This window comes from Apus apus, chromosome 5 (genome assembly GCF_020740795.1).
Source record: "Apus apus isolate bApuApu2 chromosome 5, bApuApu2.pri.cur, whole genome shotgun sequence".
Classification (NCBI taxonomy): domain Eukaryota; kingdom Metazoa; phylum Chordata; class Aves; order Apodiformes; family Apodidae; genus Apus; species Apus apus.
Window position 1 is genome coordinate 1,740,198 of NC_067286.1, and position 60,948 is coordinate 1,801,145.

Here is a 60,948-nt window from a genome sequence, read left to right on the forward strand (position 1 = left end):
TGGCCTCTGGGGAGTGATGTCCCTCTTCCCATTATGCAGGCACTAAGTATCCAGGGAATGTGGTGGTGACTGCAGCAGAAAATTCTGCTTAACTGCTTTCATTGGTGATGAAGGAAGGGCAACTGACTGGTGCTGGGGACCATTAATCCTGCAAATAACAGAAAGAAATTGCAAGAAAATAAAAAGATGCTGCACTGTTGCTGGTGGAGTCCTTTGGTGGTCTCCCTGGGAGCTGAGCTGTCTTGAAAAGACTATTTTCTTCACTCAGTCTGAAGTCTCCTTAAAATTGTGAAGCCAACCTTCTTCCCTGCCTGCAGAAGAAGGGACTGGCTTGTTCTTAGGAACAGCCAGTCTTCTCCAAAGCCCCCTGAAGTCACTCCAAAGTCGCTTCAACTGGAGTAGCTGCAAATCAGGCCCAAATTAATTAATAGGAATCTCAGGTAAAGGCTGCAGTGCTGCTTGTTTTGTATTCTCAGCAGCCACAAGTTCTGCTCAAATTTTTGAGACCAGGTCTGGTCCCCAGCCAGCTTGCTTGCATCCTGTCAGGATGGCTGATACATCTAAGCAGAACTCCTTCAGCAGAAGCCTCACCTGGAACATGGAGGAGATCTGCAGAGACCAGATGCTCTTTGTTATACCCTGCTCCAGCCTCACCTCTTTAGTATTTTCTGAGGTTTTTGTCTTGTGTTCTCTGCCTGGGAAAAGGTTCAGCCTTGGTTTGCTTGGGCATGGAGTAATCTGTGGTTCCAGATATCTAGCCTAAGGTCTCATAAACGTGCCATTCATGGAATCTTTCAAGGAGCAAAAGGCTCAGCCAAGGTTTTTTCTTCTTCATGCTGAACTGACGCAGCATCTGGCTTCTGAGCTCTTGCTTCCATCTCTTGGAGACAGCCTTGAGGTGGTTGAATGGCTGTGCTCTGCTGTGCCACTGGATTGCTCAAGGTTTTTTTCCTTTGTCTGCAGGAAATGTGCTCTGAGCGGCCTCCCCAGGACCTGCAAGCACCGCATCATGCTGGGGGATTCCGGGAGTTACTACTACATTTCACCATCCTGCAGGGCCAGAGTGAGTCTTCTACCTTCCTCAGCCTTCTAAAATTTTTCCACGCCCTGAAATGGAGGAGCTCTTGGGTCAGCCCTCAAACTGACAGAGACCTGTGGGGCTTGAGTGTGTTCCTGAAGTCCAAGTGACTCTTGGTCCATGACTAGAGTGCAGGTCTCCAGCCCTTGCCTCGTGCTCTGGTGCTCAGCCTTATGTTCCTTCAGGCAACTTGTCTTCAGTGAGTTCACTCTCCATGGTTTGATTCAGTACAGAGCTTTGATTGTTTTGCTTTATTATTCTTTTTTAATCCTCCTTTGTAAAACACAGTAATTTTCTGCTCTTTAAATGCTGGCTCTTGTTACTGTTCCAGTGCAGGTCAGTGACTCAGGTTGTGAGAACAAGCTGCCCTTTCTTTGGAGGGCAGGAAGAAGGTGAATGATCTGTTAATGTTGCTGTTGGGGCTCTGACTCTTTCCTGAGTTGTTTATCAGAAGAGCTGATCCTGCAACATGTGACAAAATTATTTCTGAGACAAAAAGTTGGTTTGTCCATGGACTTAAATTGACCAATTTTTGTCACACTCAAGTACTCTGAAGTGTCACAGACCCCCTCACCTCCCTGCACACAAGCTTCTAACTCCAATGGTTTTCATTCTGTTGGAGAACAGTGCTCTCCCTTTGAAGGAAGATCATGGACTTTCCCACATTAAGTAGTGATTACTTACATCTCAAACCAGTAGCAGATGGGAGCTCTCCCACAGTGTGTCTCATGGATGGTGGAATATCTTGGGATGGGAGTGCAGATGTCCAGATTTGTTCATGTTTTATTTTTTTAACCAGAGTTTTCTTTCCTCTCTCTTTCCTATCTGGTGGTGTGTGGTGCTTTCTCAGGTGCTGAACACTAAGAGCTCTCCTGCTGGGGGCTGTGCAGGCCTCTTGCAGGCAAAGCAGTCCTGTAGCTGACTTTTTTCCTTGTTTTTCTGTCTCCCTCAGATCACAGCAGTGTGCAACTTCTTCACATACATTCGCTATATCCAGCAGGGCTTGGTGAGGCAGGATGGTAAGAGGGGGGAGTAACTGGCTGGGGTGGGGGTGTCTTCTTTGGGCCATTGGAAGGAGTTAAGAGGTCCTATTCAGTGGGACAGGAACGGGGCCAGCTCAGGGTACCCCATGCCTTTGAGAGGCAGTTAAATTATAGAATCACAGAATCATAGAATGGTTTGGGTTGGAAGGGACCTTACAGATCATCTAGTTCCAACCCCCTGCATGGGCAGGGACACCTCCCATGAGACCAGGTTGCTCTAAGCCCCATCCAACCTGGTCTTGAACACTTCCAGGGAGGGGGCATCCACAAGAAAGGCAGGAGTGGGAGGAATAGAAGCACCTACTCCTTCTTCATCAGCTTGTTGGGAGGTTTGCCCTGGGGTGGAGCTGGAGTCACACACCCCTGGTCAGGAGTGGTGTGATGTGCTTGTCCTGCTGGGCCCTCCAGCATGTCTGCTTCTTTCACATTGAGGGTGAGCCTGGCTGGGCTGCCCTGAGCATGGCCAGACATGAGGTGGTGTCCAGCTGTGTCTTGCTTACTGATTTTTTGGTGGTTTTTTACCTTCTCTTCCCCACACCCCTTCTGCTTTGCAGTGAAGCTGATGTACTGGGAGGTCATGCGGCTCCGCAGGGAGATGTCCTTGGCCAAACTTGGGTTTTATCCCAGTGAGATGTGAGCAGAGGCCCGAGCATGGAAGGAAACTGCTCCTGGATGAACAGCTTGTCAAGTGTAGTCTGCTGAACAGATGGATGCAATCCCTCTCCTGCAGTGGGCCTCCCTCTGCCTGGAGCTAATCAAGGAGCAAGAAGCACAAGTTGCATCTTCAGCTGTCCCACTTCTCCAACTGTGACTAGAAAGCAGCTGCCAAGCTACCACCCCTGTGGAGCTGGGCTGGCCCTGGCTGCTCTGGGGTGGCCATCTATAGACCGTCCTCTGTGGAGTTTCCTATATGCAGTGTATATCCATTTTTTTAAAAAACCTTTGTTTTTATATGCAATCTGCTTTGGCATAGTCTGAGGCCAAGTCTGTGCAGGGCAGGAGTCCTGGACCTTCTTTGGAAGCACATTTTTCAGGACAGATGCTGGCTGTCTGTCCATCTGTTGGTGGAGGGTGCTGTGCCCAGGTTCTCCTCACCACTTCCTCCCCCTGTACATGCCAGCAGCACACAATGATCTGATGGAGAGCCATGAACAGCCTGATTCCAAGTACTTCCTTGCTCCTTGTAAAGGAGCCTGCACAAGGAGCTTTCCTGCCAACTGAGTCAACAAAGAGGGATTTGTTGCTGTTTTTAGCTTGTTATTTGGCACTGGGGGAGCAGAGGCTGGAGCTGGGCACCTGGGGCCTTCAGCAGAAGAAAAGCAAAAAGGAAAACTGCAGAACTCACAGCTGGCTGCAGCCTACAGGAGGTTTTCTCCTCATCTAGAGGTTCTGCTGCACTTGTCACAGGCAGATGTGGACCTTGACTGCCCTGTGTCAGTCCTTGATGCACAAGTCCATCGTGGTGCTCTTGGAGACAAACCTCACCCACAAAGAGATGCTTTTGAGCAGTCCCTCGTTTCAGGGTAACTTTGGGTGGTAGTTCCCACTATTTAGATAGAAATCCTGGTCCCAGGCTGGGTTCTTTGTCTCCAAGAAGAAGCATGCCTGGGCTGGGAGCAGTTGTGAGGCCTCAAGGATTCCTCCCAGTGTTGCATCAGTCCTAGACCTGAATGTCTGCTGGGAAACCCAGCTTCTCTTGGGAAACCCAGCTTCTCCTGGGCTGCTATCTCCAGCAAGAAGGTTTGATACATCTTTCTGTGCACATGAAGGGTGGTGGCTGCAGTTCCTGTTTGCCTCAAATGTGCAGGAATGGATGTCCCTAAAGCTTTTGGGAAGCAGAGGGCTGCTGAAGCTTGAGCTCAGGCCCAGGCTTGTCTGAACAGAACTGTTAAAGCCATGCCAGTGTTTTGTAGCCAATTTAGCCTTTTTTTCAGTGACTGTGGAGTCAGCTGAGCCACCACTTGCCCTGGAGGTTTCATCTCACGTGGCATTTCTGCACTCTTGGCTGGTATGTCACCCTGTCTGTCTGCCATCTTGGCAGGTTGATGCCCAGAACCAATCACCATCCTCAGCTCCATCGAGTTTCATCCTCTCCTGGGAGATGCTACAGCAGGAACTCTGGATCTTCAGTGGATGAAAGTTAACTGGGCTGCTGTGGTTTTGTCCAGGGGAGGGAGGAATAGACAGGGAAGACAAAAGCTTTTGGTTTGGAGGCTAATATAAGGATCTTCTGTGGAAGATCCCCATGAGCACAAGCTTTCCTGTCACTGAGCACACTCATGGGATGCTGCAGAGTTGCTCCTCAGGGCACTCCTCTCCTTACACCTCTCCTGGCATGTTTGCCAGGGGTTGGTGGCCATGTGAAACAAGAGTGGTCATCCCCTGAGCTGGGAGAACACATCCTGACAATGCCCACTAGCTTTGAATCCACCTCCTTCAGCTCAGGAAGGGCTGACCTGCAAGTCCAAGTTGTTAACACTCCAGTTCTGCTTTTGCTTCCCACAGCTGAGTGCCCCAGCTCATGCTGCTCCCCCCAGCTAGATGAGTGTGTGCATCTGCAGCTCGTCACCCCAGGAATGCATTTCAAGTGTGGAGTAAAAGCCTGGAAAATACATCTTTGGGTAAGAGCCTGGCAGGGTCTCGGGCTGGTGCTAAACCTGCATCTCTTTGGTGTCTGCAGACCTGTGGCTATTTGATATCAGAGGAGAAAGCAGAAATGTCTTTCCCCAGTTGCAGATTTCAGCTCAGGTAAATTCTGACCCTGGCAGTTTTCTCCTGGTGTCTGTTCCCCCTGACCTTTTGATCTCTCTGTGTCATCCTGTGCCATGAGCTGCTACATTGCACAACAGACGTGGCTGCTTCGCAGCACTGGGAATGAGATGCTCTCTCTGTGTAGGAGATGGTTTGGTGTGAAGGGGTTTTCTTCCCCCCCCAGTGTCATTTTGTAAAGCACTTTGAGATGGAAGAAATTGGAGAAATGCATTTGTTAAGATTGTCTTACATTGAAAACAAAACAATCTGTAAATGAAGTCACTCCGTTGGCAGCGGGGTGGTTGCTCCCTGCTCTTTAAGAAAGGAAAATAAACATTTGTTATTAACCTCATTAAAGGTCTGGTTGCTGTTGGGTTTCTTGGGGTGGGTGTGCTTGGTAGCCAAGAGGAAAATCAGGTTGGGCTGGTGTTGTGCTCTGTGCTTCTCCTGCTGCTGAGTGTCCTCAGGGACTGAGTTTTCGGTGTTTCTCTTGGTCAGTCTGGCTGCGCCCCAGCATCTCCAGGGGACTAAGTGACAGTGTCCTGGTAGCACACCTTGGTATCCCAGGTATTTCTTGTGACAAGACAAGGCCCTGTGGTTCTTGCTGAGCAAGGCTGAGGTCTCCAGCTCACCTGTGGCCTGGGTCATTTTGCTGGCTTAAAGCGTTCATGGGAGATGCTGGCTGTCCCAAAGGCTGGTGAGTTCCAGGATCTTCTTCTTTCCTTGCAGGGCTGAGCAGTGTCCTGCTTTTCCTGTCAGCAGGTGGAGGCAGAACCATGGTGGGAGCTTTTCAGAAGCTGCCATTACCAGTGGGCCCTTAGTGGTGTAGAGTCAATGTTTTTCTGTGTAGACTTCTGGGTCATGGACTCCTCTTTGGCAGGTCTTGCACAGCAGGCTGGGGCTTTGGGTGCAAAGGCAGGAGGAGCTGCCAAGCATGAGTTGTAGCAGCAGCAGCGACTGAACTTGCTCCTGTTGTTCAGGTAATTCCATCTGATTTTAACTTCAAGGTGACTGGAAAAATTTCTTCCCCCCAAAGGGCTGTCAGGCCCTGGCACAGGCTGCTCAGAGCACTGGTGAAGTCCCCGTCCCTAGAGGGGTTCAGAAGCCATGTAGGTGTGCTTGGGGACATGTGGTGGCCTTGGCAGTGCTGGGTTAACAGATGGACCTGATGATCTTAAAGGTCTTTTCCAACCCAAACGATCCTATGATTCTAAAGCAGGAGCAGAGCTGATGGTGTCTGCCTGTCCTGCAGGTCCCCTCACTGCCAGTGCTGCAGTAGAGCAGGGGTGTGAGCAGAAGGGAGCTGCCAGGAGAGCCAGAACAAGTTCCCCTGGGTAGAGGGGGGGCTTCAAGGAGGAGATGGCAGGCAGCCACCAGGGCCAACAGCAGGATATGATGGGGTAATCAGAAGGACCATCCTGCCAAACTCAGAGCTGTGTCTGCACATCCCTGCCGTGGTGGGTCTGGGCTGGGCTGTTTGTGCTCACAATGACTGTAAAGTTGTTTCGTGCTTTTCAGCTCCTCAGTTGTCCTGTGTTTAGCAGAGAACTGTCTCCAGAGTGGAACATCAACTCCATGGTTTTTTGTAAAGCATTCTACAGAGTTTGTGTTAAAAAGTAATGCAGGAATCTTCGTCCTTTGAAAAGGAGAGGAGTTTATGTTCCTTCTCAGGTCTGGTGCTACCTTGTGCAGCAAGGTCAGGCAGCCACCAGAGGGCACAGGCAGACCAGGCAGGGATTGTCCTTCCCAGGCTGCCAGAACGGAGCATCTCCAGGGTCCTACCTCGCGTCTGGGAAGGCATCACACCTAGCTGACCTGTCTTCTGAAGCCTCTTGGCCAGGTGTAGGTCTGCAGCCTTCCCCTGCTCCTGGCAGTGGGAATTGGTGGGGGATGCCTTTGTCTGTAGGCAACTGGAGAGCGAGTCTGTGATGTGGGAAGGAAGGATTTGGATTTCAAGGCATTCTTGGTGAAGCCTGAGGAATGGTTCAAAGCAGTGGGGGTGGCCAGGTGAGACACTGGATGTTTTGCTGTGTCTGGGTCCTGAGGTGTCATGTCCTCACTGGAATCAGTAGGGGTTGCTGGTCAGAAACTTTCCTGGGGCTGAGAGCTGAGCCACGGTGTTGGCTCCCAAGCTTCCATGGTCTGAGAAGACCTCAGCTCTGTCCCTTATCCCTGTCTGCCCACGTCTCCCACCAGAACTTTCCTGCTGTTTTCCCTCTCAGAAGTAAACCATGCTCCAGCTGCCAGGCCTCCTGGTTCAGCTTGGAGCCTCCCTTTCCCTGTCTGTCAAACTGGGAGATGATTATTTTCCACCATGAGGTGGATATTTGGGGCACACCATTTAGGGAAAGCTTCTATCTGGAGCTCTACTAGGAGTGACAGGTTGTGTTCTTATGCTTGATCTATTGGGTCTGCCCGTGTGTGGGGCTCTGGGCATTTGTGCATGAATTCATGGCTGGGAGGGATGTCTGGAGGTCCAGAATGAACCATCTGAACCTGGACTGCAAAGGAGCTTGGGTTTGGGACAGAAAAGGGATGTTTTCCATCTCTGATGGATGTTAATGTTGTGCACAAGGAGGTGCTTTTAAGTACTTTAATACACATTTAAGTGCAGAACCTAGAACATTCTGAGGAGCAAGAAGAGAGAAACCAGGATAAGAATCCTAGAGATCTGGTTGCTCCTGGCAGTTCCCTGGATTTGCTGCTCCTGTCCTTTACCCTTTCTTCAGAGTTACTCGGGGTTTGCCCAGGGCTGTAAATCAGGCTGCCTGTGCACAGCAGGTCAGGCTGCCCCCACATGCACACTATGTTTCCAGGAACCACCAAATGAAATATTGTTTTGTTTGTTTGTTCCAGGTGCAGACGAGGAGAAGGCAGAAGGTGAGCAGATGGCCTCCAAGAAGTCATCTATTTCACAGCTTCCACGATGAATAATAACCTTCCTTTACAACAGATGGATCAAACTGGTGAGGATTGGTGCAGAATAGGCAGGACTGCATCAGGTGTGGGGGAATTCCAGTCATTTCAGAAATCTGGGAAGCGTGGCCCTGCCAGGAAGAAGTTGGTGTCCTGGCACAACCCTAAAGGTGCACGTGACACTGAGGGCTGGGGCTGGCCAGCTCTGCCAAGCCAACACTTTCCTTATAGGAGCAATCCCAGTGGTGCCACTGGTGCTGGAAGCCAAGAGGTCGATTTTTCCTATTGATCATGTCAATATTTCCATGTTTGTGCCTGGGTTGTTGGGCTGGGCTGAGAGAGGAGCTGAAGTGTTGACTTTTTACCCGGTTAAGGCAGATGGACTTTGTGCTGGTTTACAACATCTGCAGGGTTATCAGAAGGCAGGAGAAGACCCCAGTGGGGTGATTCCTGTTCACAAGGGATGAGTTGGAGAGAGAGCAAATTCCAGCCCTGCTTCCCCTTCAAATTTTGGCCACCAGTGAAATGTAGTTATCTCCTTTGTGGTGAGGTTCAAGGGGACAGGGCTTAGTGGACAGTGAGGTCCCTTGTAGGAGAAGATAACACAGTGGGTTAACTGAAGAAGGAAATTTTGAGTCATTGGTACATGTCTGGTTACAGTGACTCCAGTGATGGAAAAGCAGCTCACAGGAATTTGTGCAGGAGCAATAAGGCCCAGAACAGCTCCCCATGGGACAGTCTCAGAGAGGGGGAGCCATGAAAATAAAGCTGAAGGAGAAATTGGAGTGGTGCCTAGAAAGCTTTGCAGTGAAAACTCCAGCAGTCGTTGCTGTGCCATTCAGAGAGCTCCCAGTGACCCTCAGCTGGGCACCCAGAACCTTCTGAGCTCCTTAAATCCATGTACAACACCAAGAACTTCCTTAATGCTTCCTACTTAATGTGTCCACTTGAGTTCTGGAGCTGCAGGATTTCCTCTGGCAGACGTAGACTTGGTATTGGCTCAAGGACAAGTCTTTGCCCTTAATCCCCTTGGCTTGTTGTGCTAATTCTGCTCTGTTAATCACCTTAGAGTCAATTAAAGATGCCTCATGTCAATGGACACGTGCATCACGTATGTTGGTCATGGCCTTTGCTCTTTCTGCAGCAGAATTGCAGCTGGGGCTGGAAGAGGTGACTTGTCCATTACCTTTGACCTTCCCCTTTGTCAGGCCACCTGCTGACTGCCAGCTGACCAAAATGATAAGGAATGAAGCACAAATCCAGCTTCCAGGGGCAGTGAGCTTGGCTCAGTGGGAAGGGCAGCAGTGTCTAGTGGTCCCATGGGTGGATGGCAGGAGGACTTTTGGGCAGCTGAAATGTTGGGACCACCTTAAAAGCCTGACAGCTCTGGCCTTGCAACAAGCCTAAAGACTCTTCTGTGTCTGCGCTAGGAACACTGACAGAGGGGACATGAGGACCAAATCTTGCCCATCTAGCACCAAAATGGTGTGTGTGTGGTTGGAAGAAGGCCTCATGTTTACCCACCTGTTCAGGTTCTCTTTCCAGCCCCCTGCTCTTCTGACCAGGCCATTGCATATCCATGGGTTGAGTGATCCTTCACTCCTGGTTTGCCAAGGGACTCCTGGTGTAACAACTAATTTAGACACATCAAATGCTACAAGAAGCTCTTTAAAATCCTCAGTGACTCCATGAAGACCTGGGAGTTTCCCTGTGTCTCTTAGCCCCCCAGATGCTTTGGCTTGTGCTGGTGCTGCTGGGTCCACGACTGGGTGAGGGGATAAAACTTCTCTCCTTTGCAGCAGGTGGTTCTTTCACATGCAAAGCAAACACTGCAGAACATTTGCACAGGAGCAGAAAAAATCTGGAGGTCATTTGGCCTTACTCTCTGCTCATAGCTGGGCTACATCTGAGTTACCTCAGGCCAGTTAGTGCCTTAACCCCACTGAGCTCAGAAGACCTAGAAGTGGTTTAGCTGGTGTCAGCAGTATTGTCACCAGCTTCTCTTCACTGTGCTGGTTTTAAAAGCCTGGCTTTACAGATTCAAAATGCACAAAGATCTTCAACCCTCTTCCTGCAGCACGTGTGCTACCACACTGACCTGGCAGCAACACATCTGGGAGAGCCCTTCTGAAACTCAGGGTCATTTACAGAATATTTCAACAGAGACCTTGAAAATTGCCCTTTTCTGTTTAGGGGTGGTTACAGGGATGTTGCAGAAAGGAAATTGCTTCTTCATCTCTACCCCCTGTTTTGTGGGGGATTCATTTGCTCACCACAGACTGATGCCACATATCTTGGCTTTTTATTTATGGATTTTCAGCTGTGCAGAGAGAAATGTTGATGATGATGGAATGGTTTGGGTTGGAAGGGACCTTTAAAGACCATCTCATTCCTGACTTGCCCAAAGTGAGAGGCAGAACCTCATGCTGCAACGTTCAAGCCCAGACTTCTTGTTATTAGGCAGATTGTTGAGTTTGATGTTTGGTTTTTTTTTGCAGGAATGTAAAAGGAGTCATGGTGCTGGAATGCTGCACTGCAAAACAAACACTGGAGCTTTAAAGTCATCCTGCTGATCCCCTCTAGTGATGTTGGATTGCATTTCAGTTACATACCTCTACCAAGTCAGATATTCCATTTTAGCTTCTTGTGGGCTTCAGCATGATCAGGAGACAAGAATGAGCAAGGGGCTGGAATTGGTGTTGGCACCAGCACCTTCAGTTGTGTTCACACTTCATTTCCTTATTTTACCTGCCTGGCTGATGGTCAGGAGGAGGCTTTGCTGGTTGGGTCCATCTGGTGTGGTGGCCATGGCCTCTCGGCTTGCAAAGGGCAAGAATTTCAACTTGGAGTGACTGATCTGGAGTGGGTCTTAGGAGAAGTGGCTTCTTGGGCAGAAGGAGGAACTGGCTTCAGCTGAGAAACCAACATCATCTTCTGCAGGTTGAGAAACCAAATTTTTAGGCTTTATCAGGCATCTGCAAGCAAGGATTTTAAATGTTTTTAAGTATATTCTTTCTGAACTAATTCTAAAGTTCATATCATCAGTCTAATGAACTCTGCTCAGCATGTGCCTTTGGTCTCAGCTGGTGCTTTTACACCTCCATGGGCAGTGACTCCCAAAATCACACCCAGATCCCTTCCCCAGAGGTGCTTTCCTGATCTGTGATGATGTTTGGCTCAGAAGGGACCTGAAACCAAATAGATTTCTGGTAGGAGAGCAGTGACGGGCTGACATGAAACTCCCAGTGAAGTAGGTTGATTTGAGCTGGACCCAAAACTGTCTTTGTCATTAGACCCATGCATGTGGGCTGTGCTTTGTGCTGGTCATGAGGAAAATAAGGGAGAAATCACAAAAAAACTGTTCCTGGGTTTTATATAAAATGAGCCACTGCTTAATGCAACAGAGGAGGGCAGATCTGGGTGCAAGATAATTGAATTAAGTGAGTCAGACAAGACCAGCCACACCTGTTTCAACCAGGATGTGTGCAAATACAAGCAACTGCTCTGATTAATCTTCTCATTGTCATATACAAATTCAGCACCTGGCCAAGAGTTTGCATAGTTGTCTAATTGTGCTAAGAATGAGGCTTCAGGCAAGGGTGAATCTCCTTGGTGAGGATCCTTCTCATCGACCTCTTTTCCACTCATCTCATAGAATCATAGAATGGTTTGGGTTGGAAGGGACCTCAAAGATCCTCCGGTTCCAGCCCCCCTGCATGGGCAGGGACACCTCCCACCAGCCCAGGTTGCTCCAAGCCCCATCCAACCTGCCCTTCAACACTGCCAGGGATGGGGCAGCCACAACTTCTCTGGGCAACCTGGGCCAGGGTCTCACCATCCTCATGGTGAAGAATTTCTTCCTAATGTCTGACCTAAATCTCCCCTCTTCTAGTTTTAATCCATCCCCCTCATCCCATCCCTCCCTGCCCTTGTCCCAAGCCCCTCCCCAGCTTTTCTGGAGCCCCTTCAGGCACTGGAAGGTGCTCTAAGGGCTCCCTGGAGTCTTTGCTTCTCCAGACTCAACACCCCCAAGTCTCTCAGCAGGTCTCTAGAGCAGAGGAGCTCCAGCCCTTGGATCATCTTTGTGGCCTCCTCTGGACTCTCTCCAACAGTTCCATGTCCTCCTGCTCCAGGGCTGGACACGGTACTCCAGGTGGGGTCTCCAGAGGGTCTGGTTTCTGCTGTACTTCCCTTGTCTTCTTTGACCTGTGCTTGAGATCCCAACAGCAGTGTCAGCAGTGGGTGCAAGAGCTGTTACCAAGACCAAAGGGAGTTAAGAAAACACTCATCATTCTGGTTGTAGCAGGACATTGTCCTTCATCTTAGCATCTTGATACCTTTATCTGTTTGGTAGCTCACAATTAACCCCAGTCTAGAAATAAAGTCACTGAACTGAGTGGCTGGTTCTGCTCAAGAAATGCAAGAGAAGTTGTTGTGAGCTCCTGCAAGTGGTTCTCCTACAAAACTGGGCTTCTCTCCAGACATCTGGAGCTGGATGCACATGCTGGCTGGTTCTGCAGGAGGCTGATGGACAATTTGTCTCCCTGGGGTGCTGGGAAAGGCATTTGGATACAGAGCAAAATTACAATCCAGGACTTGTTCAGCGACTGGGGAAGGCTTAGAATCTAGTGCCTGTTTGCCAGGGAGTCCATCCTTTCACTGAGGCTGAAAAAAACACCCTGACTGAAGGTAAAAAATTGCAACATCTGAATTTTATAGTTCAGTTTTGTGGAGCTGTCAACACACGTTGCCATGAGATTCAATTTGTCATCGATATTTCACAACCCACAGCCCGGAATCATCAAACTTACACCATGATATTTTTGGGAAACCACCTTAACTTTCCATGTACATCAGGAGTTGGCCTGAAAAATCATAGAGCAGGGACCCAGATGTGAGGATTTTTCTGCTTTTCAGCTTGCTGGTCACAGCTGGGTGTTTGTGGTTTGTTTTTGCTGGACTGCATTTTAGGTATTTTCCCTTGCCAAGGGGTTTCTGTCTCTGTTCCCATTTCCAGCAGTTAATTTCAGTGTTCAGCAGCAATATTTCTGACACTGGTTCTTAGCACAAGGCTGAATGTTCTGTGAGGAGCTGGAATGAGGCTATAAAAAAATCCCCTCATTCAAAAATAAAATAAAATGCAGTGTTTGATGCTGCACTGCTCACAAATTGATTTGTGTGTTTGTGAACAGAATGGATATGACAGAGTAATGATTGGACTGAGACTTTGGTCACTTTGGATTATATGTCTAGGGGAAAGATAAAGATACATTCAATATATTGAGGCTGGATCTGTGAACTTTTGGACTCCTCTAACACTGTCTTGTCCTGTAAACCCACACCAAAGTGGATGTCTGCTACATTATTCAGGATTACAAAGGACTGGGTTTAAATTAAACTGGGTTTAAAATTTAAATTAAATCAGCTGGAATACACCAGTGGTGCTCCAAGGAACAAGGTGAATTTAGACAATTCATGGATCAGTCCAGAATCCATGTAGAAAAGGTGATTTTTGCAGGCAAGATAAATCACCCACAACCTCAGCAACATGTTTGTGTTGAGACTCAGCAGATTTCTTACTGAATGGGGGAAGAAATGAGCTTATTCTGTAACTCTCCTTCGAGTGATTGTTTCCATGTTGTTTCTGGTCGGTGTTTAGGGAACAAAGTCCACACCTTTTGTAATTCTGTCAGCAAACAAAATGTGAAAATAATAACCTCCTCTGTACACAAAGGAGACCTTCATCATTATCTCCTCCTGCCTGCCTTATTCACCAACAAGAGGTTGAGCACCAGCATGAACTTCATCCTCTTTGAAAGGCTCCTTACTGCCTTTCTGAAAGGGCTCTGTGATGTTTGGTCTGTCTTGTTTCCTTCTTCCTCTTCTCCTCCTTCTCCTCCTTCTCCTCCTTCTCCTCCTTCTCCTCCTTCTCCTCCTTCTCCTCCTTCTCCTCCTTCTCCTCCTTCTCCTCCTTCTCCTCCTTCTCCTCCTTCTCCTCCTTCTCCTCCTCCTTGTCCTCCTCCTTGTCCTCCTCCTTGTCCTCCTCCTCCTCCTCCTCCTCCTCCTCCTTCTCCTCCTCCTTCTCCTCCTCCTTCTCCTCCTCCTTCTCCTCCTCCTTCTCCTCCTCCTTCTCCTCCTCCTTCTCCTCCTCCTTGTCCTCCTCCTTCTCCTCCTTGTCCTCCTCCTTCTCCTCCTTGTCCTCCTCCTCCTCCTCCTCCTCCTTCTCCTCCTCCTTACCTCCTTCTCCTCGCCTTCTTCTTTTCCCTTCTTTTTTCTATTCCAATAGAATCCTGCAAAATGTTCCTGGTGTGTCCTTGCCCTTCCTGGCTGAGCTCCTGGCTCAGCTGATAACTCCCTCACTGGATTCCTGCAGTGGCTGAGGATGGTGGTGATGCTTCTAAAAACACACACTTGCAGTAGAAAGTGGCTTCACATTGTTAACCAACTGACATCTCTGGGGATCATGGAGGATCTTAATGTCTTCCTGAAGGGGAATGACATCTTGGTGTGCTGGGAGGGTGACATTTCCAGGATGCTGGAAGTGGTGTGTGGTGTCATGTGTCATGCACAGGAAAACCACGTGAAATAGACCCGTTCCAGGGCAGTGTGAGGGTTGCCATGGGGGGATGATTCACCTCCTGGCTTGCTTTGGAATTCTGGAATTCTGTGTTATTCCCTCAATGCTCTTTATAATGATGATTCTGTCGGGAAATGTGGATGAAACACTTGCCTGGGCAGAGGCCAGCAGCTCACCCCTGCCCTGGTGTGGAGAGAGGGACAGTGCAGGCTGGACATGCTGCAGAAATGTCTCTGCACTAGATTGGAGGTTTTCAGACTGGTTTCTCAAGCTGCCCCATAAAATATATGAGAAGATAAGCCCAGCACGAAGTCTGAACTAAAAATTGAGTTTCTCCAGAGGTTGAACTTGTCATGGGCTTTTTCTGAACAGGGTTTTAAAAAAACCTGCTGGAAGGAGAGGACTGTGTGACCATGGACCTTCTGGCACTGCCTGGGTGAAACCTGAGGGGACGAGCACATGGACACACTTCCTACCATGTTGATGCCACACAGCAGGTATGGTGTGAAACACACCCCAAGACATCTGGAATCCAACCATTGGAGTCAGTAAAACAGCCTATTATTTCTTTAATGCAATATTACTTTGATAAGGCTTCTTTAGAGATTTGCCAATTATAAATCTGTGGCTTTTTAGCTTAAAATAGAGTTGAAGCTGATGAGCTTGTTGCCTGGATATGAGTATTTAACATAAGAATATTAAGTGCATTTTCTGTTAATGTCATGCCTTAGATTCCTTACCATCCATGTGCTGATTTCAAAAGAGGGAGGGAACTGAAAAGGCTTCATTTCAACTCCTAAATTCAGATCATTTTTTTTTAAAAAAAAAAGACAAAGCCACTGGTTCTACTGGGCTTACAGGGCCAGGGTATTTCCCAAGTCCTGAGCTGAAGGATGGGCTGAACTTTAGGCTCAGCTTATCAAAAGTTCAGCCCAAGCTTGTGGAAAGTAAACCTTGGAAAACTGGCCAGCTTGCCACTTTATAACTAAAGCCTGTGGATTCTCAGCCCAGGTCCAAGCCCAGGGTCTTGGTGTGGCTGTGAGGTGTGGCTGGTGTGAAGGCATCTTCATCCACAATGTGAACTCACAACTAGCAGGACCTTGTACCCCTTGAAGCCAGGTTGGGTTGGGGTCCTTGGAGGTTCAAGCCACGTTGTGTTGGGGTGCTCAGAGGTTCAAGCCACAGGCTGGGATGCTCAGAGGTTCTGGGAGCAGTTGTATTCTCCCAGGGAAGCAAGCCAGGTGCCACATCAGTCTGTAGCAGTTTCTTCTTGCATAAGAGCTTGCTGTGTTTGTAGGAGGGGAATGTGTTTATTCTGGCATCAAATTAAAGCCCTAATAGTGGGGCAAGGCAAGGTCAGTTCCTGGTTTGGGTTCTGTGACTTCTCATAGAATGCTTCAAGTGCAGAATGAGTTTACCTATGAGGCAATGCACGTGTACCCTGGAGAGCTGCAGCATTGATTGAGGGAACAAATAACCACAGACTGGCCTTCCCTGACCATCCTTCTGTCTCCTGACCTCGGACAGCCAATGTGCTGCCTACTTTCAGCTTCTCTGTCCTGTCCTCCTCCACCTGGAGACAGGGTTGAAGTGGGTTTGTTTGCCAGAGCCAACAGCCTCATGGCTCTGTTAAAGCCTCTGGGCTGACTAAAATGTTGGATCAAGTTGTTGGTGCTCACCAGACCTCTGGATGAGCCATGAATGGGCAGAAAATTGAGTTTTAGCCAAACTGAGAAGCTTCCGTGGAAGTTCTCACATCAGTTTTGTTCTCAGCTGCCTCCCTGGATGGCCCAGAGACTGATTTTTTGAATGGGCAGGCAGATCTTTCTCCAGGGAGATCTCCTTTTCTTTGGTGCTGGTTCCCAAGATGAGGGGAAGAAGTGCCATTGGTCCTGGGCTGTGGGAAGGCTGATGAAGAAATTTGTGCTATAAAAATCAATCTTATAAGGTAATTTCACAATTTCAGCCCTTGAGGGGGGAAAAAGGACTTTCCTCAATCACTACCTAACAGCTCCTCTGTAAGAAAATGTAGTTAGGAAAAACAAGAGAAGCCATAATCAGTAAGTCTGATCCCAAATCCTTTTCTGGAGTTTTCTTCCATAGTTTTCTTATCATTCCTGGTCTGGGATCTGATTTTGGACTGATCAGAAGAACAGTGACAAGACTAAAGCTGAAATTCAGACTTGAATACCAAAACCTACCCTCTAAGAATTCTGAATGTGAACATAAATTCCTGATCTCAGGGCCAGACCTGGATGGTGACCTTGAGACCCTAGGAATGTCCCAGCTAGCACCTCCACAGGTTGGTATTGCAGAAGGTCCTCCAAGGAGAAGCAGATTCTTTGAGCACTGCAGTGACTCTGGATGGGACTGGAAAAAAAAACACCCCACACAAAACATTTTTATGGTCACCAAATAGTTCTGACTTTATTTAGTGGTGGAATACACAAGAAAAAAAAATGTTCTTTTTGAGTTACTGAAATATTTATTTAATTTTTTTAAGCATTAAATAATCAGGAGCTGTCCCATAAGGATTGTGGGTTTGATGTTGGAGCAACTCCTAGAAAACATCTGAAATGTTAGGGCTTTGTTAGGAAGGCTTTCTGAGGAAAGCATCTACAAGAAGAGGCCATGGCTTGGCCATGGCAGCTTGTTACAGCAAGAACAGGGTGTCTTTGTCCAAATGGAGACCTAAAATCCAGTGTGATCCGTGCAGCAAGGAGTGATGGTGCCTGGAGATCCATCCTGGTGAGGCTCTCCTGGAGCTCTGAGCCTCCCGAGCCCTATTCCAGCAAGAAGTTGGGATCTTGGCCTCCTCCAATCCCTGCTGAAAGGAATGAAAATCCCCACATTCCCATTGTGCCTTTGCCTGGAAACAGGGAGCTCAGGATGTTAGCTCAGGAGGCTGGCACAGCCCCGTGGCCTTCAGTGGGGTTAAGGTTGTGTTGCAGAAGGTCCAGGCTGCAGCTGTAACCCACCAGAGCTGGGTGCAGGAGCAGCTCGTGCTCTGGGGGGACCCAAACCTGCTGCTGAAGTCACTGTGTGTGTCCCCAGCCTGGCCCTGCTCTCAGAGCTGGGGAGGGTGAGCTCAGGGCAGGATCCAGCCCACCAGGACATGGTGGTGATGTTGCCAGCCCCTTCCATCTCCCTTGAGCCTCTGCTCTGACCTTCCCCCCTCGTGTCTCCAGCATCACCTGTTCTCTAGTCTCTACCAGTGATGAACAGGATACAGGGCACCTGATTTCAAGTTGCTTTTTCTTCTCTCTCCACCCCCTTGGCATCTTTTCTCCTGCTCCATCATGCATCCCTCCCCAGCCTGTTCCTTCTCCCATCTCTCCACCTCTCCCAGACCACATGCTCACCTCTCTCCTGCCCAGAGGCTCCTCTTGCCTTCCCTGCACTTGCTTCAGCTCATGCCTTTCCCTGCCAACCCTCTTGGACCATCCTGCTCCTCCAGCTTCTGCTCCAGCCCCCCCTAACAAGGGACTGCAGAGAAGCCAAGCCAGAACTTTCCTGCCTATTGTTTTATTATCTGCCCTGAAACAAACTCTGTCTTTCCAACTCATGGTCTCTCTCCCTTGCCAAGTGCTCATGTAGCCAGCACTGTGGTTTAGCTGGGTTAAGTAAACCCTGGCAGGCTCCCAGCATGTCCTACAGATTATTTTTGGGTGTGTTTGTGTCTCATTCCAGGGCAAACAAGAGAGAAAAAGTGTACAAGGTTTCACCTCATTCTTTTCAGAGGAACTAGTTAGTTGTGGTTCTCAGGAAGCTGGGCAAAACTGGACTTCAGTTTCTGTGTTTGAATCCTTTTGATGGTTATTTGTCACCCCTGTGACTGATGGCAGCTTTTTTTGCCTGGGCTGGGGACAAAGCCAAGCAATGTCACATGAATTTGATGTCCACCTAAGTCTGCAGTTTTGCTGCAACTTCTGGAACATCTCCTGTAAACCCAGTTTCCCTTTGGTCCTACTGAAAATTATCACCAGGCAGATTGGTGCAGACTTCCAGGGCTCGTTGTCAGGGCTTAAAGGATGGAGAATTTCCACATTGAGGCACGTATGAAAGAGCTTGATTTCCAAGATAGAGGGCTGGGGTTTTTTTTGGAGGGAGAGGATGAAACTGTCCAAGCCAGAGAGGGTTTGCTGGAAAAGTAACCCAGCAGCTGACATTTTCAGCAGGCAAACTTTAAAATGAATGAAGATAAATACACTGCTAGTGACAAAGGGTTGGTGACCTACCCTTTGCAGATCAGATCAGTATATCTTGCCAGGGCAGGGACAACACATGTCACTTGGAAATCAGTTCTGACTGTAACATTACACAGTTTTTATTGCTGGATTTGAGCAACTGAACATTTTTCATGAGAGGGGAATTTTTCAAGAGTCTGAAAGAAGCCAGAAGCTGGGGCAGAGTTACAAGCCCTCTCCTCTTCTCCCCCTTTCTTCCCTTTGGAATCTTCTGCTAAGGCCTTAGGGGGAAAAAAAAAGATAATAATCCCATTTGCCTAAGAGCTGGTCTGTCCTCCTGCAGGTCGTTGCTGTCCTGGAATGTGACAAGGTCTTCAGCCATCATCAGTGGTAGCTGCTGTCTCCAGTCAGGCCAGGCTGTTGTCTTGGCAATCCTTTGGGTTACTAGCAGAAAACCAGTCCTCTGGTAGACTGGTGAGTGGCAAAAGGGAAGCCAGGTTGCTAAAGCAGGACTGTTTGCCTAAGCTGAGCTACCAGGTTGCTGCAGTTTCTCTGTGTTAAAAAGAAGTTCCCAGGAAGAAAGGTAAGAGGGAGAAGAGGGGAGAGTGCTGAGGGGGAAGAGGCATCTGTAGTGAGAAGATACTTGCTCTGGAAGTGAGACCCAGAGGGGGGAAAAAATAGGAAACTGTCAGAAGAACAAGCTGAATATTGAAAAGATGACAGTGCTGGGTGCTTGGGGTCATCCTTGCTGGAGCAGAGACAGTGAGTTACATTCAAGGAGACAGAGAGAGATGCACGTGTTAAGGCAGTCTTAATGTCAGCCACCATCCCAGGCAGGCTCCTTGCTGCCTGTCTGGGAAATCACAGCATCCAAAAGGATGTTATTGTTTATGCTATTAGGAATTCCCTATAAAAATGGCTCAAAGTCTGCTTAAGCTTCAGACAACCCAGAGCCAGCAGCTTTTCATCCCAGCCATTCCTGGTGGGAGTCAGGTGTTGCCATCAAAAACACCCAAATCAGCCCTTGACAAACCTTAGGCATTCCTAGCTAGCTGAAGTTGCAGTCCTGCCTGTGAATTTCCCATCTGTAAGCAAAGAAATAATCTCATTTTATTCTCCAAAGAAAGGCTTGGGAAATACATGGATCTTTTTTTGAAGTGGCTGGTCACAGTCCTGGAGTTGTCTTTGCTCCTAAAGAACCCTGTTGATTTTTGGGCCTCTATTTAGCATGGAAGGGTTTACTAGAGGATCCAGAGCTGAGCAAAGTAGGAGGTGTGTAAAGTCATTGCCTAAGAGCTGGAGCATCCCTGCTGGGTGTTCAGAGTGAGCCAGGAAGCAGCTGGTGGAACTGAAGGCTCCTTTTGAAACCATGGCCCTTTCTCATCAACGAAAGGGTCCATCTCTTTGGTTGTATTACAACCAAATCTAAAGCCCTTGATTTATTTTGGCATCAGGTTGCCTGTGACAGAAGCCCCTGGAAGCTGTTCAACCATATCTCCTGCTGAGCCATGAATGGGTTTTGGTAATTAGGTCTTGGGAAAAAAAAACAAAAAAAAAAAAGAGAGGTTTAGACAACTGGTAGGAGGGTTCTCCAGAAGGGTTTCCTGGTCAGTTCTGTCCTCAGCTGCCTCCTGAAGGGCCAAGCTGGGTTGGGCAGCTCCTTATTTTGGAGGGAGGACTCATTTTCCTGGCTGATTGGTTGCAGGAGAAGGACAAACAGTGCCATGGCTCCTGGCCTCTGACAAGGAGGCAGAGGTTTGGTTCCTGCCAGGCCTGTGCAGAGAGGCAGAACCCTGGTTCTTGCAGCAGCCTCCCAGGCTGCTCTGCTGAAAAGCCTGTTTGTGGTTACACTGGGGCACTCAGCAGCAATTAGTAGCTTATGTGACTTAATTTGGTCATTTGTGTCATGTACTGCCAGGCACGATGCTGTGCCAGGCCTTGTTGCTCATTAAAGGGAAAAAAGACCCTTTCCTAAAGGAGGCTTTTTGCTGTTCATGCCCAAAGATCTTCCATGGAGCCCCTGGGAATAAGGCCTGGTCATCAAAATACACCTGCTGGGAGGTGGTTAGAGATGAGTTGTGCAGGGTCAGTATCACAGCTTTTCCTAAAGTGATGTTATGGTTAGAGAAAGAAAGGAGGGAGAGAAAGGAGAGAGAGAAAGGAGGGAGCCCTACTTGGGGGGAGGCTCTGGGAAGGGCTGAAAGCTCCATCCTGTGTCCCTGTGGGATGAGATTCCTGCAGGCAGGGCTGGTGGGCATGGCAGCCCATCTCAGCTCCCTCTTGCCAGGGGCATCATGGACCGTGTTAGTTTTTCCTGGATAACAAAGTGAAACTCTGTGCTGAGCTCCTCTTTTGCAAGAACAGGGGGAGAAGAGGCTGACTTGGGGTGTCCTGGGTTTGCCAGGGCTCACTGAAGCCTAAGGGAGTCTCAGGGGTCTGGGAATCAGGGGCTTGTGTTGGTTTAGGGAGAAGCAGAATGAATCCTGTTAAGAGAAGGTCAAGGTTGGGTATTAATGCCCCTCTTTTTTAAAACACTGCTTCCCTCCACCCTCTCCCAGCCTTCTGTTTTGTGCAGTGCTGCCATTGTTTGCCATCCCCTGAAGCACATTTTTGCATCTGTCTGGATTAAACAGGTTGCCTGGGCCCAAACCAGCTCACAAGACAGGAACCTCCCCTCCAGCTGTGCATGAAGCTATAGACTGAAATCTGAGAGTAAAAGACACACCTGTGATCCCCCCACATCCCCCCCCCATCCCTCCCTGTCACTCACACCTCCCCATTAAGATTTATGGTCACTTATGGAGGTAAGCATCCAGCCACAGATCTCCAGATTTCTTTAGGGACCTGTGGAAAGAAAATGAGAAGTTTGTTTGGCCTGTGAATCTTGCCTCCATAATACCCTTCCCCCCCACCCCACAAAGAAGCCTTGTTAGTGAATTTGGGTATAAATCCTTGGGGCACCAAATGTCTTTCCCCAGTATAGCAGATATAGTTGTTATTATAATATTCCTAATGTGCCTATTTTGCTTTTTAGGTCCCCAAAGTGACCAGTCTGAGACTCAGTGGAGCAAGAACTTCACCTGATGTCCACCATGTCCCTCTGGCCCTGAATAAAGAGCAGAGGAGAATTTCCTGGCCTCACCATGTTCCACCTCTGAAGGTATTTTCCCTACATCCCCCCTCCCTGGGAATTCCCATGCAGAATTTTCCCATCAGCTCCACAAATATTATGTGACAGATCTCAGCTGGTTTGGGCTCCAAAGTCTTCTCACCACCAGACTGTGGTCTGGAGGGTGGACATGCAGCTTTGCTTCATTTACAGATGATTCTTCTACTGGGAGGGCAAGTCAGTGCTGAGGTGGTTTCTGAGAACTTGTGTAGAGACATGGGCACTGTAGGGTGGGATGCTGGACATAACCCCCCTGGGTCTCAGGGTTGCCTGCATCTTCCTGGGTTGGGATGTGAGGAGCAAAGGAGGTTTGGAACCAGTTTGCAGCCCTTCTGCAGGTTGGGGCCAACCTGCTTTCATTTGCATCAGCTTGGAATGGTTTTGGAGTGGAGATCCCTGGCCTGCAGAATACTTTCTCCTGTTCCCTGTCATGAATTATTTCCCTTGGAGTAACTGAGCCAGAAACATCAACACAGAGGCTGCCTGACAAGGACTATTAGACCAGTCTGCAACCCTGCCTGGAGGGAACAGCCCTGTGCTGCTGGCAGGGCTCAAATGGAAACAGCACGGGCTGTAACCTGACTCATTCCCCTTTGATTCATCTCACTTTGCAGCCCAAAGACACGTTGCCAGCAGCACTCATCAGCTGGCAGAACAGCCTTTTCAAACATGTATTATGAAGTGTGGTCTATTCAAAAAGGAAGATGAAAAATTGATTGTGCAAAAGGCCCCTGGTAGATCAGGTTAGTGCCCATCTCGGTGCTCAGGGAGCAGCCTGGTGCTGTGATAGCAGTGCTGTGGTGGCAGGAGCTGCTCTGGGGGACAGTTATTTCTTCCCCCATGGTGGAGTGAAGCAGCTTCCCACCCATCTGTTGTCACCTGCCCATGAAATCACTGGAGCTGTGTCCCTTCTGCTGTGGGTCAGCACTGCTGCAGGTGTCCCCTGGACTGTGACATGAAGGTTATTAACCCAGTGACACCAGATGACAACACACCAAGGGGGTATTTCTGCAGGGTCTCTAGAATCCTGAATTCTCTCTACTAGGAAAGGTCAGATATTAATCTAACCATGAATTTCCCTCTGCAGAGGACACTTAGAAGGACCTTACCCAACAATGTCTACGAATGCTTTTCCAAGAGGTTTCTCTTCATACTGGACTCCATACTTGGCACATAAGGACTTCACCAAAGGTTTCACCTTCCAGAAGTTGTGCCGTGGCATTGTTGGAAACAGGCTTGAAGAGAGAAAGAGAAAACAAACCTGAGGGAACTCCAGAGAATAACCCCACGGGAGGGGCATCTCTGGCTGCCTCCTCATGGGGGCTAATTAGTAACAGCTTATCCTCAAGCTCCACAAGCAGAGGAAGGGGTGAGAGGCAGAGAGAGGTGTCTGTGCTTTACAGTCCTCTGTTCCGAGGAGCCTTGTGGAAACTGAATGCATTTGTCACCTCTGGAAGCTCATGGAACAGCAAAGCAGGTAAGGAAGAATTTGGGATCACCTTGACCTATGCTGTTCAGTGGAGGTTTCCTAAGCTGACACCCAAACCAGTCAGCTTTGCCCTAAATGCTGTCTTTTCTACATGTTGTGTTGTCACAGGCAACAAACTGTGCCTATGGCCCTGATTTTAATTTTTTAACTTATTTTTACATGTTTGTTTTGCTTGGGTTTTTTTTCCTGGAACCTGGTACCCAGCAGTGTGCCCAGTCCCACACGACTGGCCCAAGCTATAAAACACTAAAAGCACTTTTTGCCAGGGAGAGGAGATTTCTGAAATGGATACTCAAGTTCAAATAGGGTATGAATCCACAGCCATTGTCACTGTTAGGTTTGTGCCACTGACTCCTAGTTCAACTCCAAATTAAAATGGGGAGAGTGAAGTATTAGGTAGCAAAGGAGGCAGATGCCATCCTTGCAGAAAGCAGACCATGAGCCCCAGAAGTCTGGGACTCTCCTTCCTTGGCTCACAGCAGCTTCAAAGACCCTGCCCCATCCCACACACGTGCCTGTAGCACTTTTCCCCCCCTCCCCAAAACCCAGTGGTGTGACAACCTGATGGTGGCCACAGGGTTCTGTACTCACTGGTGCTCAATTTGAAAATTCAGGTGCCCAGTGAACCAGTCATTGAAGAAGGACTGCTCAATGTTGCACGTGGCTGCCATCTGGGAAGGCAAGAGAGCAGCTGTGAGGAGGCAGAGTCTGCTTGGAAAAGACCTTTTAGATCATCAAGTCCAACCATTAACCCAACTCTACCAAGTCCAGAGCTTAAACCATGTCCCTCAGTGCCACATCTACATGGCTTTGAAACACCTCTGAGAATGGGGATTCCACCAGCTGTGTTTGATTGCCCTTTCCATGAAGAAGTTGCTTCTAATATCCAATCTAAACCTCCCCTGGCACAACTTGAGGCCATTTCCTCTTGTCCTGTTGCTTGGTACTATGGAGAAGAGACCAACCCCCACCTCACTCCAACCTCCTTCCCAGTAAGTTGCACAGAGAGAGAAGGTGTTCCCTGGGCTAAACACCCCCAGTTCCCTCAGGTGCTCCTCACAGGGTTTGTTCTCCAATAGTGAAGTCTCAGTGTCAGAATTGCCCTCTCCTCTAGGTCAGAACAGGACCTGGACAACTGTAAAGAAGTGATGTCCTTTCAGCAGGCTGGATTTGTCTGGCCAGGCATTAAAAAGGTATAGAAAGCAGCTGCTTTTCATTTCAGCCCTTACTGCTGAAACAGAAACTTTAGAAATCCATTGAGCTCTGTCTCCAGCTTTGATTTGCATTGGGGCTCTTCTTTTGCTCTCAGGTATGGGCCAACACACCCCACCCAAGAAAGCCAAATGTCCTTCTTGAACCTGATCCTGCCTCCAATCTGAAGGAACCTTTTGATTGTCAATAATTATAGAAGTTTGGACATCCATGCCTTGACTTGGCATTGCTGGCTTTGGGGAGAAGATCGTTATGGGAGGGAGCATGGAGACCATTTGCTAGGACCTGGGGTTAGTGGGATCCCACCCACTCTCTAATTAAATCTCTAATCCATTTTGGGGTGAGGCAGGGGTATTCTTTCCCCTCCCAGTTACCTGAGAGCTAAGCCAGTCTCTGTGCTTCTCAGAATCAATTTCCATTGGGATGTGATTCATCTGGGTGACCCAGACAAACCAGTGACTCTCCAGAAACCTTCAAAAACAGGCAAAAAAAAATAATGACAATTGCAGATGGGGAGAGGAGGTCGAGTGGGGGTTTTCAGGGAGCACCTTTCCCATTGCTTGCTGGATACACATGAATTCCCAACTCCTCCTGCCCATCAGGGTTACCTTTCTGGGTGTCAAGCTTGGCACACTGGGGCTCCCAGCTTCCCTTTGCTCTCTCAGTACCTTAAGTCTCAGCCCTGTACTGGGATGGATCTTGCTTTAGAGTGGCTTGTTTATTGCTCCTGGTTTATAACTGCATTGTTACAGTCCAGAAATGCTCTTCTCTTTCTTTACTCAAAGTAGTATCTCTAAGCTGAGACTTGGATACACATTTTCAAGGTAAGTGTCCAGAAACATCCTTGTTCTGGTCTTCAGGGTTGTTTGCTAAAAGAGCAGATGATCCAAATTTGCAGTGTTTCCCTTTCTTCTCCCAGTTTTAGCTTAATCAAAATAGGGAAGTTTTGGAAATCATGGGTCAGTTGTCCTAAGTTTTTCAGCTTGATTTCAGACCAAAGAGGTTGGCTAAGGACTTGGACAACCCTGTGTCTTTAGAGTCTCCTCTTTTCCTTAGGTCCAAAGTGTTTTGCAGTGATGAAAAGTGAATGTATGACCAGGAATGTTACATTTTGGGAAGGCAAAAGTTGTGAAGGTTTTTGTACATCTGTTGCCTTTCCTTTTTCATGAAAAATCATGAATTATTTTTCTGATTTATTTTGGAAGCTGGTTTTCACTGTGATGAAATGTTTCCCTAAAACTAATGACTCTGGGGCTAAATGGCACCCTTTGGTACTAGCTGGTAGACCAGGCAGTCTTCTCCACTGGGGAAGTGGTGGGCATCTCACTGGGAAGCACATCCAGTGCTCCAGAGGCCTCAGGAATTACCTTCCCAGGGAGGTAGGAAGGAGGTGGCCTGAGGCACTTTGGAAGGGTCCAACCTTGACCAAAAATGGAGAAGCAAAAAAGCATAAATGTGTTGGGATCAGGCAAGTGTGTGAGGGAATGAGGAAAGGAAGGAGGATCCTGGGCAGGGGAAGGTGCTGAGCACCAGAACCAGCTCTGCAGAGGGGAGGAGGAACTGGGAGGTGAGAAGAAGCAAGTGAAGCTGTGGGAGTAGCCAAGGTAACACAGGGAGGTCAACGACTGCAGAGAACCTACACAGGGAAGGTCTGAGGGACACAGAGACTTGGCTCCTCTGGCTCTGGAGGGAGGGGAGAGCAGCAGGGATGCCCTTTATCTCCTACCTGACAAAAGTGAGGAGAAACAGGGACCCCAGGACACCATAGAATGGGATGTAGGTGATGAAGTAGCGTATGTAGTAGCTGATGGCCCAGGCGAGGTCCTAGGGGAAGAGAGAAGACATGAGGCATCACCTTGCCTATCTCCTCCCACGTGTGTCCTTGGTGGTGATGTTGGGGTCATTAATAGAGCAGAGGGCAATCCCTGCCCCCTGGCCTCCCTCCCTGCTCCAGTGGGATTCCTCAGGAGCCAGCCAGACCCCATCAATCTGGAGGGAACATTTCACTCACCGCCCAGAACCTGTGCCTGATCATGGTCGAGATGATTTGGATTTGGAAATACACAGGGATGAGCAGAGGTGGGAAGACTGCAAAGCAAAGGGGAATGTTTCAGCCATCAGAGGGGTGGAAAAGCTTTGGGGCATGAGAGCGAGCCAGGAATTTAGGGCTGGTTCCAGGGGAAGGCTGCCTGGCACTGGTGAGGGAGGTGAGGTGCTGGTGCTGGGGGCTGCCTCTGCTTCACACCCATTCCTCCTGATTTATCAAAGAGCATTGACTGGAAACATGGATTTTTTTTTTTCCATGGAGCCTCTCAGGTAGAGGTTATTTCCCAGGCTTTGCTGTTCATCTTGGCTTACATGACCATGATGGTCATGTTCAAGATGCCTGGATGTCATAGAGAATATTCTGAGCTGATCTGGGACCTGCACAGGGATCCTGAGGAAGGGACGGATGAGCTGAGGCTCCAGGAGTTGCTCTGCTAATGCAGTAGGGGCTGGGAATGTCACCTGGAACTCAGGGAGAAAGGCAGAGTGCAGGGCAGATACTCACTGAGGAAGAAGTATTCGTGCTGGTGGTTGTAAGGCAGGTACTTCAGCTTCTTCTTGCCATACTGCAGGACACAGAGGAGAAAGCCCAGCCTTGGATTATGACATTCACACATGAGAGAAGATCCCCTGCAATTCCTTGTTTATTGTCTGGCAAGTTTGGACTCAACTCCTACACCAGTAAAGGTAAGAAGTCTTTTGGGATGGCTAAATATCTTGGCTTTGTAATTGTGCTAGGTGTAAGCTCCTTCTGGAAGTCTTCTGGCTTGGTATTCCCATCAATTCTATTTACTTGAGAGCCTGGTGGCATTTTAATGCATTTCTCCCCCTTCTGCTGTGCCTGTGGCTGTGCTAGAGCTGCTAGAGCTGCTCTCATCTCCATCATTATCAATACAAATGTCATAGGCACAAAGTCTGACCTTTGGTAAGTCACAACTTGGGGGGCCAGGGCAAGACACTGATTCCTGAGGAGTCCTCCATGCAAAATTTCCCAACCATTGATCCTTTTGACCTTGGATTGTTGGGTTTGTTTGGTTTGGGTTTGTTGTTTTTTGTTTTTTGGTGTTTGGTTTTTGTTTGGTTTTTTTGCAGGTGCCCATTTCTTTTCAGTGCAAAGAGGGAGCCAAGAGCACCTGGTCTCCCAACCTCATCTCCTTAGTGACATATCTAGAGCTCTACAGAAGTTTTTGGAGCTCCAGGAGTGTTCACACAAGGAGCCTGGAGAACCTGGACTGCTGTGAACCTGCATTTTCACTTCCAGCACAACAACTTCCCAATGAAGTTAGGTCCTGCAGCACTGATAAATCAGTCACATCATTCACTCTGGGCTGAGCTCTGAAAGGCTAGAAAAAGGATTTTATACAGGTGTGAAAGAGCATTGGGATAGGCTGGTGCTGGCCTCACATCTCAGGGATTTTGTAGGAGAAAGATCCAGTTTTCCTCATTGCCACAAATGTCTAAATTCCTAGTTTTCTCTTCCAGTAGTAGAACCAAGGTCTGCTTTTAAACCCACTTCTCAGGCACAAGGTTTTCCATTTAAGAGTGTGACACTGATTTACAGCTGCTAGATACTGGCTTTCTTACACCCCAGGAGAAGGCTTTTATTTTAGTCAACTCTAAGAACCCTCCTGCCTCTTGCAAATTCCATGTGTGCAAAACTCTGTGTCCCCTGCTTGTGTCTGGAGTTACTTTTCTCAGCAGTAGAAAAGCTGGCTGAGAAACCACCAGCTCTTTTTAATGGTGTATTCCCCTGGGTTGGACTGGCTTCTGGTGCATCTTGGTTTCCTTTGTTTTGGTTTTAAAACTAGAAATCCTTGTTCCACTGTAAAAATGACCAAGGAGAGTACTTGGTTTATGTCCTTTTTTTGGGGTTTTATACTGTAAACAGTAAATATTTTGGCTCTGGAAGGACAGATTGAATTAAAACCCTTAACATAGCCTGTTACTTCATGTGCAGCACATGGTTCATGTCAGAAAGTATTGCTTATGAAATGATATCCCCTCAACTGCCCAGGAGAGGCTCCAGTGGGGAGGGCCTTGTACAGCTGTGGAAATGTGGAAATTTTCTTTGGAAATGGAAAATCAGTTTTGAAATGCCCTGGGTGAAACACTGAGGAGCACCAGATCTTCCCCTCGTGCTGGTATTTCAAGCCAGCAGGATGAAGTGGCTTTCTGCTTTCTTTCCAGTCCTACCTTCATTGCATTTCCCAAGCTATCCCAAAGCCCTGATTCCCGTGGTCAGTACAGGAAATGGACAGGGAATTGTACACCTTGCTCTTCAGCCCAAGGTTTGTAAGGGTGTGAGAGACAAAGTCCTCTTAATCATCAACAGATGAAATCCCTGGATGAGGCATTTCCTTTTTTTTTTTTTCCAGAATTCCTGGAAGTTGTGGCTGTGTAAGGCACATCTCCCAGCTCCTGGCATTGCACAAGCATTTTTCTGAAGCCTTTAAGGACAACATTTTCCCATGTTTTCCCCCTCTGCCTTACCTCAACAGGCTGTGTCTCTCCGAGGACAAAAATATGCAGCATGTTCACATCTGGGTCCTTCTTGAATATGTTGGGCTTGGCATGATGCTGGAAGTGACGGTGGTTCCACCAGTTTGCAGAGGCACCCTGGGCAGATCCAAGAACAAGGAATCAATCCATGGAAAAGGACAGTCCTTCCCATGGTAGGATCACCCCTTCAGCTACAGAAACACCACCAGTGCAACTGTGACTATGGCCAAACTGTTGTTTGCTTCTGAAATAGCAACAAGCAGTGTCTGAGCTGTTGGTTGCTATGACACTGCTGGGTTTGGAGACCTGATTTGTCCTCACTAGGGACCATCCCTACTGAGAGAGCAAGGAATAAATCTGCTTCCATTCAGCTGAAGGTCATCATGGGAAGCTGTTATTGGTAGCTGGAACCGTTTAGGTTGGAAAAGACCTTTAAGATCATCCAGTCCAATCATTAACCTACCACTACCAAGCCCACCACTAAACCCTCCTGCTCCCTCACTGATGGTTATACTGGTTTTCCTCTATTGCCTGGGAGGAACCAGGCAAGACAGAGGGGGTTTGGGAGAATGGGCAGAGCTACATCCCACCCTCTCTAAGTTCCTGCTGCAGGTGGATGCTGTAATGTCTGAACTGCCCTGGACCTTGCCCAGGTCTGAAGGCACCTTGAATGGCTGGGATGTAGCAGGATGGGATATTTGAAAAATACCAAACCTCAGTGTGAAGGAAGGAGGTGGAGGGCATGGCAAAAATAGGATGTTAAAATAGGGGGTTTTGCAATTGAATAAGCTTTGTCCTCAGCTGCTATAAACTGGTGTGGTGGCACAGAAGGCTGTGGAACTCCTGTGTTCTCTAGCAGCTATGGTTGTGCTCTCTTGTCTCTTCTGCACAGCAGCTCCATGTGCAGTGTCCACTAACTTCTCCTCTGTGCCTCTGCTCACTGCAGAAAGGTCCAGAGCTGCAATTTCCTACTTTGACATAGTCCAAGTGACTGTAGCTGTTTCCACAGTGCCCTGGTGGGTCCAGAATGTCCTTTACCTTCAGGTGTCCAATGACAAACTTGTGGACAATGTGGTTCCAGGAAGACTTCTTGAAAACAGAGAGGTGTCCAAAATCATGTTGCAGCCACCCTGCCTGGGCCTGGGATGAAGGGAAATCAAGTAGTTAGGAAGCTGGATGGAATCAGAGCTAAGCACAAATGGAAATGGAGATAGAAGGCAAGTTTGGAGTGTGAGGAGGAGAGGTAATTGCCTGAAGTGAGAAGGTGAAGATCTCTGGTTTTGTTCTGGAGGGGAACATAGAATCATTTTGGTTAGAAAAGACCCTTAAGGCCATCAAGTCCAACCATAACCCTCACGCTGCCAAGTCCACCAACACATGGAAGAAAAGGCCAAAGAGGAGAGAAAAAGATGTGACCCACACTCAGCAGTGGGTAGGGGTGGCCAGAAGGCACCACAGGGGCAGGTATGTTGCCAGTCTTTTCGACTGTTATGAACATTGTAATTCATTTAATTGTACTTGTAATCAATTTAATATGAAAAGTTGGTTGCACACTGGTCTTCTCCTGAGTTATTTGCAGAGCCAGTACCCTCTGTGCCTACTGCTTCTCACCTGGGAAGTCGTAAGGATGCAGGCAAGGATGAGAGTTGTGATCCAGCCAGTACCAAAGTATGAAACCATGAACCAAGCCAGAACTTCCATTGCAATAATATGGCCCAAGTAAAGAGAGAAGAACAAAGGGCTTGCTCTGAACAAGTTCATGTCCTCTGCTGTCTTCCTCAGGGCCCGGAAATCCTCCACCAGCTGGGACTGCAAAACAGACATGGCAAGACAGAGGATGAAGCTGGGTCAGGAATGAGTCTAAGGAAGGCAGACAAAGTTCCATACCAAGGAAGCTGGCTGGTTCTGGCACTGGTTGACTTCTCCAGAAGCAGGGAAGGACCTGCCTCCAGATGCAGCCAGGATGCTAGCTTTTCATAGGACTGTGCTATGAATAAACATCCTGAGCCCACGTCCTGACCTCCTGCACTCTGAGCTAGGAGAGTAATTCAAGCTGCTGCTGTGAATCAGCAGCATGACCTGGCTCTGTGGACAGTGACCTCAGCTGCTGACTCTGGTCTGAATGAGCTTTACAAGTGCTCAAGAGGCAGCTGGAGAAAGAGAATCCAGCCCTGTAACTTCTGCCTAATTCCAGGTGCTGAGCAGCCCAGATCAGAGCACCCACCAGCTATTTACCAGGTGGGTCAGCTCCCCTGCAGTCATTCCTGAGAAGCATTCCTGGGTGAGGGAGGGTGAGCACCCTCTCTTCTATTGTGAGTGGACACAGATAATCATAGCCTGTCACACACAACGGGCCTGGATTGAGTTTCCTGGCAGGAGCTCATCATGCCCTGCCCCCTGCCTGAATAATGGATGAACAGACTGTCTGGGAGGGACACGGAGCTGCCCTGAGGATGCTGAGCAGGTGGAAAAAGGAACTTGCTGGCTTTGCTGCTCCTCAAGAAAAGCCATCCAAAGGAGACATCTGGTTCAGAGGTGCCTCCTGATCATGCCTGGCACTAACATGGCTGCTCTCGTGGGGTTTTGCTGGTGCTGGGCTCAGCAGGATAAGCCAGTCTGAGTCTCAGGGAGGTGTTTCCCTGGGAGTTTACCTGTCAAGGGGAGCTGTGGAGTTCACACTGAGAGACATTCAAGCCTTGAGGTGGTGAGCAACTCGTTAGGAAGTCTCTTCAGACTTTGCCCGCTCCTCTCCTTCCCCCACCACAGGCAAGTGATGACCTGAGTTCTAGAGCTTGGTCACCAGAGAAGGGATAGCAGAAGGGACACCAGTCACAAGAGCTGGTGCACATTTCCCAATCCACATGTTTCAGTTCCCATTTCCCTTCAAGTATGGGATCAGTCCAGCCTGGGCACATGGAATGGGCTGCTGGAAGTGGGACATTGTGGGGCTGTTTCCCACAGACATGATTACCATCAACAGAGCTGCTGGTGGCTCTGTGGGAAAGGAAAGGCTTGTACCACTCATCTGCCACCTGGAGATGTTCAGTATTCTCCCTCTTTGGAGCTGCCTGTACTGAAGAGACCTTTATAATCTGCCTTTCCTCTGACCTGGAGGACATCCTGAGAGGAAAAGCAGTGGTAGGCCCATCATAAACCCCAACACAGACACAAACACTCACGTTTTTATCTCTGTCCTGGCTGGGTTCCCCTGGAGCAAGCTCTCCAATGAGCAATGGCTTGAGAAACTTCTGCACCAAGGTGGGATTGATATGGAAGGCCTGGAATGCGTCCTGGAGTGGAAATACAAGTAAGTGTGTGAGATTCAGGAGGAAAGCTGTTGCTTCCTACCCCTTGTGTCAATCCCATCCATCTCGAGTGTCCTTCTCTGCAGTTGTCCCCCCCATGTCACTGCAGGAGGGGTGCCAGGGTGGCTGCCACCATGGTGCTCACTGCTCAGTGCAATACTTCTGCTGGAGGCTGATGAATTTGCTGGGCTAGCAGGCAAGCAAAGAGTGAGACATATGGTGGAAGGCACCTCAAGAAATTTGTTCTAAGCAACTAAATACCTAAATCCTGTTAAATCCCTCAGAAGGTAGGCAGGGAGGAATTTGTGTAAATCCCCACTGGGATATAAATACCCTTGGAAAGTTCAGCTGCCTGGAGGCAATTCAAGAGAGAGGGTGACTGTGGTGACTCAACCTGGACATGACTGCAGGTAGAACAAACATCTTGGCACTAGCACAGCTGAGGAAAATGTCATTTTGGAGACTGTCTTTCTTTTTTTGTTCTGTCAAGATGAGGTATCTGACTGCTACCTTGACCCTGCTTTATTCTAGAACCATGTTCTAGCTCCAGAGGCATTTCTACCTCCATGCAACTCCAGGTAAAACGTCTTAGAAAGGAACCAAACCAAAACCTCAGTTGTTTACCAGAACTTGAAGCAACTGCTTTGAAGTGTTTGCTGTCAAACTTTGCAGTGGCAAGGGCCCCATTTGAAAAAGGCCTCACACCAAAAAAGCAGTTTGATTCATTCCTCTGAAAGGTGTTTAACATTCATCTCCAAGAGCTGATAGTTATCCCTACCTGTGGTAAGACTCCTTGTCCTTTCTCCTGTGCTGTGGTCTACAGCTGCTTGTCCCTCCAAGAGGCCCTTGGTGGCACTTGTGTGCACATTTTTTTTATTCAGGACATGCCCTGAGCACTGGGGACATTTTTACTGTGTTCTCTCAGACATATGATAAAAGACATAAAGAGCTTGTTAAGTTTCAGCAACAGAATCTAATTGAGGGATGATACTCAAGGTTGATGTAACTTGTGCAATAAATCCTAGCCCATCCACTCCTGAGGCTGGGAAAGCAGGAAACCCAGCTGGAATAATATTTTTCTTATATATTTTCAAGCCTTCTTCCAATATGGAAGGGAAATGCCTTGTTTGTAGAGTCTTTTTGATCCTGAGTTCGCCTGGCTCTTATTTTTCTGTACTCCTTCCCCTTTCCCCAGGTTTCTACCTACCAGTGTCCTACAGGTGCCTGGTGGGAGCCTAAATTTGAGGTATGTAGTTGAGATTTTGATCTTAACTGGAGTTAACTCCAGATGATCACTCAGGAGAGCTGTAAAAAATGTAATTGCACAAAGAGCTAAGACTGGTACAGGGAAAACCAGTCAAAAACAGAAGTCAGGAGTACCATGCTTCAGTCTTTCCACCTGTGTCCCATGGCCTAACCAGAGTAGGGACTAACTAAAAATCTCACTTCTGGATTTCAACTGGGATCTTCAGACACCAGAGGGCAACTCCCAGAAGGGGCAGACTGGAAAGTGCTCCCTGCATCCAGCTGAGCCTCCTGGGAGTTGATCTCTGGTGTTTGAAGATACCAGCCAACAACCTTGTTCCCAAAGTCCACCAAAAATCACTAGAAGTTTCCACCTGATTCCAAGACTTTGGACTGAGCTTCAAAGGAGTGCTCTGAGCATAGAAATGTTGCTGTGGGAGGCAGATAAGTGGGGGGAGAGTGAAAGCTGATCAGAGACGTTCGACTGGAAGTGAAAGAAATAACATTTGAAAAGTTGGGAGATGCAGCACTGGGTGGGGGGTGGGTGGCAAACAGCCAGCTACAGGTGCAGGAGAGAAATAAAACTCTGTGGAAAGATTTAAAAACCTTAAAAGCCATAAAATGCCAGGGGCTATGGGGGAAGAAGTAAGGGAAAGGAAAAAAAAACAACCTCATGTCGATGGGGGAGGCTACAATGGAGTAGCAGAACTGGGGGTAGCAGATCAGCCTTTGTTACTGGTGCCCCAGCTCTTGTAGCATTTTCCACTCTTGGGCCCATAAATGTTTCCCTGAAATGGAGCTCTGGTTGCTTGTTTCCTTCCCTGGGACAATTTGCAAATGATGTGAAAGAAGAGGGAAGAGCAGAATGAGGGGGGAAGTGAAGAACTGGCTGTATCTGCAGCAAGGTTTTGCAATTTTGGGGTGAAAAAAGGGGAAAGAGGAAGAGGGTGAATACATAAGAATGTTGTCTCAATATTATTTAAGCCAATGGAGGGGAAAAAAAAAAAAAGTCTTTGGAGGTCTCTGCTGCCTGATCACCATGCTGGAGATCTTGCTTATTTGTGTGGTATTAACTGGGGGGGGGTCTCAGAACATCAGCTTCTGCACGACCACCTGGAAGGTATTTTTGTCTACCTGGGGCATCCCTGCCAGTAGCTTCTGTTTCCTGAACATGCTTATAAATGTTCTGTCGTGGCTCTGGCAGGGAGAGAATGCAGAGAATGGGCTTTTTCAGGGTAGCCTCCAAGCAGGAGAGAGAATGACATCTCCTGAATGCCTTCCTACAGTGATGGAAGGATTATTAGCTATATAATGTCTAGAGAGCTATATAAGTTCATGCTTCTCCTTTTCTAATAGATCTTGGATGTAAGATACTGCCTGAATCTTGGAATTGGCCTCAGTTCTGCAGTGGAAGAGATAAAAAGCAAAAGGTAAGTCTCTGGGAAGGGCCATGTGGGATTTCCACCTGACCTCCCCAGCTTTGTGGTTCTGGCTGAATAAGCTGAAGTGTCTTATGGGACGTGGGCAAGTGGGAATTACTCCACCTGCTCTTGGTGAAAAAAAAGAGCTGAATGTTCTTGAGGTGTGAACTGCAGCTGAGCATTTGAAGTGCTTAGTGCAGTCAGGACAAGGATGTCCTTTCCCCATCCTTGAAGATCTCTGACACAGAAGAGGCTGCAAAGGTGCCCCCTTCATTTTCTGAAGGCAACAGGGCATGATGTGATCCCAGACTTGGACGTTGCCTCAGCATGTTCAGTACAGCTCAAAATGAATGACTGCTCCAGTGTTGTTAGTACATGTAGAGGAAATCTCTGCATAACCTGGGCACTCCTCCCCTGCCTGGTATGAGCTGAGCATGCTGAACAGAGCAGCTGCCATGGAAGCTCCTCAGTTAGCTGTCTTTGAGCATCCTGAGGTGAATCAGCTCACCCATGGCCAAGAAGGGTAGGTTTAGAGTGGCCTGCCATAGATGTGGAGTTCAGTGTGTCAGTGGGCAGCTGGTGGTAGATGGACAGAGATGATCCTCTAGAGGATGGGTCCAAGAGAAATGGATGAGATGCTGAGGTTCCTTTGGGGTGTGTTTGCTGGACTGCAGGTCCTGACTGCACCTGGTGCTAAGGAGAACCTGAGGAAGATGAAACCTAGTGAAGAGCTACGAGTGTAAACAGCTTAACCTGAATTTTTATCATTGCCTTTTCCTCCTCCCAAACTCTTCCAGTTCTGGTATCTTGCAACACAGAATGAAACCTGTGGGTTAAGCAAGGCCAAGGCTTTCACAGCCTGAATGAAAGAGGTTTTTTTGGTAGGAAACTCTTATTCAGCCCAGGGAAGCTGGAAACCAGATGCCAGTTCTGGTTTGGTGCTCAGAAGGGTGACGACCAATTTCAGAGCATTTTTGAGGCCATGCCTTCATGGAGGGTGCTCTGAGTAAAGCAGGAGGTGTGGGAGGAGAACCCTCAGGAGTAGAATCACAACCCTGTGTTTCTGTCTCCCCTACAAAGATCAGAGACAAATCCAAGATGGTTTTTGATTTATAGGGGAGACACTGGAGTTAAATTCTTGGGGATAGGAGTCAAGCTCCTCTGCTTTCAGCACACCTGCCTCTAAGCAGCTGAAACTAAAACCTGGCCCATCTTTTTGAGGGAGAAAGCTATTGATTTATGATTTATTGGAAGGGGACAGGAATGCCCCAGCGCAGTTCTGTTCTCCAAGGAAAAGTGTGGAATATAACCCCAGGCAAATGGAAAGGAAAGGTTAGTAATTACTGCCAGTTAATTCTGCCACACATGGAGCCACCTCCTTGCTCAGGTGTGAAGAGCTGTGGGACGTGAACAGTTAATGTCACAGCTTGGCCTCTCCTGCCCTCACCCTGCACATATTCCCACAAGCTCTGAGGCAGTTTCAATTTCATTAACTATGAGGAGACACCCAGGTCTCTGGATGCACTTCTGAAGAAGGTGGCTTCCAGGGAAACTGCAGGCAACAATCTCCCAGGCAATTTGTGCCTTTTCGCAAGGGTTTTGTTTGGTTTGGGGTTGTTTTTCTTTGTTTGTTTTGCTTTGTTTTTCTTTTAAGTAGCTGAAACAGGAGAGGCAGCTGAGATCAGCTATGAAGGAGGCTGTAGGGGCAGCAAATTGTTTTCATTTACTTATTATTTTTTTATCTTTTCTGTAGAAACCTGTAACCAAGTTCTCTAGAGAATTCTCTCCAGAGAAGGAGGGGGGGGAAGACAAAAAGTTGAAAAGCTCCTTGTGTTGAAGCCTCAAGCTCACCCTCCTTGCAGAAGCAACTTTGAAACAGGGACTGGCCTCTTGTTAACCCTTCCTTGTGGTTGGCTGCTGGGGGCTGAGGGTTGGACTTGATGAGCTTAGAGGTCTTTCCCAACCTTTAATGGTTCTAGGATTCTACAGCTCTGCACATCACAAGCTACAGAATCACAGAATCACAGAATAGTTTGGGTTGGAAGGGACCTTAAAGTTCATCCAGTCCCAACCCCCCTGCATGGGCAGGGACACCTCCCACCAGCCCAGGCTGCTCCAAGCCCCATCCAACCTGCCCTTCAACACTGCCAGGGATGGGGCAGCCACAGCTTCCCTGGGCAGCCTGGGCCAGGGTCTCACCAGCCTCATAGTGAAGAATTTCTTCCTAATGTCCAACCTAAATCTCCCTGCTTAGAGTTTAAAAGCATTAACCCTCATCTTATCACTACATGCCCTAGCAAAACGTCCCTCTCCAGCTTTCCTGTAGGCTCCTTTCCTGCTGACTCCAGCATGTTGACATACTTTTTGATAAAAATTAAGCATGACATTCATCCCTATGAGAGGGAACTTCATTTGAGAACTGGAGATGATGTGGCACACAAGAAATCTAATGCTGTCTTGCAAATTACAGATAAACTTCACCACAAGAGAAGCATGTTTGGCACACACTGAAGAGGAGAAGACTCAGGCCACTTTGCTCATGAACTCAGAGCCCTCAGGCACAGCACAAACAAGGGAGAACAACAAACCAGCAGAGCCCAGCAAGCTCTCCCAACCAGTCTTCCAGGTGCTGCAAATAGAACTAGAGGGAATGGCTTCAAGCTGCAACAGGGTAGGTTTAGACTGGACATTAGGAACAGTTTTTTCACAGAAAGAGTGGTTAGAGACTGGAATAGGCTGCCCAGGGAGGTGGGGGAGTCACCATCCCTGGAGGTGTTCAAGGGTTGTTTGGATGTGGTGTTGGTGGAGATGGTTTAGGGGAGAACTTTGTAGAGTAGGGATGATGTTTGGACTCGGTGATCCCAAGGGGCTTTTCCAACCTGAATGGTCCTATGATAGTGATAGGACAAGGGGTAATGGTTTTAAACTGAGAGAGGGGAGATTTAGGTGAGATATTAGGAAGAAATTCTTCACTCTAAGGGTGGTGAGGAGCTGGAATGGGTTGCCCAGGGAGGTTGTTGATGCCCCATCCCTGGAGGTTTTTAAGGCCAGGTGGGACAAGGTTTTGTGCAGCCTGGTCTAGTAGGAGGGTTCCCTGCTTATGGCAGGGGGGGGGGGTGGAACTTTTGATGGTCTTTAAGGTCCCTTCCGACCTTAAGGATTCCATGATTCCATCCTGAATGCCCAGGGCTCCGTGAGATGATGGCCGAGGAGCTGCAGCAATTCCCAACCAAACCCTTTTCGCTCCTAAAAGCAGCCAAACAAAAAGGGCTGAGCTGGGTTCGACCGAGCAGGTGGGAGAGAGGGAGGCAGCAGAGCCGCTGGCTCACTTCTCCATCCCCACCGGGAAAGGCAAGGACCTGTCAGAGGTGCCCTGGGGTGGGTGGTTTTTGGGTCCTTACCGTGGCATCTTCTCCGGCGCAGTGGCTGATCACTCGGTGACCCCCCGGGTGCCTGTTTGCCCACTTGGTGATGTTATAAACCTTGCGCTCTATCACCAGCCACTTGTCCGTCCTCAGGTTGTGCTTCTGGATCTCCTCCCAGGTGTAGCAGCGGAGCTGCGCCTCCGGCTCCCCCGCCTCCCCTCCTTTCTCCCCTCCTCTCCCCATGGGGACACTTGCTCCTTTGTCCCCCTTGCCAAAAAAAAAAAAATAAATAAAGATAGATATAATAACCCAAGAAAAAGCCGGGGGCGACCTGTTCCCTGCGCTGCCGCTGGCCCTGCCGGCGGGGAAGGAGCTTTCCCCGGGCTCAGCCGCTCCCGGGCGCTCTCCCGGCGCTCATGTCCTCCCGTCTCTTTGTCTCTCTCTGCCCGGCCCTCGCAATCCCTCCGCTCGCTCGGAACTGCCCCCCCCCACACACCCCCCTTCCCCGAGGCTGCTTTCCACCCCCTCCTGATCCACTTTCTCCTGGCACACAACCCCTGGGAAGCTCAACCCCTTCCACCCCCCCCCCCGCCCCTTCATCATCATCATCCTCCCCCCCCCCCCCCCTTATCCCCCGTCCTCCTCCTCCCCCTCCAGCATCCTCCTCCATTCAGTACCGGTGAGGTTTCCAGAGGGATCAGCAGAGCTCCCGCACCAATCCCGGCTCTCCCGGCCCCCAGCTGCTCCCTGCCATTGGCCCCGGGCGATCTTTCGAAGCCGGGACCCGCAGCCAGGGCTGCCCGCCAGCCCGGGGCCGTGCGGCGGGACCTGCGCCCAGCCCGCCCTCCTGCCCTCGCCTCCCGGCCCCGGGCTTCTGCCTCAGCCCTTACAAACAGTTTGCTTTCCCCCCTTTCCCCCCCCTCCTTCTTTTTTTTTCTTTCCTCCCCTCCCCCCAACTTTTTTCCTTTCCCCCCTTTTTTTCTTTTCCTCCTTTCCCCTCTTAACCCCTTTCCCCCTTATTTCCTTTCCCCCCTTCTCCCTTTTTCCCTTCCCCCCTTTTTTCCTTTCCCCCCCCTTTTTCCTTTCCCTCCCTTTTTTCCTTTCCCCCCTTTTTCCCTTCCCCCCCTTTTTTCCTTTCCTCCCCTTTTTTCCTTTCCTCCTCTTTTTTCCTTTCCTTCCTTCCGTCCCCCCTTTTTCTTAACCCCTTCCCCCTTATTTCCTTTCCCCCTTTCCCCCTCTTTTTTCCTTTCCCTCCTTTCCCCTCTTTTTCTTAACCACTTTCCCCCTTTTTTCCTTCCCCCCCTTTTTTCCTTCCCCCCCCTTTTTTCCTTCCCCCCCTTTTTTCCTTCCCCCCCTTTTTTCCTTCCCCCCCCTTTTTTCCTTCTCCCCCCTTTTTTCCTTCCCCCCCTTTTTTTCCTTTCCTCCCCTTTTTCCTTTCCCTCCTTTCCCCTCTTTTTCTTAACCCCTTCCCCCCTTTTTCCCTTTCCCCCCTTTTTCCCTTTCCCCCTTTTTTCCATTCCCCCCTTTTTTCCTTCCCCCCCTTTTTTCCCCCTTTTTTCCCTTCCCCTTTCCCCCTTATTTTTTCTTTCCCCCTTATTTTTTCTTTCCCCCTTATTTTTTCTTTCCCCCTTTTTTCCTCTTTTTTATTTTTCCTTTTTCTTTTTCCCTTTTCCCTTTTTTCAACCTTTTTTTCTTACCCCTTTTGTCCCCCCTTTTTCCTTTCCTTCCCTCACTTTTTTCCTCTCCCCCCCCCCCCCCCTTTTTTCTTCTTTTCCCTCCCCTTTCTCCCCCTCCCCATCCAGAATTCCACCTTGCTTCTTAATATTCACCTTCAAGAGGAGTTCTTACTATGCTTAATGAGCAGGTGGGGCAGTTCCATCTTTTTCTTTGCCGTGGGGCACTTGGATTGTAAAATAATCCCCATCCTTAGGTTGTACAAGGGTATAAATGATTTTCACTGCTGTGGCTGAGGGGATCTGTGAACGTTCTCCAGGGCAAGGCAGCTTTCCTGCTCACAGGAATATGTTCTTGGGAGGTTTTTTTGCATTAATAAGAAGGCTTATTAATCCTTTCTGTGGTGGCACTGGCTGATTCTAAGCAGATTTGATGCACAAATTTTAGGGCACAGGCTGCACTGCCTAAAATTACAGCACAAAAACCGTTTTCCTGCTCTAGGATCAAATCTCAGGGTTGAAGCAACAGTGGCTTCCAGTAGCTCAGACCTTTATTTGCCTCATCTTTCAATGATGTTATGACCTGCCCTGGTCTGGAGAAGCAGGGGAAGGAACCCAGAGGGTTAACCACCACATGTTTTAATTCACAACGTGTATTTCCTCTCTAGCCAACTATCCTATCACGTTGCTGAAGGAGGCAGCTCATCCACGAGATAAGAGACCATCTCCTTCAGTGACAGCAAGAAATGCCTCCAGTCCTGCCCCTGCTGTGCTCCTGCCCAGCCATAGTTCAGAGCAGCCCCAGACAAGGGTGCTCTGTTTATCCGTGATGCCATCAGCCTGGAAGAGCTGACAGGAGTCAACATCTACACATTTCTTGCTCCTCTCCTTTTCTCCTCCCCTACACGGGGAGCAGCAAAGGAGATGGAAGTGAAAGAGCTCCCACCACCTCTACCCTGGTGAGAATCCCTTCATGCTGCCTCTGTGCCAAGGCAAGCTGGAGGTTTCTCCTGGTTTCTCCTGCTTCTGCCTGGTCTTATGGCTGCAGGAGGACTTGAGGCCATTAAACAGTCTTTTCCTGTGGCGTGAGGTGATGAAGGTCAGAAATGCAAGGAATGTTTTCCTAAGGCTCGCCAGTTTTATTTAGTTTGGTTCAAAATAGACCTCTGGCAAGGAGAGCAAGAAATGTCAGCAAGACACCACATTAGGGTGGACCTGGAGCTTGTGATGTGGGAACAGTTTACTGGGACACTTTTCTCTGCTGAGTTCTTTGAATTTCAGGGGTTTCATCCTGTAGAGGTGTCTGCACAGCATGTTGGGTGCTCCAGCCTCTGAAATGAAGGGTGCTCCAACCTCTGCAATGAAGGCTGCTCCCTCTGCAGCCTGCTCTTCCCTGGTAACCACAGACCTGGGGGCTTTTCCTGGGGCTTTTCCTGGGGTATCCATGTGGCATTATCCTCAAGGTTTTCCACAGATGCATTCTGATGGGCTTTTCTGCCTGTTACGTCTGATTTCTCCTAAAAATTGATCATCATAGCTAAGTGATTCATCCTTTCTTACCCTGTATTTTACCTCGTAGCTTTTTAGCTTGTAACTTTAGGGACTGCTGGATATAATGCAGAGAAATCATTTCCACACCCAGTAAATATTATGTACGTGCAGAAACCTTCTAGATTCCCTCTGCATGGAGCACCCAACTCCTGCACCTCATCAAGTGTGCCCCAGTCACTGCTGACATTATCTCAGGCAGGAGCAACCAGGAATGAGTTTAAGTGGGTTTTGATGAAACCTGTGGTGTTACTGTTGGAAAACTGCTCTGTGGACACCCTGCTCCAGTGGAGAGGATGTCCAGGAGAAGAGGACAATTGTCTAGAAGACCCCATTGCTTCTCTTCCTGGGAATGGATGCAGTGGTTCCACTGGGAAGATGGTTTTTCTTCTCTCTTTTTTCTTTTCTCTCTCATTATCTCTTTATTGTGGTTGTGGTTGTGGTTTAGTTTGATTTGTTTGTTGTGGTTTTGTTTGGCTTGGGTTTTTTGGTTGATTCCACATAGCTTGAAGGTCCATGTGTGCCATAAATTGTGGGTTCAGCTAAAAAAAAAACACCCAAATCTGTGCATATAAGCCTATCTCAGCTTTCTTTGTGCAGGAGAGAAATACAAATTGGAGGGTTTGGGGCTTGGTGATGTGAAATGTTGAGCAGCCTCATGGCCTGAGTGGTGCAGGAGTGAGTTCCACACCAGTTGCTCCATCCTGACAGGGTAGGTAAGGCCACCCAAAGGAAAGAACATACAGGATTTATTGTTAAAGTTCTACTTCAAGAACTCCAAATGCAACAAAGTAGAGAAATTATACAAACTCATTCCTGGCTTTTTTTGTTGTTGTTTTGTTTTTCAGATCATTCTGTAGATCTTTCTATAGGTTTATGGAGTCCAAGCAGTCTGCAGACCTCAGTTTGAAAATCATTGCATAGAAAGATCTATTATTGCTGTGAAGACAAGCTGAGAGAGCTGGGGTGTTCAGGCTGGAGAAGAGAAGGCTCCAGGGAGACCTTAGAGCACCTTCCAGTGCCTGAAGGGGCTCCAGGAAAGCTGGGAAGGGACTTTGGACATGGGAAGAGAGTGATGGAATAAGGGTGAATGGCTTCAAACTGGAATAGGGTAAATTTAGGTTGGACATTAGGAGGAAATTCTTCACTATGAGGCTGGTGAGACCCTGGCCCAGGCTGCCCAGGGAAGCTGTGGCTGCCCCATCCCTGGCAGTGTTGAAGGGCAGGTTGGATGGGGCTTGGAGCAGCCTGGGCTGGTGGGAGGTGTCCCTGCCCATGCAGGGGTGGGACTGGATGGTCTTAAAAGTCTCTTCCAATTCAAACCATTCCATGGTTCTGTGATTTTCAGCTGTAATCTAGAGCAGATGATGTGAATTACTTCAACCTTCCCACCACTGGTAGCAGTTGAGAATAAATTCCCAGCAGCATCTCTCGTTTTGCTGCTTCTGCAGAGTAAAACCTTGTACAACTGCAAATTGGTGAATTCCAATGATTTTCCTGTTAGTAGCAGCTGAAGATCTGATCCCCTGGTTTCTGTGACTGTGCTGAGAGGGACAGAAGCTCTGCCCTGAGCCAGGACCTTGTACTTACCCCTCCAGAGTCCTTTGCCAACAGTATTACTTTGTAATTCCATATAGAAGAAGATTGCAAAGCTGAAGAACATAGATGATGTCCAAGAAGATGGAGTCACTGAGCAACACAGGGAGAGGAACATGAAAAGATGCTACAGTTGATTGTCTTGGGCTGTAATTCTTCAGGCTTCACTATGGAAGGGAACAGAGCCAGATTTTTGGTAAGGAATTTAATTTGGAAATTCATGACATATTTAGGCATCTTCCATGTCCTGGTTGAAGGTTGTGTCCTCTATGCCCACAACCTGATTCAAGGCCATGACTTCTTTTGACATGTAGAGATAAAGACACAAGTTACTGGTCACTCACAGTATTATCTGAGGGTCAGTGTCCATCAGGTGACTGCTCCAGAATGTGTGTGTGTCCCAGAAATGGGTTGTTCTGTACAGCAAGCTTTATCCAGCAGCCCATGGAAGTTCTTACTTCAGAGCTGGTGACTTTAGGCAGTAGATGATCTATGCAGGGCTGGCTACATGTGCAGAAGTTGGGCTTTAATGGTCTTCTTGCCTGGGCAGGTCCTCCCTCCTGAGAAATTACCTGGTGAGGACCTCGTGGATGGACACTGACATAATGTCTGCTCACAAAACTCCTCATCTGGATGGTTCCCGTGGATAATCATAGAATCATGGAATGCCAGGTTGGAAGGGACCTCAAGTATCATCTGGTCCAACCTTCCCAGGTACTACTGTAGTTGATATGAGGTGGCTCAGCACCTTGTCCAGCTGAGACTTCACACTGTCCAATGTGGGGGAATCAACCACTTCCCTTGGGAGACTATTCCAATGTGTGACTGTCCTCATGGTGAGAAATTTACCTCTCATGTCCAGTTGGAATCTCCCCAGGAGCAACTTGTGCCCATCACCCCATGTCTTTTCCACGTGACTCCTTGTCAGTAGGGAATCTCCCTCTTCTTTGTGGCCACCCCTTAAGTACTGGGATAACTCCATGACAAATCCAAGTGCCTATCAGAAAAACCTCCAGCACAATCACCTTCTTGCAGCCCAGCCTGTCACACTGTCAAGGCTTTTATGCAACGTTTGTTTTAGGAACTTTTTGGCTCCTGGGGCACAAACCAGCCCAGGCAACGAGAGGAAAACAGGCTGTCTTCTGTGGCCAAGTAGGTGAAAGGCTGCATGTGCTGCTCTGTGCAGCTGTGAGGGCACAAAGAGCTTCTGTGAGGGGCAGAAAAGCCTGGAATTGAATCGGGTGGTCATGAGATGGGGGGTAGGGAAAGGTGAGAAGCACGACAGGAAAGGGTCCTGCACTTGGGCCACAACAACCCTCCAGGCTGGGGGAAGTGTGGCTGGAAAGTGTCTGGCAGAAAAGGACCTGGGGGTTCTAACTGACAAGCAGCTGAATTATATGAGCCAGCAGTGTGCCCAGGTGGCCAAGAAAACCAATGGCATCCTGGCTTGTCTTAGAAATAGTGTGGCCAGCAGAAGCAGAGAGGTGATTGTGCCCCTGTGCTCAGCACTGGTGAGGCCACCCCTGGAGTGTTGTGTCCAGTTTTGGGCCCCTCGATTCAAGAGAGACATGGAGGTGCTGGAGCGAGGACAGAGGAGGGCAACGAAGCTGGTGAAGGGCCTGGAGAATCAATCTGGTGAAGAACACTTGAAGGAGCTGGGAGTGTTTAGTTTGAGAAGGAGGAGGCTGAGGGGAGACCTCATCAGTCTCTACAGCTACCTGAAAGGTCATTGTAGAGAGGTTGGTGCTGGTCTCTTCTCACAGGTCATCAGTGACAGAACTAGAGGGAAGGGCTTCAAGCTGCACCAGGGCAGGGTCAGACTGGACATTAGGAAATTTTTTTCACAGAAAGAGTGGTTAGAGACTGGAATAGGCTGCCCAGGGAGGTGGGGGGGTCACCATCCCTGGAGGTGTTGAAGGGTGGTTTGGATGTGGTGTTGGTGGAGATGGTTTAGGGGAGAACTTTGTAGTTCACCCAGGTCGGTGGAGGTGCCACTGCAGCATCACCTGAATAACAAGTCACCTTCTCCCCCATCCCTCAGGGGCAGACACAGACTTCCCTTCCTAACTTCAATCAGAAAAAAAAAAAAGTCTACTGAAAACATAGTTTTAAATACCATTTTTCCCACTTATTCTGGGAAATTTTGCTTCCCCTGCTCTGTCCTGTAGGTGACGATCACGTGCTCCTGGAGCTGGCTAATTAAGCTGATGCACTTTGATGCCATTTAAAATGCTGTGCAAAGATGTGTTTTGATATTTTCCTCTGATGCATCCGAGCATTTTGAAGGGAGTTGGTCATGGGAGAGAGGCTGGGGGACCTAACTAACTTGACAAGGCAACCAACCAACAAGCAAACAGCAATTCCCATTGTGCTGCCATCGCTGGCACCCATCTCACATTCCGCAGTGGATCTTGGGTTGGCTGTGTGGGATTATCAGGGTCAGGGCACAAACTGCTCCAGATGCCAAGGAAACCAAGTACATAATCACACTTGTTTGGTATAGAAAGCAGCAGACATTGCAAGTGCCCCTCAGGACACGAAGGAGGAGAGAAATGTCCTGTCCTTGGCGCTGCCTCCTCAGGGTAATCTCATTTGTACTAATTTGTAACGAGAAGTCCATCCTGCAGATGTTCCCCCCCATTATCATCAGATTCTTTTCCTTTTCTCTGCCCTCAGATTTTGCTTTCAAATGTGACCCCAAAAAAATGAAATCATCTAAACAGTTACTGCCTTACTTCCTCAGTTACTAATCTTCATTTACATCTTCTGGAGAGCAAAACCCATGCTTGTTTTTATCTCTGTGACCCCATCCCTTATATGTAGTGATTCCTGGTTGCTTTTTCTGGCAAGATATAAACTCCTCCCAGATCACAATCTTCCTCTGGTAGTCTGCACGAGAATATATTCATTTTTTCCCTCTGTCATAGATAATTTTTGCATCTGAATGTTAACAGTCAGTTGTTAGGGCAGAGCACCAGGGCAAATACTCCACGCAGTTAATACGGGCTGAAGAAATAGGGTTTATGTGCAAAACTAGGGATTTATTGTTGGTAGAAAGCCCCAGCACTTAGTGATCCCTCATCACTTAGGTCACTTAGATCTTTTAAAGTATGTTACAGCCAAATAATGGAAGTGATGTAATATATTTTCTCTGACTTTTGGGCATCCCCAATCATCTCGGATGCTAAGGAGGAATCTGCAGGCTGATCAGAAGACTGAATCAAAGAGGGTCTCTTACCTCCCCTTGGATTTTTGGTGGGCTTGGAAAGCCAAGGAATGGGTCACAGGTGGTGACAGGAAGGAGAAATGGAGCTGGGAGTAGTGGAGGTAAAACAAAAAGAACACTGGGAAAAGAAAGGTTACTGGGAGAGCAGAGGGGACAGATTCGTTTTACCTAATTAATTGTCTTCAAGCAAAGACTGACTCTCTGTTCATGCCAGGAGTTGCAGCTGGATGCAGGATGCTAGTGAGTGGATGATGACAGTTGGATTTTATTGCAGTCTTTGTTACAAAGATCTCCTTCTTGCCTCTGTGAGACCCGTTGAGAGCCTGAGCTTGGCAAGAGCAGAAGATCCAACCTCTGTTGACAAGTGACAGCCTGTAGCAGGACACAAAGACCTCCCCTGCTTAGAGGTGGAGGGTTCAAGCAGCTTCTTGGGCTGAATCATCTACTGAAGGGGAAAGAAACAGCCACAGATTTTATGTCAGAAGAAGCTTTGAAGGTAATTGTATAATTTCTCTGGGAAAATCTGTTAATAAGGTGTTAATGTCCCTTATAGCTTCTGGTCCTGCTCAAATCAGAGGAGGAACAGGAGGGGAACAATTCTCAAGCTCAGTGGTGCTTTTTGGCCATTGTTAGTATCCCTTAAAACACTTTTCTAAAGGTTTAACTTGTGGAGGAAGATAAACTCTTTTTGAAATGTGGTGTGTAGGAAAAAGAAAAGTGACAAACCCACGAGTAACACCCCGTATTAATGATGGGAAGTCAAGCTGAAAATACCAACTCAATTATTCTTTTGTGCAATAGATCGCCAGGAAAGAAATAATAATGCAAATAATTACTGCATTCTGGATAGAACAGGTAAGTTATATGGTTAAATATGGGTCAAATATGCTAAACATTCACGAATGTCTTTGATGGTTGTGTTTGTGAGGTGGTCAGCATTCAAGATGCAACTTAATTGGTGCTGAGGTGGGGGGAGAAGCTTTTCTTTCATGGGCCAGAGAGACAAGGTGTAGGAGCAGAGATGCCTTGCTCAGTGGGTTTCCCTGTGGCATTGCTAAAGGGAGGGAAAGCAGGGCTGTTTGATCTGCTGATTTTCAGGCAGAGAATTCCGAGCTGTAGCAGTCAGGTGATGTTCAGAGGGAGACGGGGTGCAGGCTGGTGGGTCTTTGTTTCTATGGTTACCTTCAGTTGGGATGGCTGTAACTGGGTCAGATCGGAAGGTGCGAATGGAAACAAAGGAATTGGGAACCAGTTAATGGGAGAGAAGCGTTGGTAGGAGGGAAAAGCAAGGAGGGAGCTGGATGTGGAACCAGGGATTTTAACGTACAGCGGCCCGATGTGGCCAGAGGAACAGAAGAGGCCACGGCAGCTGAAAGGGAGAGGCAGGAAAGATGGGGAAACAAAAAGAAGCCCCCATCCTACCCAACCAGCAAGTCTCTGGGACCAGCCACTTGCCATTTCCTTCCCTTCCCCACGTTTCTTGACCTCCCCAGTGCAGGACCTGGCGTTCTGGTGTTGGAACTCCTCGCTGTCCTGGCCAGCCTGCCCATCTTCCTTGCTGCCCAGTATATACCCTGTGTCCGTCCCCCTGCCCCTCCCCAGTGTGATACAATCAGAAAATCCCTACAAAGCTGCATTTATCCCATTTCCCTGGTCCGAAGTGAAGGGATTCCAATAGTTCCTGCACCTTCAGGACCTGTGGCTTGGAACCGGCTGCTTTTTAAGCAAGCCAAGAAGATGAGGTCTATAGGGTGCCCTCAAACACGGTGAAAATAACCTTATCCCGTGCCTAGGGCGGTGTTTTACAGCCTCTAATTGATTTACAGCCTGTCATTTATTACAGCCTGGCAAGACACCAGGCAGCTGCCTGTTGGCGGAGCCCTCAATTTCTCCCATCCCCAAACCCCAGCGCCTAGAGCTACGCTGGTTGCATCTCCCGGTCTGGCAGCCCCGGAGCACGGAGGGGCTGCCCGGGGCCACGCTCCGAGCCCCTCAGGCCGCGGCCGCCGCCTCAGGCCTCCCGCGGCCGCCATCACCGCCCCCTCGGCCCGCGCCCCCGGCCCGGCGGCCGCGCGGGTCCCCCCGGGGGGCGGGCGCAAGGCCAGCGAGGACCAATAGGAGTGGGGGAATGGGGAGGAGGCGGGGCTTGGGGGACCGCGTAGCCAATGGGAGGTTGGGAGGGCGGAGCGGGCGGTGCTGGTGAGGGGGGGGTCCGAGCGGAGCCGAACCCAGCCGAGCGGAGCCGAACCCAGCCGAACCCAGCCGAACCCAGCCATGGAGGGCCCGGCAGGCGGGCGGGCTCTGCGTCGCTTCACCTGGGAGGAGATCGGGCAGCGGAACGGGCGGGGGTCGCCGGCCCAGGAGCGATGGCTGGTGATCGAGAGGAAGGTGTACGACATCAGCCGCTTCTGCCGGAGGCACCCGGGGGGCTCCAGGGTCATCAGCCACTACGCCGGGCAGGACGCCACGGTGAGCGGCGGGGGGGGGGGTGGTGGGCCCCGGGGCTGAGGGGTCCCCCCCCACACATGCTGAGGGGTGTGAGGGGCTGAGGGGTCCCCCCACATGCTGAGGGGTGTGGGGTGCAGGTACTGAGGGGGTCACCCCATGCTGAGGGGTACAGGGGCTGAAGGGTCCCCCCCTTGCTGAGGAGTGTGAGGGGCTGAGGGGTCACCCCCCCATGCTGAGGGGTGCAGAGGATGAGGGGTCCCCCCCATGCTGAGGGGTGTGAGGGACAAGGGCTGAGGGGTCCCCCCCCCATGCTGAGGGGTGCAGAGGATGAGGGGTCCCCCCCATGCTGAGGGGTGCAGGGGCTGAGGGGTCCCCCCCACATGCTGAGGGGTGTGAGGGGCTGAGGGGTGTGAGGGGCAAGGGCTGAGGGGTCCCCCCCCATGCTGAGGGGTGCAGGGGCTGAGGGGTCACCCCCCCATGCTGAGGGGTGCAGGGGCTGAGGGGTCACCCCCCACATGCTGACGGGTGCAGAGGATGAGGGGGTCCCCCCCATGCTGAGGGGTGCAGGGGCTGAGGGGTCACCCCCCACATGCTGAGGGGTGCAGAGGATGAGGGGGTCCCCCCCATGCTGAGGGGTGCAGGGGCTGAGGGGTCACCCCCCCATGCTGAGGGGTGCAGGGGCTGAGGGGTCACCCCCCACATGCTGAGGGGTGCAGGGGCTGAGGGGTCCCCCCCCATGCTGAGGGGTTTGGGGGGCAAGGACTGAGGGGTCCCCCCCATGCTGAGGGGTGTGAGGGGCAAGGGCTGAGGGGTCCCCCGACATGCTGAGGGGTCCAGGGGCTGAGGGGTCCCCCCCATGCTGAGGGGTGCGGGGTTAACCAACAGGTGCACGAATAAGGTGTCTGCAACCCGGCATAAAATCGGGGCAGAAACCCGTTCATTTCCGCACGGGGACCGTCAGCAAGAACGCTTTTGCTGTCTGCCGCGCCGAGGGGTGGCTGGCTGGGGTGTGCACGGCTAAATGGTGCTTTTCAGCCTCCTCTGACTTCAAAAAGCCAGCACGGCGTTTCTAAGAGGTGCCACTGGTGCAAAATATCCCTGGAAGTCGTGTTCCAGTCTTTAAAATCTGTCATGTCCGGTGATTTTTGCAAGGCAGAGTAAATGCTGTTCAAGTTGGGGTGTGGGGTGATTTTGTCAGTGTGTTTCCTCCCTTTGTTTGTTTGTATCTTTCACCGAAGAAAGTGTATTTCTCTAAATTCAAGTGTTAAGACTCAAGGGGTGCTGAAGCTACCTCAAGGGTGTGTTTGGTGAGCTCTGTTTCAGCCCCCTTTTTGTCCCAGAGCGGAAAGGGTGAAACTTGAGATCTTGCACTTCCCTTCATCGTTGGCCTATAACTTAAAGCCAAAGACAACAAACCTGAGTTTACACGTACTGCCTGAGGTCAGGGGGTGCTTTTTGAAGCCCCCCTGGGGGTGTCTGGTCAGAAATGAGTGGGTGGCAGTGGCCAGCACAGCACAGTTCCATGGTCACGCTGCAGCCAGCTGCATTCTTTTGGGTGTTATCATCTGTGTCACTGCTGGGTGCAGTTGAATTGCTGATCACTCAGGAACCTGAGCCAAATATAAATTCCTTTCCCCCCTTTTCCCCCCAGTAATTTTGCCCTAGAATTTCTAAAGAATCAGGCCCCTCAATACCAGAAATTAAAGGTGATTTGAGTTTGCTGAATGCCACTGGAGTGCTCTGGTTTCTAGAAGGTGCAACCAGTGTGGTTCCTTTACCCTCCAGTTAGGATTGCACTGCCAGGTTTTACAGCCTCCGTGGAGGGGATTGGTCTGAAAAGTGTGGTACCATCCTCCTCTGATCTGCCCACATACTCCTCCCCAGTTTTTTTTTTCTCCCCTCTTCCAATAAGAAAAATGCAAATGTACTTCCCCCCTCCCATCCTTCCCTCCTTTATTCACATCAGCCTGAGCTGAGAGGATTCTACATCTGAAGCACAACAGGGCTGGCCTCAAGCTGGCAACTTCAGATGGATTTTTTTTTTTAACCCCTTTCTTGACTAGATATCTTTTAAAAGGATGATTTCTTGTAAAAGCATGCAACGATGAGCTGGAAATGAAGAGTGCTGAACAGTGCATGGTGCAGGAAGCTTCCAAGCTGATGTGCAGTGGGCAAATACTGTCCCAGAAAAGCAAAAGCATCCTAAGGCTGAGGGGGGTTGTAAAGTATATGCTAATTTGGACCCTGTAATTGGGGGATTTTCAGTAGGAAGTAGATGTCAAACTGCTTTGTGTGCTCAGGGGCTTTGTCATCCAAATAGAGTGATAGAGTTTGCAGTGATAACAATCACTAATGATTTATTTTTTTCCACCTTGTTGCCATGGAGATCGACATTACATTACATTACATGAGAAAAGCAACTGATTTCCCCGACAGGGAATGGTGAGGAGGGGAAAAAAAGGCCTTTTCATGGGACTCTTCAGAAACAGGTCGGGGGGGAGCCACCTGGGGAGGAGGCAGGTAGCAAGAAAGTAAGACAATTCTAGGAAAATATGGCAGGGTGGGCATTGGAGATTGCCAAGGAAGCATGTTTGGACCAATGTGGAGCTTTTGAGAGGTTGGTTGTGGGTCACCAGAAGCTGCCATCACCTGTCTGTGTCCTGCTTATCCCATTATTTTTCCCAGTTCAGCCAGCTGATCCATTTTTTGTGCTAACATCTTGCCCTTCTCCCTAGTCAAGACTTCCATTGCAGGATATAGGGCCTGAGGAGAAATAAAATGGAAGGCAAAGGCAAAACAGAGACAGAGGAGTGTGCAGTTGAGGTGATAAATCTTGAGGATGTTGATTTTTCAGATTCAGAAGTAAGAAGGGAGTGAAGTGAGCCCATATGTCTTGGTCACCTGCACTTCACAGCATCTGGATAGAAAACGATAGAGAGACTTCAACTTCAAGTGATCATTTATGGTGTGAAGAAAGCAGTAAGATTTATGGCAGTAAAATCTGGCTCAGCCAGCTCCATTAGTTAGGTTGCTTTCTGCTGAGTCCAGGAGACATGTTTCTTTTAAATATATCATGAAACATACTTATTTTGGTTGAATGGTTGTTTTTCTTCATCCTGTTCCTCTACCTGTGTTTCAGGATCCTTTCATAGCATTTCATCTTGACAAGACGCTTGTAAGAAAGTACATGAGCCCACTCTTGATTGGGGAGCTGGCACCAGATCAGCCCAGCTTTGAGCCCAGCAAGAATGTAAGTACCTTAAAAACTTGCTATTTGGGTTGAAATTGTGCTATTTAGCTTCACTTACTGACAGCCAGAAATCCCTGTACATAAAAATGAGAGTGTTTCCTGGGATCACTGTGTTGGTCTGAAGCTTCTTCACTTCAGGTCATTATTAGTCTTGCTGAAGGTTTGTCTCTGGGTGACCCTCAGCTTTTCCCCATTGCCACAGTAGCTCCTTGAGAGGGGAAGCTGAGCATCCTGAGGCATTTTCTGACCAGCAGATGCTCTTGGGTCTCCCCACAGAAAAAGCTGGTAGAAGATTTCCGTGAGCTCCGTGCAACCGTGGAGAAAATGGGGCTGTTCAACCCCAGCTGCACCTTTTTCATGCTCTATCTCTGTCACATCTTGGTGTTGGATGTTGCAGCTTGGCTCACCATCTGGTATTTTGGAGCATCCACAGTGCCTTTCCTCTTCTCTGCAGTGCTTCTAGGCACTGTCCAGGTAAGCAGTTAGGAAAAAAAAAAAAAAAGAGCCCCAGAAGCACCAAAAAACAACCCTTTGAATCTCAGGTGCTCATTGCCATAGGAGGAATCTTATCTTTGTGGACTTCCCAAAATTCTTCTTCTCCCTGGGTTCCACCAAAGGGCTAAAATTGCAGTGGCACCACGTGCTGCTTTGGTAGAGCAGGCTTTGCTCTGCCTTCTCCTTCCTTTAGTTCATCAAAGCCCTCCTTATTCCCAGCCTTCTTCACACAATGAAAGCCATGCTCTGCTGCCGAGGTCCCTGCTGCCAGAACTCCAAGGCACTGTGCAGGGGCCAAGCCACCAGGTTCCCATGGGAACTTGCAGCAAGTTAGATGAGAGGGCAGAGCAGCTCTCAAAGCCCCAGCTATTCCTCCTGTGGCCAGCTGATCCCCTTGGAATTACAAGTACTCAGAGGAGGCAGCAGCAAGCTGCTCCTTAAAGGAGACTTTGTTGCTGATTTCAGTGCAGTTTTGTAAGAGAATAAATGCTGTTTCTGAGCTCCATGACTTCTTTTTTTCTTTTCTTATTTTTTTCCCTCCACCATTTTTTCCTTCCTCATGAGAACAGCTCTCTGGGACTGAATGTCATTAGGCAAAGTCTGGGCTGCAGTGGTAAATAAGTATTTTGGACTGGGTCCTGGTTATGGAAATGCTCTCACTATCCAGGAGGGTGTTGTGAGAGCGTGGGAGTGGGAGAATCACAGAATCATGGAATGGTTTGGGTTGGAAGGGACCTTAAAGATCCTCTAGTTCCAACCCCCCTGCATGGGCAGGGACACCTCCCACCAGCCCAGGTCGCTCCAAGCCCCATCCAACCTGCCCTTCAACACTGCCAGGGATGGGGCAGCCACAGCTTCCCTGGGCAACCTGGGCCAGTGTCTCACCACCCTCACAGGGAAGATTTTCTTCCTCATGTCCAACATAAATCTCCCCTTTTCCAGTTTGAAGCCATTCCCCCTTGTCCTATCACTCCATGCCCTTGTACAAAGTCCCTGTCCAGCTTTCCTGGAGCCCCCAAGAAGAGAAAGCCCTTTTCCAGTCCAGCCTCCCGACTCCCCTTCTTCCCCAGCACTGGTTTTCTTTCTTTGTTTTTCATTCCAGGCCCAGGCTGGCTGGCTCCAGCATGATTTTGGACACCTTTCAGTCTTCAGCAAATCCAGGTGGAACCACTGGGTGCACAAGTTTGTGATCGGCCATCTGAAGGTGGGCACTGAGCGCTGAGAGGGCCTGCAGAGCCTCCCCCAGGGTGCTCTGCAGTCAAAACCCATCCTACTATAAGAAGAAAGTGAATGCAAGGAGCTACTGGGGAGGGAGGACTTCGGGGCAGAAGGTTCAGCTTCTTTATGGCACTCTCTTCTCATCCCTTCCTGCAGGGAGCACCAGCCAGCTGGTGGAATCACCTCCACTTCCAACACCACGCCAAACCCAACTGCTTCCGAAAGGACCCCGACGTTAACATGCACCCCTTGTTTTTTGCTTTGGGAAAACCACTCTCTGTAGAGGTGAGACCTTTAGGTCGTTAGGGTTCAAATTTGACAAGCAGCAGAGAGCTGGGAGACCAGTGACCAGTTAGTTTGGCCAATGAGCTGTCTCCATAATTAACGAATTTAGAGGAGGAGCAGCTTGGCCTTTGAAAAACAAGAAGAGAAAAGCTCCTGATGCATCCCTAGCTTCCTTCTGCTTCATGTTGCAACCATTCTTTGTGGGGTTTGCCCTCATGCAGTCTTGCTGTGGGTTGAAATTTCCCAAATTTATTCTGGGGGTTTAAAGAAAAACACCAAAACTGCTTCTGTAAAATGAGAAGTACACCCAGAAGATGGTTTGAGTTGACCTGCTAGTTTGTCTAGTGCTACTTTACCTCCTTCTACTAGACCCTAATATGTCATAGCAGTATTTCAGTACTTTGTAGAATTTGCTTAAAACTGCAATGGAAGTTATTCTTGCTGTGTTTTAAGATGAGAATGCAACATTTGTGACAAGTTCATGATTTCTCTGATGAGAGACTTGCAGTTGTATGAAGATAAAGTTGTAAGTTCTCTTTACCAAGATCAGCTTTGACTAATTGTGGTGTTTGGGGAAGTGAAGCAGCATGTGACAAGCAAAGACTGTCTGAAACTCTCACAATTCCTGATCAAACAATCTATTTTGGTGGCCTCAGTCTGACAGTGGGTGTCAGACCAGGTCCCATCTGGACTCCAGCATAATTTCTGGTATCTCTGCAATTAATTGAATGGCTTTAGCATTTCCTGGTCCCTTCAAAAAATAGTTACATAAGTTCATAGCATCACCTGCTCTGATTTGCATTGACATTGAGGGAGGGCTTCTGTTTGGAATTGGTTTGGACAGGTTCAGGGATAGAATGGAATTCCTCAAGGAAGTCAGTGATGCAGTCAGTTGTGTTTGTGCAGTGAAAGCTGAAAAATTAGCAGTCTCAGTGAATAATTCCTTCACCGTAGTTCCTGTGGACACAGTTTAATTTCATTGATCTGTCTTGGAAACTAATTGCAAGTAGGTGGGAGTTGAACACACAGGCACCTGCGTTGATAGTTTGGTAGGTTTTTCCTTGCTTTGGAAGCTGTGTTGGCAGGAGACTGTTCAGAGTTGGGTTTCAGTTTTGTTAAGGCAGCTGTGCCCTCTGCAGGGAAAGAGCTTCCAGTGCACCTTGCTGGTGGTGGTGCAAGGGACTACCCAGCCTCTTGCGCATCCAAGGCAGGGAGGAGAACTTCCCATGGCCCTCGTAGACTGAAGCTCCAGGGGATGATGAAGCCCATGGCATGGTTTGATAGGACATCTCTTTCAAAGGTTAGGAGGTATCTAAGTAATCTTCTCTGAAAGAACAGGCAGGAGGGTGTGCACAGGTGTCTTTAGCTGTCTCCACAGCCTGAGTAATATGTTTATTTTAACAGCTTGGTGTGCAGAAGAAGAAATTCATGCCTTACAACCACCAGCACAAGTACTTCTTCATCAGTGAGTAGCCTTATCCTGTTGCAGTGGTGTGGACAACATTCACTCCTCCCCTTCCTTTTCCAGCTCATCTCCCTGGGATGAAGGGGCACAGTTAATGTCTCTGCAATCTTATTTCTCCACTCTAGTTGGTCCCCCAGCTCTGGTGCCTCTTTACTTCCAGTGGTACATATTCTACTTTGTGGTGCAGAGGAAACAGTGGGTGGTGAGTCAGCTCCACTTTGCCAGGGGGGACTTTTCCTTCTTTTTCAGTGCAAAAAATCAGGAGCTCTGAGCTGTGTGTCTCTGTGGCAAGGGGGGTGGGTCCATGATCTGGGAAATAATGTCTGATGTTCTGCCTCAATCCAAGGTGTGTGAATGTGTGGAAGCATTCCTTTTTCTTCAGAGCTGCTTTTCATACAGAATTTGTCCTTCAGGTAGCATGAGAGTCTGGTTTTAGGTAGAAGTGGTCATTCTGGACACTTTTTATTTTGGTTTTCCCAAACCAATACAATAAAAACTTAAGAGGCACAGGAAAAAGGGAAAAGAAGCAGAAGTCAGAGGGGTTTGGAGGAGGATCCAGTGCACCTCCACTTTGCAAAATGATGTCTGAAAAATCAAGAAGCTTTCAGGTAGCCTTAACCTGGGTGCTCACAAGTCAGTGTGAAGTGAAATAGGGGATGTGGACTTCCAGAGCTGTTAGGAAGATTTAAGGGGAAGATCTAGGACCTTGAGAAATAATATGGTTTCTAGAGAGTTTGGGGGGAAAAAAATGCAAAAGAAAGATGGGTGTTCTCTGAGATGTGGGGGTTAGAGACATCTTGGCTGTTTTCTTCTTGCCTGGGAGATGGGACAGTCAGGAGAAAATTAGCATAAGGGAAAGAAGGGATTGCAAGACATGTGAAGAGGAACAAAAAGGGAGATGGAGGTAAACCAGAGCTCTTCATTCTTTTCAGTGGCCAGGTTTTTTTGCTTTCTCCCTGATTTCTTTCTCTTTAGATCCAGGGGAAAACATGATGCTTTAGAGCATGTCCTCTCTAGTGTTTGCCCTGTGCTGGGCTCCTAAGCTCAGAATAATTCCCAAGCACAGGAATGTCTGGGAAGTGGCTGTGCGTCAGATTGCATTGTGATGGAGCCAGGGAGGAAAAAAAATCTATCAGTAGAAAAAATTCTGGGAGGTTTTAAGGGGAGTGCCACAGAGAGTGGATGGTAAATTCAGAAGCCAATAATTCTTCATCTTAATGAAGTTGTATCTGTTCCCTGTGCTGCAGGACCTGGCCTGGATGCTGACCTTCTACATCCGATTCTTTCTCACCTACTTGCCTTTACTGGGGGTGAAGGGCATCCTGGGGCTTCATCTGTTAGTCAGGTATCATTCAGCTCCTGATTTTCTCCATCTGTCAGTCCTTTGTGTCAGCTTTTCTTCAGCCTCCTGCCTATCTTCCTCATCAGCTCCTGCTCTTCTGTCTCAGCAGGGCAGGTTGTTGTCTGTCAGGTGCTTGTCTTTAGAAGGTGTGTGTAGATCTGATCTGCTGATCAGGTGTTTGGGGTTCCTGGGGGTCGTTTTGTCAAGGAAGGACTGGGGTGCATGTGTGTGTCCAAGTGTTTTTACTGACTTGTGATGGCACAGGTGTGAGATCAGTGATGGTTTTGTGTGTCTTTCTGCACAGGTTTATAGAGAGTAACTGGTTTGTCTGGGTTACACAAATGAATCACATCCCGATGCACATTGATTATGATAAGAATGTGGACTGGTTCTCTACCCAGGTAAGACATTTCTACAGACCTTTGAAATGACAGATCTGGGTACACATTGCCCAAGAGAGCTGATCTCAGAGGTGATGGGAAATGAGAGAGGAGAACATAAGCAGCTTGTCCTGTGTGATGTGATTAGTGCAAAGAAGGTGCAGAGGTGGGATGGAGGCTGCACACACTGAGCACAGATGCCTCAAGAAAAACAACTAGAGGGGCTGCAGTGCTCTTCAGATGAAGAGGTTTCTGTGCTTGAAGGATGCAGACCTCTCAAGTGCTCTGTCTTATTTGAGTTCTGAAGCCATTACACAGTCTTTTAAGTGAGAGAGGGGAAGGTCATGGCTATTAATGACTTATCTCACTGGGAAAGTCAAGTCTGTTCTCCTAAATTTTGTCCCTAACAATCTTGTATCACAGCATGGCCATCTTGTGTTGAACTCTTGGGGTTACTGTATTCACCCAGAAGGCACGTGGTGATAAGGAACTTGTACCTGCTTACTGTTGTGTTTGACACGTGTAAGAGAAAGGACATTCCTAAAACAACACTTAAATGTTTCTGCTCTTTCTCTCAGCTCCAGGCAACCTGCAATGTTCATCAGTCTCTGTTCAATGACTGGTTTAGTGGGCATCTGAACTTCCAAATCGAGCACCAGTGAGTTGAAGCATGGGGTCAGGGATGTAAGGGGAGTTCAAGGAGTGCTGGTTACACTAGGTCTGAAGAGCCTACAAGGTCCCTCCCTGTCTTACAAGTTGGTACAAGAACAAAATACAATGTAAATATCGTGCTCTTTCTCTGGGGATGGAGTGGGACCTCTTGAGAAGTTTTTTTGAGCCTGGGGGTGAGCACCAACACTACTTCAGAGCTGAGTAGCAAGGCATAGGAGTGAGAATTACCAGCCTCCTGGCTGGTACCAATGCTGACTCAAGGGACACGAGAGGAACCACTCCAGAGCACTGATGGCCACGGGCACAAGGGGAGCTTGAGGCACTCCCAGGCTTAGGCACAGAGGAGGGTCAGGAATCCTCTGGGGTGATGCTGAATGCCATTGAGTCACCACTTTCCTTTCCCACAGCCTCTTCCCCACAATGCCAAGACACAACTACTGGAAGGTGGCTCCTCTGGTGAAGTCCCTGTGTGCCAAACACGGCATCGAGTACCAGTGCAAGCCTCTGCTCACAGCTTTTGCAGACATTGTGCAGTAAGTATCAGACCCAGGTGAAGGGTTTTCCAGAATTCTGGAGTGAACAAGGGATTTGGGAAAGGGGAGAGGAAGCCAGCCTAGCTCACAGAAGTTCTGTGGAGAGCTGTTAGGTGGCATAGGTGATTGTGAAAGGGGCTGGAAAACTGTTCAGCTGTGGTGCTGGTTTCAGGAGCAGCAGGCAGAAGGTGGCAGTAGGAGAAACCCAATGGGGAGCTCCCTTCCTCAGCTCTGAGGAGTCAGAGGCCCAAAGGATGCCAAGTCTGGTGCCCCTGTCTCTGACAGTGCTCCAGAAAAAGAGATGTTTTCACGAAGAACTTGAACTGTCACTCATTCTTTCTTTTTTCTTCCTTTCTTCCCTTCCTTGCCCCCAGATATTTCTTACTCCGTTAAAAAGAGGTGGCTCCCTTTGCCACGCTTGCTCCTTTTGTTTTCCTTCTAATTGAGTTGTTTCCTTTGCCCTTCCAGCCTTTGTCTGATGTAGCCCCAGTGGTTTGGTTCTTCTTCATCTTTCCAAGGAGCTGTAATCTGTATTGCCTTCCCTCTCAAAATCTCTGAGCAAGCTGATGTAGTTGAAGATGACCCTGCTCATTGCAAGGGGGTTGAACTAGAGGGCCTTTAAAGGTCCCTTCCAACCTAAGCCATTCCATGATGCTCTGGTCTCTTTTGCTTAATCTATAGATGGGAATTCCTCCCACAAGGCTCTGATCTGTATTTCACCCCCTTGTTTCTAAGGAAAAAATGTGGTTCTCTCTTGGCAGCTCGTTGAAAGACTCAGGGGAGCTCTGGCTTGATGCTTATCTGCATAAATAAGAAGCAGTGGATCCTTCCAGAGGAATTCCCCACCCTTGTTGCCTCCTGTGGTGATCACCAGGAAGATACTGCAGAAAGGAGAGAGAGCTGGCTAAGCCAGAGGTGGGGAGGTGCCACCACTTAATTCCACTGATGAAAGTGATTAATACGATTATTATTATTTTTTTTTAAAAAGCTGTGTTCTTAATTCTTCTTGTGTTTCTTTCATTCCTCTTCTCTGATGCTGAGTTATGGGGGAAAGCTGAATGGAGGAGGTTATGTTCCACCAAGCAGGAGGAAGCATTGGGACCAGGAGCAGGTTCCATTCTGTCTGCTGATAATCATTTGCTGAGTATGCAGGAGGGACATCTCTTCTCTGACACAGATCTTGGTGAGGTGGCTCTCATGGATGTGGCAAGAAGGTTGGGACACCACAAAGAACATTGGGGAAGCAAGAAGGAATTGTGTGGGTGCAGTATTTTCAAACACCTGTATGTCAATAACAATGGCAATAGAAGTGTCCAAACCAAGGGACAGTGGGGAGCACCTGAGAGCCCAAAGCAGTTTGTATGTAGGTGGGTGAGGTGGAGGAGGTGCAGGCAGCAGGTCTGTAGGAAAAAGATCTAATTAGATCTTTGGGAAGTGCAGCTTATTCTCCAGGTAGGTAGATGTGAGAGCTCAGCATGCCAGATTCTGGGAATGCTGCCCTCCACGTCTCTTCTGTGGTGAAGGCCTCTGGGCTGTTTGCCCATTGGGGACCTCCCATGGGGTCTCTGCAAGTGGTTGCCATAGTGCCATACTTCTGAGTGTCATTGGACCCAGTCCTGGAAGTCAGAAGAGATGGAAAAGTGGCACATCCATAGTGGGGATCCCTCCAAGGGTGACTGAGGAAGCAAAAGGGTAGTTGGTCTGTGGTCACCTGAAGCTTCACTCTTTTTTGAGTGATCAGTTAAGTGGAGAGAACTCGTGACTTCTGGCCCATGGAGCCCTGGTCATTTTTTATTGGGTGATGTTCCTCCAAAACACACCTTAGGAGGACACATGCTGGATTTCTTGGAATGTGCACTAGCCTTACTGCATTTTCTGGTGTCTTTTCAATTACTACCCCAATATTACAGATGCCAAATCAAGATGATTAGCACTAATGAAGACAGCTCCATCACCCTGTCACCTCAGTGGCAGGTGGCTTACATGTCTCCAGAAGGGATGGGTTGATTTTTGAGGAACAAATGGTGCTTTTTTCTTAATTAATATCCAAAAAGAGGGTGGTTTGTGAGGGAATGGAAGAAATACATCTTCCTAGGCCAAGAGTGTTGTTAAGCACAGAATAGAATTGTAATGGAAATAATAAAATAATCATTAAATCATTGGTAACTGTTGATAAAGACCATAAAGGAAATGGGCCTTAGTTACTCTTTTACCTTGTTTTTGCCTGCTCCATTTCTGTCCCCTTTTATTATTAGAACTGTTGATGGAGGGAAGTCTAATAATAAAATTCCTTATCTTACCTATTATTGCTGTCACCAGAGTAAAATATGTCTGCTCAGGAGTCTGTGAGAGGTGGAACAAATGCCTGTCCACAGCTGCAGAGAGATCTGACTCAGCATTTGTAGTTTGGAGGAAGGAAATCAGCTTGTGTGAGTAGAAACAACTAAACCTAAACAAGTCCCACCAAAACAAAACCCTCCAGCAGTTCTTCCTCCAGAATGAGGAGGCAAGGGA

The 60,948-nt window shown here is 48.7% G+C and overlaps 3 protein-coding genes and 2 long non-coding RNA genes across 13 annotated transcripts in view; 4 read left to right on the forward strand and 1 right to left on the reverse strand.

The window, feature by feature from the left end:
• The window catches only part of RAB3IL1 (RAB3A interacting protein like 1), a 21,260-nt gene extending 17,111 nt beyond the window's left edge, over positions 1 to 4,149 (forward strand). For all 7 annotated transcript variants that reach the window (XM_051620806.1, XM_051620804.1, XM_051620805.1 and 4 more), the window contains 3 exons: positions 964 to 1,063; positions 2,031 to 2,097; positions 2,676 to 4,149. In XM_051620806.1, the coding sequence (XP_051476766.1) occupies positions 964 to 1,063; positions 2,031 to 2,097; positions 2,676 to 2,758 (250 nt within the window). In that variant the 3' untranslated portion in view covers positions 2,759 to 4,149. The remainder of the gene's footprint in view (positions 1 to 963; positions 1,064 to 2,030; positions 2,098 to 2,675) is intronic.
• A 3,584-nt stretch (positions 4,150 to 7,733) lies between these two features.
• Positions 7,734 to 27,815, forward strand: LOC127385248 (uncharacterized). The gene is made up of 6 exons (XR_007889627.1): positions 7,734 to 7,838; positions 14,738 to 14,862; positions 21,587 to 21,712; positions 22,809 to 23,198; positions 27,041 to 27,155; positions 27,561 to 27,815. It is a non-coding gene; the product is annotated as an uncharacterized LOC127385248 (long non-coding RNA).
• Positions 16,765 to 38,789, reverse strand: LOC127385220 (acyl-CoA 6-desaturase-like). 3 transcript variants are annotated; one of them, XM_051620815.1, is made up of 13 exons: positions 38,340 to 38,789; positions 32,147 to 32,257; positions 30,579 to 30,776; positions 30,006 to 30,107; positions 28,959 to 29,084; positions 26,974 to 27,034; positions 26,434 to 26,510; positions 26,149 to 26,246; positions 24,797 to 24,893; positions 23,802 to 23,881; positions 22,831 to 22,956; positions 21,323 to 21,396; positions 16,765 to 17,189 (listed from the first exon to the last, which is right to left on the reverse strand). In XM_051620815.1, exons 1-12 carry the CDS (start codon positions 38,544 to 38,546, stop codon positions 21,345 to 21,347), a joined length of 1,335 nt encoding a protein of 444 aa, XP_051476775.1. In that variant the 5' UTR covers positions 38,547 to 38,789; the 3' UTR covers positions 16,765 to 17,189; positions 21,323 to 21,344. The 3 variants fall into 3 exon arrangements, with proteins under 3 accessions (XP_051476775.1, XP_051476774.1, XP_051476773.1); XM_051620814.1 differs by having other exon boundaries at positions 16,765 to 17,192; XM_051620813.1 differs by lacking the exon at positions 16,765 to 17,189 and adding an exon at positions 18,668 to 21,035.
• Positions 38,790 to 42,293: 3,504 nt separating this feature from the next.
• LOC127385244 (uncharacterized) lies at positions 42,294 to 48,463 on the forward strand. The gene is made up of 4 exons (XR_007889623.1): positions 42,294 to 43,316; positions 43,671 to 43,834; positions 46,621 to 46,842; positions 47,148 to 48,463. It is a non-coding gene; the product is annotated as an uncharacterized LOC127385244 (long non-coding RNA).
• Positions 48,464 to 48,550: 87 nt separating this feature from the next.
• On the forward strand, positions 48,551 to 60,738 carry FADS1 (fatty acid desaturase 1). The gene is made up of 12 exons (XM_051620816.1): positions 48,551 to 48,815; positions 51,934 to 52,044; positions 52,321 to 52,518; positions 53,642 to 53,743; positions 53,914 to 54,042; positions 55,447 to 55,507; positions 55,633 to 55,709; positions 56,755 to 56,852; positions 57,154 to 57,250; positions 57,808 to 57,887; positions 58,309 to 58,434; positions 59,196 to 60,738. The coding sequence occupies exons 1-12, from the start codon at positions 48,621 to 48,623 to the stop codon at positions 59,245 to 59,247; spliced, it is 1,326 nt and encodes a 441-aa protein (XP_051476776.1). The 5' UTR covers positions 48,551 to 48,620; the 3' UTR covers positions 59,248 to 60,738.
• The last annotated feature ends 210 nt before the right edge of the window (positions 60,739 to 60,948 follow it).

Excerpts from the sequence above, each read along its gene's own strand:
- LOC127385220 (XM_051620815.1), bottom strand. The coding sequence starts at position 38,546 with ATGGGGAGAGGAGGGGAGAAAGGAGGGGAGGCGGGGGAGCCGGAGGCG. Across the intron at positions 30,777-32,146 it reads GCCAGGACAGAGATAAAAAC|TCCCAGCTGGTGGAGGATTT; the intron begins GTGAGTGTTTGT and ends TCTGTTTTGCAG. Across the intron at positions 23,882-24,796 it reads GAGACTGGCTTAGCTCTCAG|ATGGCAGCCACGTGCAACAT; the intron begins GTAACTGGGAGG and ends TTGCCTTCCCAG.
- FADS1 (XM_051620816.1), top strand. The coding sequence starts at position 48,621 with ATGGAGGGCCCGGCAGGCGGGCGGGCTCTGCGTCGCTTCACCTGGGAG. Across the intron at positions 56,853-57,153 it reads GGGCTTCATCTGTTAGTCAG|GTTTATAGAGAGTAACTGGT; the intron begins GTATCATTCAGC and ends CTTTCTGCACAG. Across the intron at positions 58,435-59,195 it reads GCTTTTGCAGACATTGTGCA|CTCGTTGAAAGACTCAGGGG; the intron begins GTAAGTATCAGA and ends CTCTCTTGGCAG.